The 72,089-nt window shown below is 34.8% G+C and overlaps 1 protein-coding gene, 1 long non-coding RNA gene and 1 pseudogene across 2 annotated transcripts in view; all 3 read left to right on the forward strand.

Moving 5' to 3' along the window:
- The window catches only part of PABPC4L (poly(A) binding protein cytoplasmic 4 like), a 2,303-nt gene extending 1,463 nt beyond the window's left edge, over window positions 1–840 (forward strand). The window contains exon 1 of the mRNA XM_011223150.3: window positions 1–840. This exon is cut by the window's left edge and continues 1,463 nt beyond it. Within this exon, the coding sequence (XP_011221452.1) occupies window positions 1–525 (525 nt within the window). The 3' untranslated portion in view covers window positions 526–840.
- A 114-nt stretch (window positions 841–954) lies between these two features.
- Window positions 955–8,199, forward strand: LOC117802430. The gene is made up of 3 exons (XR_004625837.1): window positions 955–5,761; window positions 7,856–7,968; window positions 8,077–8,199. It is a non-coding gene; the product is annotated as an uncharacterized LOC117802430 (long non-coding RNA).
- Window positions 8,200–36,360: 28,161 nt separating this feature from the next.
- LOC105237014 lies at window positions 36,361–37,675 on the forward strand (annotated as a pseudogene).
- Window positions 37,676–72,089: the final 34,414 nt, after the last annotated feature.

Consider the following 72,089-nt stretch of genomic DNA (forward strand, 5'->3'; position numbering starts at 1 on the left):
TTTGGAGACGACATGGATGATGAGAGACTGAAGGAAGTTTTTAGTAAATATGGCAAAACCCTGAGTGTTAAGGTGATGACAGATTCCGGCGGGAAATCCAAAGGCTTTGGCTTTGTGAGTTTTGATAGCCATGAGGCTGCCAAAAAGGCTGTGGAAGAAATGAATGGAAAGGACGTAAACGGACAGCTGCTTTTTGTAGGACGGGCTCAAAAGAAATCAGAGCGACAGGCTGAGTTAAAGCAAATGTTTGAGCAGCTGAAACAGGAAAGATTTCGGAGATGCCAGGGCATGAAGCTCTATATTAAGAACCTCGATGATACCATTGATGATGAAAAACTGTGGAGGGAATTTTCTTCATTTGGATCAATTAGCAGAGTCAAGATAATGCGGGAAGAAGGGCGAAGCAAAGGGTTCGGCTTGATCTGCTTCTCCTCTCCTGAGGAGGCCACTAAAGCAATGGCTGAGATGAATGGCCGAATCTTGGGCTCCAAGCCACTCTACATCGCCCTGGCCCAGAGGCCCTAGGAGAGAAAAAACTTCCTGCACCAGCCAGTGTTTGCAGCAGGCCTGGGAATGATAGTGATCTCTGCCTGAATTATCCTTAGAAAATTCCGAATCCCAGCTGATGGCTGCTTAATTTAGTAAACTTTGTGATAAAAGGTTTTGTATACAAAGCTATTTTTTTCTTGTGTAGAAAAATAAATGAATCTTGGAAGCTTGATTCATTTTACAGAGACACATCTTCTAATTACAATATTGTATATTTCTCTGATTTTGATTTAGTATTCATAGCAATAAGTATAATTAGATATATTTTTATTATGTTTTAAACCATCTGAAGTGAGGTAATTATTTGAGTTTATTTCATATTTTTTCTTATTTTAATAATTTGCTAGCTTTAATTTCTTCTATGAAAATATGCTAAAAATAGTTCTTATACCTAAGGATCACAAAGTAATTTATTTTTACAAACAGAAATTTTCTAATATCTAAGCTTTTTAAAGAAGCCAAAAGTTTAAGAATTGCTAGTATAAACTCAATATGTGATTTCATTTTGGATTAATGTTTAAAGTACTAGGAAATAGCTGAATTTCTTTTGAATTTATATCCTGACATGATTGTTTTTCTGATGGCTGAAATTAACGGTGGAGGTTTCTAATGTTGCCTACAAACCTGATTTATAGGATATTTTGCTATTCTTTCCATTGGTAGACTATATGTAATTCTTGCGCTTACTAGTTATCAAAATTGGGACTTGAATAGTAAAAACCTTAACTTCTACATTCCTTAAGTTGTAAACTTTTATCAATTAAGGTGACAAAAAGTTAGCTTGGTCTTAATTCTCATCATACCTATACAGGTTAGTATTGTGCCTTAAGTTTTTACCAGACACCAATATTATAAAAGTCATATATAGAGAATATAGAAATTCTGTTTAACAATTCTTTTTCAATCTCTATTTTATATTGTTCGATGTAATGATACTATCTCAGGGTTCAGAAAAGTATTTTTTTTTTATTTTTGTGAACTCATGTCTCTTTCTATTAGAACATTAGAGATACATAACCCATTAAGATTCAGTTTTAACCTCAATTTATCAGAAGCTCACTAATTTTCTGATAAATTGGAATTACATCAATTCGCCTATTTTCTAGAAGGATTTTTGGTCCCATTTCCAGACCTCTCTCTCTCCTACTCTTGATCGATATTATCAGCTTTGTTTTATACTTTTAAAAAGGGTTTTATTATATTGATTTTTATTATGTGCTATTTGAAATCCACGTTGGAAAGAGAGACGAGAGCTATTTATTTATAATTAAATAATTACTTCTAAAATTCTGTATTACCAAAGGTGTCTGGAGAATAGCTTTTTGTTCTTGTTGTTGCTTTTTTTTTTTTTTAACTCTGCTTAGAGGTTTCCTGTAACCATATATTCAAATCTTCTGTTTCTTATATTACCAGTACAAAAGATATATTAAAAGATTTTCTTTGGCAATAGTTTAGCTATGAAAGAATGAGGAAATCTGTTTCTATTTATTTTTGTATATACTATATGTTTGTTTATGGCACATTTTCTAAATTAAAAGTCTCTTTTGAACAATGAAAAATTATGGGCAGTGAAAAACTTACAGCAAAATATAATACTATTACGCAGACAAATCTGTTAAAATTTGTTGCATATCCTCCCAATTTTGTATACATATACACATAGATAATTTAACAAAAGTAGAATCATTATAACCTTATTACAAAGTACTTTTTTAATTTACAATATGCCATACTCAACTTCCATATCCACAAATAATTATTTACATTAGAATTTTAATGAGTTTTATTCCTTAAATGTTTGTATTATAATATAATGAGTTTCCTCTTGATACAGATAAAGGTTATTAGATTGTTTCCTACCCCCACCCTTTCTTTTCTTCTGTCATAGATAACTTAGAGATAAACATCCTTGCAAACTTGTGTATGCTGATATATCCAATTATTTTCTTAAGAAAATGTGTAGTTCATTGGAATTAATGTTGAAAAGGGCAGTAATTTTTAAAATAATTTTGATAAATATTGCCCAAATGCTCTCCAGAAAACTTGTGCCATTTACATTTCCATTATCAGTGTGGAGGGCTGCCCATTTCCATATATTCCAAGAACAAGAGAGTTTGTTTAAGTTGTTAGCCAATTCAAAATGATATGTAAAGCAAAATATTTCATGGTTCCTTTTTTTTTTTTATTACTACGAAAGTTAAATAGGATTTCTTGTATTTGTTGGCCATCTGTGTTTTCATATTTGTGACTTAATGTTTCATGATCATCTGTTTTCCTTTTGGGTTTTTTTTTTTTTTTGTATGGATTTGTTACATTTCTTTATGTATTAAGAACAAAAGTTTAGACTTTTTCCCGCAATATTCTCACCTCGTTTATAGTTTTGAGGGTCATTCCAAAGTTAAATTTAAACTCAGAATTTTCAGTCTTTTACTTAGATGGCTTTGATGTTATAATTCAAAACACTTTGAACAACTCAAATACGCACACACACAATTAATCTGTATCGTCTTCTATTACATTCAGAGATTTATATGCTCGGTAATTTCTAAGCAAAACTTTTATCTATGGAGTATCTTAGCCACAGCCTATAGTAGACCTCTTAAAAGTATCTTGCTTTTCAAGCTTTATTGATACGTTTGGTAAATACCTACCTACTGTAAGAATCTTTGTGAGACTCATATGACGACTCGAATTCATTGGGCCTCTGAATCACTGTGTTGAGAGGTATTTACCTCAAAAAAAGAGAGTTTTTAAGAAGACTGGGCAATAGGACTGGGAACTGTTGTAGGTGTGTCAAGACTTGACATCTCTTTCTGGATAATCCAGTCTATCAAAGTGTTCAAATATTTGAACAATATTTCATAATGCTTGTAAATGGATTGTTAAGGTAATATCAGGGAACTGAGTTCTCTGCTATGTGCACAAGGAATTAAGAGGACATAATATCAGATGTCTAGATGAATTGTAGCTTCATGACACAGTGTTCTACCATTTTAGTAGAAATTGCTTATTTTTAATAGTTACTGTAAGAAACGACAAACTTAGTTTACAAAAATACATAATCCTGTGGATTTTCTTGATTAATTTATTTGAATTTTGCTCATTTTCAATTTTGTTTGTGTGTGTGATAATATCAAGTCATCCTAGTTGGCAGTACAAGTTCATTCTTTGAAGAAAATTTAATCATTATGCCCAAGTGCCTTGATAAATAAGAAGAATCTTTACTTTTCTGATAAGCATTCCAGTAAGAGCTAATTTACATAGGTGCCTTGAGCCACTGCTTCTATTCTTGCCTTCCTCTACCTACAAACATTGCCAAGTTTGTTGTAGATGCCTGCTGGCATGCATTGCCAATTCAATAAATGTGCCTTCTAACATTTACTTAAAAATATAAAATTTCTGAATATTTTTAAATTTTTAAATGAAAATCTTTAGTTAGTAAAAATAAACATTTTAAAGTGGTTTAAAATTGGTAATTTCTTGTTCTTAATATTTTTTTTATAAATCCATTGAGAAAAGATCAAATAAGGTTTAATCTTTCAATGGTAAAGACGTTTTTTATTTAATTTTAAGTATTTCTAATTTTCTAAAGATTGGTTTGTCCTAGGAGTAAACTGAAAACAACTTGCATTTTTAAATGAAGATACTCATATTTCATGTTTTAAAACACCAACTTCCTTATGAACTAATATTTCTTTTATAGTTAGTCATAATTATGGGACCATGATTGAAAAGAGCCACTAATGTAGATCAAGTTTTCATGAGGAATAATTGACTAATTTTTTTAAAAGATTTGATTTATTTACTTGACAGAGAGAGAGAGCAAGCACAAGCAGGGGAACAGGAGAGGGAGAAGAAGGCTCCCTGCCGGGGCTCGATGCCAGAACCTGGGATCATGACCCAAGCCCAAGGCAATGCCCAACTGACTGAGCCACCGATGCGCCCCAATAATTGACTATTTTTAAAACATTTCTGCATTTAATTGTTAAAGTAAAATTCAGCTAACATGTTGAGGATTTAGAATTAGCTTACTTGTATTTAGAAAATATGCCTTCTAATATATTTTTTAAATAGATAAAACAGTAGATAAAAAAAGATTTTTTTAATCTACATTTTAAAGAGTGAACAAATTAAATGTCCTCACGATACCTTTGGCTAATAGAAAATTCCAGTTCCCACTAGAAAAGAAAATTTTATGTAACAAAATATTCAGAGTTTAAATGTCTTCAGGCATAGTATTCTAAGACTTCTGTACCACTTTGGAGGCTCTTTGCTCTTCCCCCCTCCCCGTATCTCAGCTTTATCATCAGGGAAATGGCAAGATGACTGTAGGAATTCCTGTCATCATACTGAGACACAGCAACATTCAGAAGGTGATGTCTTTCCTAGAAACCGTTTAACAACTTTTTGCCTCAGTTCTTATTGTCCATTGTTGGTATATAGATTAAATAAGATCTGCCACTAGAACTGAAGAAGTAATCAATTTTCTAAGTTTTGTGCAGAAGGCACTTATGACAAGAAGATAGGAGAGTAGAAATGGATGTTGGAGTATGCATCTGATAACCCCTGGGTATTTTTTATGTATATCTAATTTTGAATTTCAGTACTTATTTGATATTTTTTTCTTCTTTTTAACTTTTGCTTCCAAACAATTCTTAAAATTCCATTTTCTCCCTACAGATAGTTTTGACATGGGTCAAAAAGGTGATTTTTCTCTTCTACCTCAAATTGTACAATCATAAGGAACAGATTATGCAATGTATTCTGTATAAGATTAAACTCATTTTTGTTTGATAACAGGACTTGTGTTTTTACATATCGTACTCTATTAGGTCTAAATTAAGCATCTGCTGAAAATTTTAACTGAAAAGGTTAGATTCAATTTAGTCACCCAAATGAGTTTCCACCAAGAATAATTGTCAATAGATTACAAAAGGTTTCTTACGGTAATATTTGAAAATAAATCTACATTTAATGGGTATTGGTTTCTTGAGTTTTACTATAAGGTAGTCTAAGCTAAATATGTTTTCATGCATGCTAACGTTTTAGAATTGTACCACCAGAGTGAAGAGACTCTTAATTTACTGTGTATACAGGCATACCTCATTTTATTGTGCTTCACAGATACTGTGTTTTTTACAAATTCAAGGCTCCTGACAACCCTGCATCGAGCAAGTCTACTGCCACCACTTTTTCCAACAGGATCCACTCGGTTGGTATCTCTTGTCATATTTTGGTAATTCTTTCAATTCTTCAACTTTTTCATTATTACTATATTTTTATGGTGATCTGTGATCACTGTTTATGACTTGCTAAAAGCTCCAGTGATGATTAGCATTTTTAACAATAAAGGATTTTTAAATTAAGGTATGTACATTGCATTTAGATATGATGCTATTGCACAGTTAATAGACTACAGTATATTATAGACACAACTTTAATATGCACTGGAAAACCAAAAAAGTCATTTGAATCATTTTATTATGACATCCACTTTGTTGTGGTGATCTAGAACCAAACCCACAATATGTCTGAGGTATTCCTATATCACCAACTATTGTAATATTCTCTATAAAGAATTTTAAAAGAAAGTTCCTACTGAATGTAATGTGTAGGAACTAAGTGTAATGAATAAATCTTGAGAAAAATCTAAAATGTTATATGCCTATAAAATGGCTCCAATATATAAAACTAACTTAACCACAAAGATAAATTAATAGGTGCAAATTTTCTTTACTAAAATATTTGTTATTAGGTCCATTAGTACACTTAAATTATAAGAATTAACAAAATTGGACTTACCTAAAGCTTTTTAATTTATTTATTTCGGTGTACACAAATGTGATATAATCCTCACAAACTTTACCATGCAACCTATATATAAAGAAATACAGATGTGCTAAATCCTGAGTTACGATTACATTTAGATTTGAATCTAAGGTCAGATTATTCTGCAAGTTTGCTCAGAGGAAATATTTATAGCTATGTGTTGGTTTTGTCTCATGGCCATGTCTTATCTTAGTGTTCACAGAATGCTCTTAACTATATTGAAGTTCCCTGAATGAAACAATTGAATCCATCAAACAAGAGAAGAAAAATGATTTTATTAGTGGCCTTCTTTGCCATAGTAAAGAAAATGCTTAGCTTCTGAGAGATATTGGCAGTTTGTACAATGATATTGCATCAGATTTTGTTAACCCATTTATATTTACATCACTTAGATATTAAAAATACTCTCAGCTTGAAGTTCTGCCAAATACTAATAGCACATTTGAGTTCCAAAGGCAATGCCACTGAAATGGTGGATGTTATTATAATTTTATTTTATTTTAATTTTTTTTCATAGCGTGAATATTGGTCATGATTCATTGTGGGGTGTGTGTGTGTGTGTGTGTGTAGTTGTAGGTGTGTGTGTGTTTAATTTGGTATTTCCATTGGGACTTTCTTATCTCAGGAAACCATATCTGGTAGTCTATAGTGAATCACAATTTTGATTTACATTCCATTTTATCTTTGTACATGTGCCAGTGGCATACCAGGGCACCACAGTTTTGACATATTGCCAATCCTAGTTCCTTGAAATTAAAGTAAGGCTTTATAATAGTAATTCCAGCAAATCTTTGTTAATCAAAGAAGTACCTCAATTTGAATGCAAGCCAAATATTAGAATTATAACTAGACTACTTTGACACATCATTATTTTACTGAAATACCAAGGGAGGTGTTAGAAATGATAATCTAGTATTATTCACCACTCTATTCACTAATATTTTACACATAGTATTTATACGAACGACATTTATATTGTATAGATTACAGTTGGTAAAAAGCAATTGGCACTGAGGTTATGTGGTAATCTTACTTTATTTGAATATTTGTTTTGATTTTAACCAAATTGAAACTGTCAAATGCAAAATTGATGATGTCATTTTGCTTAAGGACCTGTCGTGGCCTTCCATTATTCTTAAACTCAAGTGTAAATCTTTACCAGAGGAGACCTTGCATTCTTTGGTCCCTGTGTATTTTTCAATCCTTTTCTTATGCTACTATTTCCCCCTTAGTTGACATGATGGAAATAAATTGGTTTTATTTCAAGTATCAAGTATCAAGTTAATCCCTGCCTCATTTAGAGCTTTAACTTTTTATCAGATAGTGTGCTGTCTATTGCAAGGGGTAAAAGAAGTCTTCCAACTGGTTTATGAAAAAAAAATGATGAGGGGGATTTATTGCCAGATCAAAGTAAGTAAGAGATCTTCTTTTCAAAATGGAAGTGTTTTTCTTTTCTTTTTTCTTTTTTCCTCCCAAGGGTCAAGGAAGACTCCCTATAGGATGTTACACTACAGAGGCAGCGGTACCTTTTTGAAATTATACCACGTGGTATAGTGCTGCAGGGAGAAAAAAGCAAGTTCTTTTGAAAAGGTCAGAGAAGCTCACCTTCAAGCATTTAGAATGTTATTTTTAAATATTTTATTATTTTTTTAAATGAAAGCTCATTATCTTCCCTACCTATGCTTTTTCATGTTTTAGGATATGGAATGGATATGTTTCTTTGTGGGAGATCTGATCATATTCTAGAAGGAAACCGAGATGGAAACTGTGCTGCCAAAAAAGTAAAGCAGGTCCTAGGTCCTAAAGAACATGACATATGGGGTTTTGGGGTAGAGAAATAACACTCAGCAACAAGTCATCACATCTTACCAAATTTGTTGTTGGGTATTGGCTTAGGAAGTACACATGTAACAGTGGCATATTCCTGAGAGAGTACTGGTGAAAAAATTTGGGGAAAATCTACATGTTGATGAAGGATATTTATTTAGTTAGTTTTTTAAATTATTTTAGTTTTTATTAAAATGTAATGTGTGCATAGAAAAATGTAGAAATTTTAAGCATATAACTTGATGAATAACACAAAAATAAGTATATTTATGTAATACCACTCAAGCCAAGAAACAGGACTTTGCCTACACTATCTAATTCCCTCCCAATCACTTTCTATCACACTTATTCAAGTGTAATTTCTGTCTTGATGTTAAACTCTAAAGATTAATTTTAGTTACCTTGAACTGTACTCAAATTAATTCATAGAACATGCATCCTTTTGGGTCACTTTGAGTCAAGATATTTTAGTGAGATTCACATATACTACTTAGTGTAATGGTAGTGTGTTCATTGTTATTGTCATATACTATTCTGTTGTATGGCTATAGTACAATTTATTTATTCTTTTACCATGAATAGATATTTGGGCTGCTTCCATTTGGGAGCTATAGTGAATAATGCAGTTATGAAATTATCCTAGATGTCTTTTTTTTTTTTGAGCTACAGTTCATATACCATGAAATTAACAATTATCAAATGCACAATTCAGTGTTTTTTAGTGTACTCACAAAGTTGTACAACATCAGCATTACACAATTCCAGAAACTTATCATTCAAAAAGAAACCCCATGCATCCATTAGCAGTCATTCCCCATTCTCTCCTCCCCCTAGCATCTGGCAACCATAATCTAATTTATGTAGATAAGGATTTGCTTGTTTGGAACATTTCATATAAATGATATCATATGTGAGCTTTTGTCCCTGGCTTCTTTCACCTAGCCCAATATTTTAAAGTTCCATCCATGTTGCAGCATACATCAGTACTTAATTCCTTTTTATGGAAGAATAACATTCCACATTGTTTACCCATTCATCATTTCTTAAACGCTTGTGTTGTTTCTACTTCCTGGCTGTTGTTAATAATGTTGTGACATTTGTGTGCAAACTTTTCTGTGAATATGTATTTTCAATTCTCTTGGGTATATTCATAGACAAAGGTATATTCTCTTTTTCTTTATAGATTTTGTTTACCTCTTAAAAGAATGAACTTTTGGTTTCATTAGTTTTCTCCATTATTTCTCTTTTTTTTCTTCTCATTGTGTTTTGTTTATTTCTGTTTTAATCTTTCTTATTTCCTTTCTTCTTCTTGCTTTGGATTTAGTGTTCCTAGAAAAGAGATAACAGGATCAAAATGGTCTCACTAGTGCTAAGCTCTACATCAGCAAACCAAGATTTAATACCTAACCTAACTGGAGTTTCAGCCTCTCCCAGGATTGTAGCCTTTAACCAGTTGATCTGGAATAATCCCTCTCAGGACTAGTGAGGTAATCCACCTGATAGACCCCTTTCCATCCCCAAAAGGAAGGTGACCTTGCCTGAAACAATATACTATTTTCCTTGTCTTGCCCCCTTTCTGCTTTTAAAAGCCTTCAATTTTGTAGAGCTTTTCAGAGGTCCTTTCTGTTTGTTAGATGAGATGCTGCCTGATTTATGAGTTGTTGCATAAAGCCAATTAGATATTCAAATTTACTTAGTTGAATTTTGTTTTTTAACAGATTTGGTGGCAGCATCAGGACAGAAGGAGACTTCCAACAGCTTTGGAGACAATCAGAAACACAGTCATGGTACCCACAAACCCTTTCGAGTTCTGTGTCTTTCTTGATGTTTCCAAGGACCATTGATAAGTTCCTCTTGGTTCTGACCTCTGCTCTCTTTCTATTGAGCTCCCAGTCTAATTGGCTTTCCAGGAAGTTCTCCATTTGGAAGTCCTATTCCTTACTGGGAACTGTTAGTACTTCAGACAGCAATTCCCTATTTGATTGGAACCCTAGTCCTTGCTTCTATACCCAGATTCCATGTTGGAAAGTGCTAGCAATTTAGTCTACGATTCCCCATTTGTTTGGAATCCTTCCCCAAATTCCATATTGGGAACTTCTGGGGACAGGTGCAGGTATCAATTTGAAAGATGAATCTGTGGCAGACTTTAAGCCCATTTGGAAGCTGTCTTCTTACGGCATTCCAGATTCCGTATGGTATCTGCCTTATTTATAAATGGATTATCTCCTGAGATTATTGGGTTTATAAAAAGGCAGAAAATAGGATGAGAGACCACCAGTCTGACTGAACTTATGACCATAGTTGAACACTTTGAAAGGACCTTGGAACAAGATCATAAACCAAGTTCACAAAACTATTGGCCCTCCAACTACAACAGCTCCAAGGCCAGAGACCTTAGTTAACACTGGGCCTCTCACATTGTGCCCTCTAAGGGTCCATCATCAAAACACTGGCCCACAGATTGATGTCTGATTTGTAATCAACCTGTACACTAGGAAAAAAGACTGTTCTCAATGGTCCTGTGTAAATTCTTCGGTTCATACAGAGTTGAATGCCCTTGTATCTACTCCCAAAGAAAAGCCCCCCTCATGAGTCCTTCCCAGAGTTTTTGGGACTCGGAGGCGGTTCTTCTGTAAACTGGTACAATAATTCCCATAAGCAGCAAAGGGGAAACTAAAATTAAAATTAATGGGAAAACTCGCCAAATTCTAGTAATTAGAGCCACACTTACTACTTTAAACCCCACTCTCATAGGAAAACATATTAACAAATACTTCAGAGAAAAAAAAAATCCTTCAGAGTGAAAATGTTTCCATAGTGAGGGTATCTAGTAAAATTTTGAAAGAATTTCTGTCTCAACCAGTACAAGTGACTCTGATACGTCTCACTGGAAAATATTCATTTTTACTATGTGATAGAACCCCAGTCAATCTATAAGGTACAGATTTTCTTTCTAAATTAAAAGGGCTAATACATTTTGCTTCCAATGGAGACCTTACCTTAGAGTTTCCTGACCAGCCTGAACCTAAACTTTCATGTTCCTTATAATCTGTCCTTGATAGAAGAGGAAGAATTCCAACAAAAGTTCCCTAATTTAATCAAGGTGCCCGAAAAACTGTGCTACTTTTAATACTGATATTGGGAAAATAAAAATGCAGAACCTAGAAAAACTTAGATAAACATAACTAAACCTCTTCCCGAGTTACCTCAATATCCATTAAAGCCTGAGGATATACAGGGATCCACACCAATTGTAGAAGACCAGATTGCCCAGGGGTTCACATTTCCTGCAGTAGCCCCTCTAACACCAATCTTCCAGCCCAAAACCTAATGCATGGAGATGGTGATTTGTGCAGGACCTGAGATCTTTTAATACGATAGTTATTCCCTTATTTTCCAGTTGTTCCAAATTTGAAAAGCCTTTTGTTATAAGTCCCACCAGACTCAAAATAGTTCACTGTTACAGACCTTTGTTCAGCCTTTGTCAGCATCCCTGAGGACCCTAACAGGCAATAACTATTTGCTTTTACTAAGGCAATATATCTAGACAGTCATGACTCAAAGGTTCACTGAGACCCCCTTCTTATTTTTCTCAAGTACTCCACAAGATTTAAAGAAAAATATCCCTTTTATGATATGTAGACAATCTCTTGCTATGCTCAGTTACTGAGCCATAAAGGATCCCATTCATTTGCTTACAACAGTTAATTGTAAAGAGAGACAACGTATTGAAAGAGAACTTACAAGTATTTGGAAACACTGTTTATTACCTAGGTTATAATCTAAGTGTTGAAGGATTCCAGCTGTCTCCACTAAGAATTAAGCTCATCCAAGAATTTCCCAGGCCCGCAACTAAGCAACAACTTCGTGGATTTCTAAGTTTTGCTAGCTGTTGCAGACCATGGGTTCCTAATTTTTCTTTTTTGATTCACTCTGTGAACTTACTAAAATTTCAGTCCCTTAACCTCTTACTTGGGTACAGAAATGTAAGCAGACCTTTATAAGACTAAAACCAGTATTCCAAGAACTTCCTGTCCAAGGGTTACCTAGCCATTCCAAACCTTTCACCTTATTTGTGCGTGAAGGAGATAACCAACCCCTGGGAATGCTCATGCAAGAACATGGTAAAAAACATAGCCCTATTGCCTATTATAGTATACAGCTTGATTCAGTTTTCTGTGCATATCCGAACTGCATTAAGGCCATGGAGCTCCAGCTGCAAAATTAGTAGAAGCCTCAGTGGATTTAACCCTAGGAAATGACATTTACTTATAAACTCCACACGCTGTCCCACAGTCTTCTTAACTTTGAATTGACTCAACATTTTTCTGCAAGCAGACTAACCTCCTATGAGATCCTTCTACTTTCACCACTTAATCTAAATCCTTAACGTTGCACATTCTAAAATCCTGTTACATTATGCCCTTGTCTGACGAAGGCCACCCCCATGACCGTGAGGTAATAGTATCCCATTTCGTGACACCACATTTTGAGTTACAAGACATGTCTTTGATAATCTTGATCTAATCGTTTATGTTGGTGGATCACATAAAAATGAAAATGGGGATTTCCAAGATGAAACTTGGAAAATTGCTAGTATGATGTTACTACCCAATATGAACTACTTGAAAGGGGAAATTTCCCAAAAGCTAAATCAGTCCAACAAACAGAGCCCCAGGCCCTTACCAGAACATGCCAGTTATCAAAAGGACAAACTGTTAATATTTATACTGATATACCTTTGGAGTCATCTATGACTTGGGGAAGATGTAGAAACAAAGGGGTTTTCTTATGCCCACTGGTACCCCAACCAAAAATAGACAAGTAAACAACCTTGTTAATGTTATTCTCTTATCTTCTGAAATTGCTGTCATCAAAATTGAGGCAAAAGACCAAACCTGAGTATCAGGAGAATGTCCTAGCTGACTTTCATGCAGAGACAGCAGCAACAAAATCTATGAAGGTTGTGGCAAATGTAGTTGAATTCCTTTCTGCTTTTGCAAAAAAAAAAAAAAAGAAAGAAAGAAGAAAGAAAGAAAGAAAACAAACAAAAAAACAAAAACCTCATGTTGCCAGACTTTTGCCATCTTAATATTCTCGCAACATGGCAACAGTCTACTCCTGAATCAGAGGAATTAAGGAAAGCGTAACAATGGTTAAAGTTCAATGAACAATCAGAGCTATAGGAAATCTGAGATGGCTTGGTTTTTCCCAGATCCTTGGCAAACCCCATTTTTCTGTGTTTACATTCCTTCATCCACTGTGGCACATTTAAGATGACTCAAATTATGAATAAACATTGGCGGGGAGACTCCTTCAAAAATGTGAAAACAGTTTACCACCAATGTCTGGTCTGTCAGGTCCATAAACCTGGAACAACTATTTTTGTCCCCAGAGGTGTCAAACCTTTTCCCTCTGGACCCTTTGAACACCTACAGTTGGCCGTCATTCAACTGCCACCTAGTATGGGTTATTTAACATAGTCTTGTTATTATATGTATGCATTCTGGATGTACTGAAGCCTTCCCCTGCTGCAAGGGCAATGTCTTGGCAGTGGCAAAGAAACTGTTAGAAAATGTGTTTCCCACTCGGTATACCTCCCACAATTTCCAGTGATCAAGGCACCTACTTTAGTGGACAAATCATAGGAGCCTTAGCAAAAAACCTTGCAAACTTCTTGGAATTATCACTATGTCTATCACCCTCAATTATCAGGCAAGGTTGAGAGAACTAATGGGACCATCAAACTCAGTCTCTAGACTTGCTGAAACTACTGGACTCCCTTGGCCTAAGGTATTGCCTCTGGCCTTGCTGACAGTTCAGAGACCCCCTTTGGGAAACATAAACTCACTCCACATGAGGTAGTCACCAGTAGGCCAATGTCTATTGGAATACAACTTTCTGCCGATCCTTTATTGTGTCATGCTGATATGACCAGCTACTGTAAGTCTTTAATGCCTTATGCCAAAGCATATCATCAACTGACTGAAGAAACCTTGCTGGAATCCAATTCAGGGGATCCTGTTGGTCATAGTCTGGAACCTGGTGACTGGGTATTCCGGAAACCATACCAGAAGAAGAGAGCCCTGGAGCCTTGCTGGAAGGGACCTTTCCAAGTGCTCCTGACCACTGACACTGCTGAAAAACTAGAAGGCATTGAGTCTTGGGTACACATCTCACAGGTAAAGAAGGCTCCATATGACATATAGTCCTATACAGACGCTGGAGACTTCCAAATCAAAATGATAAGGAAGAGAAGTGGTTGAAAACCATATAGAATGCTTCCACTCAAGTTGCTGGATCAAAACTTAATTATTTTACTAAACATAAAACCCTTTCTTCTCTTTCTTCCCTTTACTCTGGGATTGGCCAGGAAAGATAAAGCCCTCATCTGTGTCTTCTAGGCCATTGCTAAGGGAGATAACCTTATAGACTGCTTGATCTGTCATCAAAGATTCCAATCTATCCATGATGCTGGAGACTTCCTCAACCTTCCTATGACCAATTTCTCTTCAATTCCCAGTGTCACCGTAAACTCTGATTGACAGCCCTTAGAAGTTTCTTCTCCAAGTTCAACTCTTATGACCAGAACAACCAGCACCTTTTTATCATTTCTCCAATTATATCTATTCTTGCTTAACTCAACACAAATTCCTATGTAAATCTTAGTAGAGTTGTACCCCCACATTCCCATGATTATCTAAATCAAATCTTACCCCAATCACAAAAACATCTCAACAGCAGCACCCATCTTTGCAAAATATTTAGAATAACTCTTTATTTCAGCTTGGGAGATTTATTTTCTTAATGTGCTGAAAACCTAACTGACCCCTGGCTTGAACAGGCAAGTGCAATAATCCCTGTGAATGAATCCATTAATAGTTCCACATTGATAGGAATGGTTTGTGCACTGACAGGATTTACGTTTGTGGTGATTATCATTTTCCTTGGACCTGTGAATGCCTAGGTATCTGGTGCATGACCAGGCAATGCCTCAGGACATCCAGCTATGCCCCTAGCAGTTCACAAGTGAACTAAGAGAACTCATTGGTCAATTCCCCGGAATTTACATCATCAGGTTAGACAGGACTTAACCAGGAGGCTTTCATAATTCAAGATTCACTTCCTTTGGCAGGGCCCTACTTTCCTGGTTAGGTATAAATGTAAATGGACTATGATCAGGAACCCCTCCTTAACTCTTGAAAATATGGCAGAATCTGCTGCTAGAATAATTGGTGCCAAATAAAAATCCTTAGACTCTCTGGCTAAGGTTCTTGATGATGGGATAGCTTTTGATTATCTTTTAGCTGAGCACTGAGGTATCTGTGCTGTGGCCAACGCTACCTGCTGCACCTGGAGTAACACTTTTGAGGTGGTAGAAATTCGGTTATACTAGATCACTGAGCAAGCCACTTGTCTTAAAAAGGTAACTCCTTCAGGGGGCTCTTCTTACTGACTTGATTTTCATTGGTTTGGGTCTTGAGCATCTGTGGCTCCAGAGTGCACTTCAGACATTGAGAATTATCCTACTTGTAATAATTATAGAATACAATGAAGACATTGTATTCTCTCAAGAGTTTTGAATGCATGCTCACAGCCACTAAGCATCAAGCAAATGATCTCCCTAAGAGTGGAATGCCAAAAAAGGAATGAAGAAAATAACCCACTAAAAATTGGGAGCCTGAAGCCATGGCCAGTGAATACCACAGAGAGTCAGCAGAAAACATCATGACTTATGAATATCACATGGAAGATCAGTAAAAGCGGCAAGACCTATAGAGCAATAGCTGAGAGTGGTGCTAATGCCTTAAATTTTGATCACATCTCAGGCGAAGAGTCTGATCAAAAGAGGGAAATTGCTAAACAAGAGACAACAGGCCCCAAATGGAGTCATTTGTGCTAAGCCCAACATCAGTAAACTAAGACTTAATGCCTAACCTAACTGGAATTTCAGCCTCTCCCAGGATTGTAGCCTTAACAAGCTGATCTGGAATTACCAAGTCAGCATTAGTGAGGCTATCCACCTGATAAACCTTTGCATCCCCAAAAGGAAGGTGACCATGCCCCAAACAATACACTATTTTCCTTGTCTTGCCCCCTTTCTGCTTCTAAAAGCCTTCTATTTTGTACAACTCTTTGGAGCTTTTTTCTATTTGTTAGATGAAATTCATGAATTGTTGAATAAAGCCAATTAGATATTCAAATTTACTGACTTATAAAGTCAAAAAAATCAGATTGACATTAGAATTTTCAACAGCAATATTTTGTGCCTCAAAACCATGTGATTCATTTAAGATTCTAAGGGAAATAAGTAGGATCAAAAGATATACTATCTAAGTTGACCTTCTAGTCTGAAGACCATGGACAAACTTTAAGAATATGAGAGAACTCAGGGAATATTGTTCCCATAAGTCCTTCCCAAATAAATTTACTAGAAAATTATATTTTGAAAATGAAAATAATTAAACATATCAGCTTAACACTGGTGATAAACTTTGAATATGTATTTATTTGTAAGAAGTGATAAACATAAGGAACACCTATAAAGCACGCCTTGGTTAACTGGTCTGATGTTTTAAATAAAGTAACACAATTAAAAGTGGTTTAGAAAACTGAAAGAGTATGTGGAAAGTAAAATCAGTTCACTAATTGCCTTATATAAGTATTAACTGGGAGTAAGAGACATTACTTCAAATTGGATTTGGAGGGAAAGGGAGATGAAGAAGAAAAAGTTTCTAGTTAATTTCAATATTGCTAATAGAAGGTGGACAGAAACAAAAAAAAATGAGAAGACCGAGAATATTCTAAAAATTATTAGCATAAAAGTTACTATTAATTTAAAACTACAAATCTTTAAAATACCAAAATATATGACGAGAGAATAAATGATCACATATTGATATACCTCTATGTAAATAAATCCTTAAAATTAAAAGAAATTGGAGGCTAAATATAGCAATTATAGCAACAATTAAATGGGCTTAAATTACCAGTAGAAAAAGTATTTTCTTTTTAGAATTATGTCAAAAAAATAAATCAACCTTAAGAAGTGGTAAAAATTAAAAAGATGCACCAATACATTCTATTCAGATGCAATGGAAAAGAAAGTACAGGCTAAAATCTTGATATTTGAAAAGAAAAAACTTAGACCAAAGAGAGTATAAAATGATGAAATTATAATTATATAATTTTATAAAGTTAAAAAATATTTCTCTGTGAAACTATAATGGTCATGAATTTTTATGCAAGCAGTGCAATTATTTTCACTCAACAGGAACTACAGCAGGCACAGAGAGAAATAGACAAAAACAATTAATAAAAATAAAATTTGACACATGTCTCTAGATCCAAGACAGATCAAATGAACAAAAATTTTGAAAACACACTGAAGTATTGAATATTTGTTATCAATAATTTAGACTACATATTGAAATTTTAACCCAGATAAAGATACTACACTTCTCTTAAATGCACAGAAAATGTTCATGAGAATTGACTCTTTTTTAATGCCACAAAGGAAATCTTAATACATTCTAAAAAACAGTAGTAAGACAAAGGGCATAGAGGGATGGGGTAACTGGGTGATGGACATTAAGGAGGGCATGTGATGTAATGAGCACCGGGTGTTATATAAGACTGATGAATCACAGACCTATACCTTTGAAACCAATGATACATTATATGTTAATTTCTTGAATTTAAATTTAAGAACATAATAAAAATAAAATTAAATTTAAAAAAAGACAAAGAGCATTCTCTGAACTCTTTACAATAAAACTAGGAATTCATAACAAAATAGAAAAACAAAATGTTCTACTTAGAAATTAAACACATAGTGTTAAATAACTCTTGGATGAAACTGGAAATGTATGTCAGACTGCAACACTTCTCAAAATGTAAATAAGACATATCAGAATCTGGGCTACAGCTAAAGAATTTGTGAGGTGAAATTTGATAGTGTTAAATATATACATTAAATATATGCATCAATAACAATTAGAAAAATAAAGTAATTAAACACTAAACGTTTAAAAAGTTATTTAAAAGCCTACAATAAATTACACCAAAAGAAAATAGAAGAACTTGAGGGAGTTATCACCTAAATTAAAGTGTGCCTCAGCACTGTTTTAAGCTATTGGTAGTAAAGCAGAGAATGGAGTTCCTACCCTTTTATAAATGATTTGGATAAAAAGGTCAGTTTGGGAATGCATGCTGTTTTCTTTTCTCCCTAAAGTTGTAGTGTTAAGATAGTGATTATTAACGCAATATGGCCACAATTTGACTGTATAAATGCAAATCTTTAATATTGAAATATTTAAGATTTTTCAATGGACATGGTATTTATCAATAACCACAAAATAAATCCCACATTCCATATCATACTAATAATTTACAATATAGTTACAGTATATTTCAGTAGAGTGTTTCTCTTTCCAGAACCTATTGAAAATTTTTTTTCCTGTGCATCCACATTCATAAGAACATTTTGATAGTTATGATGGTTTCTGTTTGATCAATATTAATTTAAAGCTGCTGGATATCCTTGGAGAGCTAATCAAGAAGGTAGAAATTTTTCCACATTAGTGTTGTCAAGTGACAGTAGATTTAAGAGGTAATGAACATTATTTACTTAAAAAGAAAATGTTTTCCCTTATGCAATTACTGTTGGAGGAATCATTAGCCACAACAAAAGCTCTATGAATCAGTTAAACATATGTCTCATTCCATAATTTATACTTCTTCTTAACAGTCTGTGATCCCTTGGGTCAAGATTACTTTAGAAATACAAAGAGAACCCTAAAACTAAATAATTTCTATTATAAAATGAACATGTAAATTATCTGCTAAATTACTTGTACTTAATTAGTAATTTTGCATAATGACATACATTCTCTTTGGGTCTCTTCAGGCTCTGACAGATAACACTTTACAAATGTTACTTAAGTTCCAATTACAGCACAAACCTTGTAGAAATGTACTATTAATCTAAATATGCAAACGTGAGCAATCCTGGTATTCCTTAGGCAAACTGTAATTCAGCATTTCTTTCTAATGCCTTGGGTCATTCTGAATGAATATGTTTCTTATGTTGTTGTTTCTTACACCAGAGACTAAAAATGTCAATGTTTTAAAGTTTGTGATCGGATAACACATTGTACAGTTATTAGAATAAACTCATTTGACTTTTAGTTTAGAAATTCAAATTATAAAAATACTTATTTTTTTATGTGAAAACTGTCTTTTTTGGTAGTTAACATTAAAATAACCATGGAAGTCATTGCTGCTATGGATGACGCTGCAGTGTTCAGCTTGAATTGTTCTAATCTTGTCGTAATTACTTTGTGTCCTAAGCTATTACATAGAATTCACTGAGAAGGGCAATACCTTTAGTTGAAATAAAAGCTCAAAATATAAGTTATTTTATTTATTTATCAGGTATTTATTGAGTGCCTAAAGGTGTCAGGCTCAGTCTTGGTGATGGAGCAATGAGGAAGGCAGACAAGTTTCCCATTCTCAAGAAGTTCACAATGTGTGTGAAATGGGTGAGTGTTCTGTGTGTAAATGTGTTTGGATGTGTGTGGAGGGGGAGGAAATGGATAATGACTAGAGGGACAAAAATAATATATTATCAGAATTTATAAAGTGATATAGAAGAAATAAACAGGGTTATTTGATAGAGGGAGACTGGGATAAGGCATCTGCTTTTTTTTTTTTTTTTAGATTTTATTTATTTATATATTTGAGAGAGAGAGAGAGAGAGTGCATGCAGGGAGAGCGGAAGGCGGAGGGAGAAGGAGAAGCAGGCCCCATGGATCAGGGAGCCCGATTTAGGACTCAATCCCAGCACCCCAGGATCATGACCTGAGCAGAAGGTAGATGCTTAACTGACCGAGCCACCCAGGCACCCCTGCTTTTTTTTTTTTTTTAAGTTATATTTATTTGAGAGAGAAAGAAAGAGAGAGCAGGAGAGAGAGAGTGTGTGGGGGCGGGAGGGGCAGAGGGAAAGAATCTTCAAGCAGAAACTCTTCACTGAGCCCAGATCCCAATGAGGGGCTCAGGACCTGAGATCATGACTTGAGCTGAAACCAAGAGTCGGTGGCTTAACTGACTGAGCCACCTGAACGTCTCAAAGTGCTTCTTAAAATAGAACCTAGAGTTGCCTTTCATTTTACACATAAATAAAAAATAGATTTTATACAACTTCTGTGTGTATCAACTGGAGCTACTGGGTACATTTTGGGGAGATGGTACTTTGATTTGTTTCAAACTTAACCAAAAGTAGCTCAACATTTTGGAAAATAATTTTTCCATGGCAGTACCACTTGTGGTATAGGAGTTGTCGACACACTGTACACTGATATACTTATATGTGATGATATTTACACAATAAAGGTAATTTTAGATTTTATTTTAAAGTGTTTCATATAGAGAGAAAAGCATCTATATTACTCGGTTGAATATTTATTCTTGGGTTTTGTCACTTCATCCCAAAATGATCATCATGGTTATATTTAATTGACTAACATATTTTTCTTAATTAAGCAACAAAAATGATGAGAATAAATACAAGTTAAAAGAACACAATAACGACATAATTCTGAAGTTTAAATAAATTTTGAAAAGTGTTATTTTTTTCAGCAGAATGTTTAAAAACTCTTAAATCCATAGCTATCAAGGTTTCTTTTCTTTCCTACAATAAGAAAAATAGGGGCGCCTTGGTGTCTCAGTCATTAAGCATTTGCCTTTGGCTCAGGGCGTGATCCCAGGGTCCTGGGATCAAGCCCCACATCAGGCTCCCTGCTCTGCTGGGAAGCTTCTTCCTCTCCCACTCCCCCTGCTTGTGTTCCCTCTCTTGCTGGCTGTCTCTCTCTCTCTCTGTCTCTGTCAAATAAATAAATAAAATCTTTTTTAAAAAAAAGCAAAAATAATAAAAAATATGATGAACCATACAACATTAGAGAAAAATTAATCGTGCTAGTTGTATGTGAACATATTTGTACTATGATGGAAGGTAGTTCAAATGTGATACAATTTATTCCTTTCCACTGAGCAAAGATACTGTTTTTAGATGATTTAATGATCAGGTAAATGAAAATGAGGTATATAATAAACTGAAGTTACCATATATACAATTCAAAGGAATTTTTAAAAAGTAACAGAGGAGATGTTGTTTAGAATAACATACACAGAGCTTGTCAATATTTAAAACCTTTAAAATTATTTTATAGGAAAAAATATTCTCTTTTCCAATGACATTGCTTGTACAACAGATGTAACACTAACGGGTTAGTAGGTAACACAGGTTTACAGCCAACTTAAATAAAAACTCCAGGTGTTTTAGAAAATTATTGCATTATTCATCAACAACATTTAGTTGCCAAAAACTTTGAAAAAGACTTCAAAAATCAATGAAGTTACTGGTCTCCTAATGCATAATTTTAGTAATAACGTAAAATGAATAAGAATTTCTGGAATGAGAGGTTATTTGGTAAACTTTTATTGTACACATTGAACTATGATTCTTCAAAGAAACTTGTCTTCAAATACTTTTCACTGTTTCACTGTATTTTTTTATTCAGTTAAAATTGAAATATTGCAATTAAATTATGAAAGTTATTATAAATTTTTCAGATATACTTGTGAAGTAAAAAGAAGTTCTTAGGCTACATGGAATTGAGATATATCTTACTCAAATGTAGGGAATGATCAAGAAATTACTAAAAACTACATAATACAAAAATAACCTTATTCATGAGAATTTTTTTGGTTTTAATTCCAGTTAGTTAACCTACAGTGTAATATTATTTACAGGTGTACAATATAGTGATTCAACACTTCTGTACAAAACCCAGTGCTCATCACAAGTGCCCTCCTTAGTCCCCATCATCTATTTTATCCATCCCCCCTCCTACCTCTCCTCTGGTAACCATTAGTTTGTTCTATTCAAGAGAATTTTTAAATTTTCTCATATTGGCTGAAATTTTATGAGAATAGATTTAAACAAAATGATTTGGAAACATCTTGCTATTATGGTTGCTATTAAAAAAGTAATAATTCTAAGTCAGTAAGAACTTGGAATATCTTATTGAGTAACATTCCAGACTCTAGTAATTAACAAAAAAATAAAAAATACTTTTGAACACTATATCACAACTAAGAGGTGAAAAGAAAAAAAATAATTAAAAATAGTAATGCAAAACGCTATAGGAAAGTTGTGAGGCACACTGGTACAAATAAATCACATATACATTTGCAGCTACATATTTATTTGAAAATAATTTTATTTTGATCGTTTAGTTATTGTAACAAAACCAATTGCAAATACATAGTAGGAGATTTGAGACGATTTTTAACAGAATTACTTTTAAAGAAAATTTGAACAATATTAAATTAGACTCATGAAAAGTAGTGATCATATTGATAATCACTAACAGAGTTTGTTTAAAAATATCTCTTATCAACCTATGTAGCTTTTATTTTCATCCAAAAATAGTAGATCTCTTATGTAAATTGCAGATTGAAATTCCTTTTTTTTTAATACAATCACAACTTTCCTATAGCTTTTGGATATTAGAACTTAAAAATCTAAATTCCAGTCCTGGTTCTGCTATTTTCTATCTTGATTGAGTGTACGGAAGTTCTGTTAACTTTCAAGAGTTTCTATTTTTTTAATGATGTGATACTACTGTGCTTAGATCCAAGAGTTTCTATGAGAATTAAGTAAGAGAATGTAAAGAAAAAAATGTTTTGCATAGATTGGTATTCAAAAATTAAAATGATAATTATTTTTATTATTAGAGAAGATATAGTATTAGGATGTTGATGATATACATTATTCTCATTAAAAAGTCCACTCGAGGAATACTGTTATTATGTATATAATGAAATATAATAAACAATATTCTACTGAGGAAAACATTTTTCATTTCATTGCCTAAATCAAAAATGTAAATATTTGAGAAACTAACTCATAATCCCACCTATTAGAATTACACTAAAAGAAAAGGTGTGAAAAGATAGAGGTGTTAACTAACATTGTGCTGTTCATTTTGCAATTAAATGTGTGTCAAATCATCACACTGTATACCTTAAATGTACGTGTTTTATGTCAATATCCCAGTGATGCTGTAAAAAATTAGGGAACAGTTAGATGCATGGTACATCTCTATTATCAGTTTTAGAAAGGTCAAAAAAAAAAAAAAAGACAAAGGCAGAGATTTGAGTGATGTGTCACAATCAAGATGCGTGGGGCCACCAGAAGTAGGAAGAGGCAAGAACAGATCATTCTTTAGAGCCTTGAAAAGGAGCATGACCCCAACAATACCTTGATTTTCGACTTCTGGCTTCTAGCACCAATCAGAGAATACATTTCTGTGTTTTAAGCCCCTCCTCCCTCCAAAAAAAAAAGATATGTATTTGTGGTGCTATTTTACATTTTTGAGATTCACTTGCTTCCTGAATGCAGGCATGTAAGTGGCATTTTTACTAATTAGATGCTTCCTTATTAGATTTGGATGTACAAATGAGCAACACAGAGTGGCAGCTACATAATTGTTTGAGCAAGCACACAGGGACGCCTGTTACTCTAGGACTGCTGTGTGGCACATCTGTGGCACTAGACCTAGGAATTATACATGCAGAGGGATAGTTGACACACGTGGTTTTATTTGAGTTGGAGAACTCCCGCACAGTGCTAATTTTCTCCTGAATTCAGTGAATCTGCTTTCTGCCTGGTAGTAAAATAGCCAAGATTAACTATCAGGCACTCCTGGAAAGAAAGGTTGTGAGATGCGTATTTTTTTTTAAGGAATTATTTTCTGCTTAGAGAAGCTACATGGAGTCCGTAATAACAATTTGCAGATACCTAAACTCATTCCTCCGTTTCTTGATTTACCTAATGGGGTGGTGACCGTTGACGTGTTGCTATGACAGAATGTTTAGCACATTTGTACAATCACCTGACTTACTTTCTATTTCCTTTTTCAAATATTTCAGAAAGGTTTTGTTCTTCATTGGTTAGGCTTATAATTTTAAATTGTAGAACTTTCCCCTTAACTCCACATGATACATAGTATAGAATTATCTAATCTAAGTTTCTTTGCATATAACCTTGCTCTCCATAAATACTCCAACTTCTAATGACAATATCATTATTATTATTTTTTTTTAATTGTCAGGATTTAGAACACTTCTATTCTAGGCTGAATATGAGTAGACTGTTACTGGTATGTAGGAAGATTCTGAAGATTAAGATCCAAAAACACAGATTTACAATATTATGATTTATTAATGGATGTTGCAGAAGTAAGTATTGTGAATGGACTTGCAAAGAGAAGAAACCAAATTTTTATGAAACCAAATTTGTACCACTTACTAAGTAATACCTCAAGTATATGAACAAATGGATTTTGTTTTCTTTTATTACTTGCTTAAATGAATTTAATTTAATTTGATTCATATTCACATTATACCTTTTCAGGACTTTTTTTTCATGTAGTTCATATCATCCCTTTTTCTTGGAGTCTTAAAAATAGAAATATAGTCTCATTATTTTCCTAGGTATAGACATAGGAACTAAATACTCTTAAACTTTTCATATCTGAAATAATTTTTATGCCTCTGTTTTAATGGTTTAGGTATTTTTAAAATTTTGTATTCAAATGGGGCACCTGGGTGGCTGAGTTGGTAAAGCGTCTGCCTTCTGTTCAGGTCATGATCCCAGAGTCCTGGGATGAAGCCCCGCATCTGGCTCCCTGCTCAGTGGAAGCCTGCTTCTCCCTCTCCCTCTGCTCCCTCTGCTCCCCCTGCCTGTGTGCACACTCTCTCTCTAATAAATGAATAAAATCTTTTTAAAAATTTTGCATTTAAAATATGCCCCTCAATAATTGTATAGCTTTACCCCAGTGTCTTATAGTATTCTTGGGTCCTGAGGAGATTCTATATTAATTCAGTTCTGTTTTTTTAAAGTAATTATTCTTTCTTCTTTTTTCTTCAAAAAACTTTTTTTTCTCCTTGGTTTTCTCAGTTTATTGATACATACCTACATATGCGACACCTTGACTCTTCTACCTGTTATTCATTTATGCCTTTGAAACTGAAGATTATTGATTTTCTCCTGCATTTGGAAACTGTTCTCTGAGGTTTTTACTTTCCTCTCTTCTATTATCTCTTAGGTAATCTAACACTCCTTTTACATGAAAACTGGAACCCCTAAATTCACTTGTTATGTTTCAGCTTTTTTTCCTTCTATTTACATATCTATTTGGGGAATTTTCCTAACCACTTCTTCTAGTTCTTCCATTTTCCCCTTAAAAATTTCTCAAATGGGGATGCCTGGGTGACTCAGTTGGTTAAGCGTCTGCTTTCAGCTCAGGTCATGATCTCAGGGTCCTGGGATTGAGGTCAGCATCAGGCTCCTTGCTCACTGGGGCGCCTGCCTGCTTCTCCCTCTGCCTGCTCCTCCCCTTGCTTGTACCCATTCTCTCTCTCTCTGACAAGTAAATACATAAAATCTAAAATAAAGAAATAAATAAAAATAAAAATTCTTCAAATATATATACATATTCCTTCTTATTTGAACATTTTTAAAACATTAGCCTGTATTTGAATACAAGTTAATTTCAATAATTAACTCCTTAATCCCTAATATTGCCAATTCAGTTGTTGGTATTAATGATCTCATCTAATTATAACAAGGATTAATAAAGAAACTATGTAAAATGTAGTATTTGGCATCAACTTGTTAATGTTTAGAAACTAATTTTTGGGAAGACCAAGCTACACAAAGAACACTTAAAAATCTATAATCTTTTGTATTGGCCCAAGGATTTTTTTTAAAGATTTTATTTATTTGAGAGAGAAAGAGAGAGAGCATGAGCAGGGGTGGGGAGGGGCAGAGGGAAAGAAAGGAGCAGACTCCCCACCAAACAGGGACCGCAAAAGAGAGCTCAATGGGGAGCTCCATATCTGAACACAAGGCAGACACTTAACTGACTGAGCACCCAGTTGCCCCCGTCCAAGAATTTTCTAAACTTTTATATATAATCTCCCTCTCTCAACAGAATATATCCCTTCCTCAAACCTTTACAAGTCATTTAGTACAAAACACAAAAAGGCACATTAATCTAGTTGAATAAATGAAAAAGGTGAATGAGTGAATGAATGAATGAATAAATGAGTATCAAAAGTATAAAATCATCTTTACGTAAACCATATTTGAGCAATTATGGGTCTCATTTTCTTTGTTCCTAATTTACTGAAGATTTTTAGGAAATAATTCCTACATCAAGTTAGTGGCATATGAAGGACACCACTTAAGAAGTTAATATAAAAGTGCTATCTATCTCATTATTAAGGCATGAATCAATATTTGAAAGAAGCAAGCAGACAAATGATCAATAAGGATATAAAAGATCTAAAAGGCAAAATTATGTTTGGCCTAATTGACAAAACTGATGTCTAAAACACTATATTCAACAATAGCAGATTTCATTACTTTCATGTGTACGCAGAATATAACCTAGAAATCAATAACAAAGGATGATAATAAAAGAACTTATTTAATACAAAATTAAACAATACATTTGTAAATAAGACATTGGTCACAAGAAGGTCATACAAGAAATTTTTGAATAATTTAAACTAATAAAAATGAAGAGCAGACATAATAAAACTTATGAGATTTTCCTAAACTAGTGCTTAGAATTTATATATATAATATATATTATTATATATTATAATACTTATTTTACCTCATATATATTATTTCATATATCTGAAAGAAATCAAAATAAAATATAAAATAGAAATAACTTAAACCTGAAATTAATAAAATAGAAAATGGGTAATAACAAAACCAAAAGTTGGTTCTTTGAAATGACTTTTAAGATTAATGAAACCTTAACAGGTCTTAACAAGAGTTTTACTATGTTGTAATAAGCTTTAATTATCTTAGTGTTTTACATACTGTTCTGTTCTCCAAATTATACCTTTGCTCATTTCAAAGTCCACATATTTTAAATTTGGTTGGAAAAATAGTAAATTATTAATTTTAGCATAGAAATACAGGATAAAATTTTATATTTTTAAGTCTCCCTACTATTAATTCTATTCCCTTTATTAACAATTAATAAAATAAATTTTGGCAATGTATTTGAAAAGGTATGATGAAATGTATTAATTTTTAATTTAAATTAAATTAACTAACACATAATGCATTATTTGTTATAAGGGTACAGGTCTGTGATTCATTGGTCTTATGTAATACCCAGTGCTCATTATAACACGTACTCTCCCCAATGTCCATCACCCAATTATCCCATCCCTCCACTCCCCTCCCCTCCAGCAGCCCTCAGTTTGTTTCCTATGACTAAGAGTCTCTTATGGTTTGTCTCCCTCTCTGGTTTCATCTTTTTTCATTTTTTCCACTCTTCCCCTATGATCCTCTGCCTTGTTTCTTAAAGCCCACATATCAGTGAGACTATATGATAATTGTCTTTCTCTGATTGACTTATTCCGCTTAGCATAATAACCTCTAGTTCCATCCACATCATTGTAAATGACAAGACTTCATTTTTTTAATAGCTGTGTAATAGTCCATTGTGTGTGTGTGTGTGTATGTGTGTGTGTGTGTGTGTGTGTATGTGTGTGTGTGTGTGTATCACATCTTCTTTATCCATTCATCATACAATGGACATATGGGCTCTTTCCATAGTTTGGCTATTGTGGACTTTGTTGCTATAAACATTGGGGTGCACTTACCCCTTCGGATCACTACCTTTGTAACTTTGGGGTAAATACCCAGTAATGAACATTGTTGGGTCATATGGTAGCTCTATTTTCAACTTTTTGAGGAACCTCCATACTGTTTTCCAGAGTAGCTGCACTAGCTCGCATTCCCACCAACAGTGTAGGAGTGTTCCCATTTCTCCACATCCTCGCCAGCATTTACTGTTTCCTGATTTGTTAATTTTAGCCATTCTGACTTGTGTGAGGTGGTATCTCGTTGTTGTTTTGATTTGTATTTCCCTGACACCGAGTGACGTTGAACACTTGTTCATATGTCTATTGGCCGTTTCTATGTCTTCTTTGGAGAAATGTCTGTTCATATCTTCTGCCCCTTTCTTGATTGGATTATTTGTTCTTTCCGTGTTCAGTTTGATAACTTCTTTATAGATTTTGGACACTAGCCCTTTATCTGACATGTCATTTGCAAATATCTTCTCCCATTCTGTGGTTGTCTTTTGGTTTTGTTGACTGTTTCCTTTGATGTGCAAAAGCTTTTTAACTTGATGAAGTTCCAATAGTTCATTTTTGCCTTTATTTCCCTTGCCTTTGGAGACATGTCTAGCAAGAAGTTGCTGTGGCCAAGGTTGAAGAAGTTGCTGCCTGTGTTGTCCTCGAGGATTTTGATGGATTCAATCCATCATTTTGAGTCTGTGTTGTCCTGTGTTGTCCTGTGTTGTCCTCGAGGATTTTGATGGATTCAATCCATCATTTTGAGTCTTTCAATCATTTTGAGTCTATTTTTATGTATGGTGTAGCGAAATGGTCCACTTTCATTCTTCTATATGTGGCTGTTCAATTTTTCTGGCACCATTTGTTGAAGAGACTGTCTTTTTTCCATTGGATGTTCTTTCCTGCTTTGTCAAAGATTAGTTGACCATGGAGTTGAGGATGCATTTCCGGGGCTCTCTATTCTGTTCAGTTGATCTATGTGTCTGTATTTGTGCCAGTACTATGCTGTCTTGATGATCACAGCTTTGTAATATTGCTTGAAGTCAGGCATTGTGATGCCCCAGCTTTCATTTTCTTTTTCAACATTCCCCTGGCTATTCAGGGTTTTTGTGGTTCCACACAAATTTTAGGATAATTTGTTCCAGGTCTGTGAAAAAAATGTCAAGGGTATTTTGATAGAGATTGCATTGAAAGTGTAGATTGCTCTGGGCAGCATAGACATTTTAATGATGTTTATTCTTCTAATCCATGATCATGAAATATTTTTCCATCTCTTTGTGTCTCCTTCAAGTTCTTTCACAAGTGTTCTGTAGTTTCTAGACTATAGATCCTTTACCTCTTTGGTTAGGTTTATTCCTAGGTATCTTATGGTTTTGGGTGCAGTTGTAAATGGAATTGACTCCATAGTTTCTCTTTCTTCAGTTACATTGTTAGTGTATAGAAATGCAACTGATTTCTGTGCATTGATTTTGTATCCTGCCATGTTGTTGAATTGCTGTGTGAGTTCTAGGAATTCGGGGGTAAGTCTTTTGGGTTTTCCACATAAAGTATCATGTCATCTGCAAAGAGAGAACATTTGACTTCTTCTTTGCTAATTTGAATGCCTTTTATTTCTTTTTGTTGTCTGATTGTTGAGGCTAGGACTTCTAGTACTATGTTGAACAATAACGGTGAGAGTGGCATCTCTCTTGTATTCCTGACCTTAAGGGAAAAGCTTTCAATATGTTCCCTCTATCCCCATACTTTGAAGAGTTTTAATCAGGAAAGGATACTGTATTTTATCAAATGCTTTTTCTGCATCAATTGAGTGGATCATATGGTTCTTGTCTTTTCTTTCTTTAATGAGATCTATCACATTGAATAAATCCCACCTGGTCATCATGAATAATCCTTTTAATGTACTGTTGGATCCTAGTGACTAGGATCTGGTTGAGTGTTTTGGCATCCATGTTCATCAGGGATATTGGTCTGTAATTCTCCTTTTTGATGGAGTCTTTGTCTGGTTTTGAGATCAGGTTAATGCTGGCCTCATAGAATGAGTTTGGAATTTTTTCCTTCCATTTTTATTTTTTTGAAACAGCTTCAGTAGAATAGGTATTATTTCTTCTTTAAATGTTTGGTAAAATTCCCTGGGAAGTCATCTGGCCCTGGACTCTTGTTTTTTTGGGAGGTTTTTGAGTACTGCTTCAATTTCCTTACTGGTTATTGGTCTGTTCAGATTGTCTATTTCTTCCTGTTTCAATCTTGGTAGTTTATAAGTTTCCAGGAATGCACCTATTTCTTCCAGACTACTTAATTTTTTGGTATATAGTTGCTCATAATATGTTCTTATAATTGTTTGTATTTCTTTGGTGTTGGTTGTGATCTCTCCTCTTTCATTTGTGATTTTATTGATTTTGGTCTTTCTCTTTTCTTTTGGATAAGTCTGGCCAGAGGTTTATAGATCTTATTAATTCTTTCAAAGAACCAGCTTCTAGTTTCTTTGTTCTGTTCTATTGTTTTTCTGATTTCTATTTCATTGATTTCTTCTCTAATCTTTATTATTTCTTTTCTCCTGCTGGGTTTAGTCTTTATTTGTCATCCTTTCTCCAATTTTTTTTAGGTGTAGAGTTAGGTTGTGTATTTGAGACTGTTCTTGTTTCTTAAGAAAGGCATGTAGTACTATATACTTCCCTAGTAGGACTGCATTTGCTGCATCCCAAAGATCTGAACAGTTCTGTTTTCATTTTCATTTGTTTCCATGAATTTTTTTAATTCTTCTTAAATTTCCTAGTTGACCCATTCATTCTTTAGTAGGATGCTCTTTAACCTCCATGTATTTGAGTTCTTTCCAACTTTCCTTTTGTGATTGAGTTCCAGTTTCAAAGCATTGTGGCCTGAAAATATGCAGGGAATGATCCTAATCTTTTAGTACTGGTTGAGACCTGATTTGTGACCCAGAATGTGGTCTATACTGGAGAAAGCTCCATGTGCACTCGAGAAGAATAAGTATTCTGTTGTTTATATCTACAAAGGCCATCTGGTCCAATATGTCATTCAAAGCTCTTGTTTCTTTGTTGAACTTCTGCTTAGATATCTGTCCATTGCTGTGAGTGGAGTGTTGAGATCTCCTACTATTAATATGTTTCTTTATTTTGGTTATTAATTAGTTTATATAATTGACTGCTCCTGTGTTAGGGGCATAGATATTTACATTTGTTAGATGTTCTTGTTGGATAGACCCTTTAAGTATGATATAGTTTCCCTCTACATCTCTTACTAAGGTCTTTGGTTTAAAATCTATTTTGCCTGGGGCGCCTGGGTGGCACAGCAGTTGAGTATCTGCCTTGGCTCAGGGCGTGATCCCAGTGTTGTGGGATCAAGCCCCACATCAGGCTCCTCCGCTATGAGCCTGCTTCTTCCTCTCCCACTCCCCCTGCTTGTGTTCCCTCTCTCACTAGCTGTCTCTGTCTCTGTCAAATAAATAAATAAAATAAAAAATAAAAAATAAAATCTATTTTGCCTGATATGAGGATTGCTACCCCAGCTTTCTTTTGAGGTCCATCAGCATGGGAAATTGTTCTCCAACCCCTCACTTTCATTCTGGAGATGTCTTTAGGTTCAAAATGAGTCTCTTGTAGACAGTATATAGATGAGTCCTGTTTTTTATCCAATCTAAAACCCTGTGTCTTTTCATGGGAGCATTCAACCCCTTGACATTCAGAGTAACTATTGAGAGATATGAATTTAGTGCCATTTTATTGCCCTTAAAGTCCCTGTAAATTTTCTGTAGACTTTCTCTGTTTCTTTCTGGTTTATGTGACTCTTGGGGTTTCTCTTCAGTTACAGAATTCCCCTTAATATTTCTTATAGGGCTGGCTTGGTTGTCACATATTCTTTCAGTTTCTGCCTGTCCTGATAGCTCTTTATCTCTCCATTCATTCTGAATGACAGCCTTGTTGCATAAAGTATTTTTGGCTGAATGTTCTTTTCATTTAGTATCCTGAATATGTCCTGTCAGACCTTTCTGACTTGCCAGGTTTCTGTGGACAGGTCTGATGTTATTCTGGTGTTCCTTCCACCATATATAAGGAATCTCCTCTCCCTGGCTACTCTCAGGGTAGTTTCTCTGGCTGTAAAATTTGCAAGCTTCACTATTGTATGTCAGGGTATTGATCTATTTTTATTGATTTTTGGGAGGGGTCTTCTCTGTTTCTTGGACTCAAATGTTTGTTTCCTTCCCCAGATTAGGGAAGTTCTCAGCTATGATTTGCTGAAATATACCTTCTATCCTTTTCTCTCTCTCTCTCCACCCTCAGGGATCCCATCAATTCTGACATTGGAACTTTTCATGGCATCATCAATCTCTTCAATCCTTTTATCATGTGCTTCTAGCAGCCTATCTCTGTTTTCCTAAACTTCCTTGCTTTCCATCAGCTTATCTTCTAGATCACTGATTCTCTCTTCTGTTTCATTTACCCTGGGTGTTAGAGTATCCAGTTTAGACTGCAACTCATTCATGGCATTTTTTAGTTTGGCCTGATTAGATCTCATTTCTGCTCTTAGAGATTCCATATTGTCACTAATGCTGTTTTCAAGCCAAACTATTGACTGTACAATTGCTATCTTGAATTCTATCTCTGACATCTTGCTTATATCCATATCCATTAGTTCTGTGGCAGAGGACATTATCTCTGTTTCTTTTCTTTGTTGAGAGTTCCTCCTCCTAGTCATTCTCTCAGTTGAGTGAATGAAAAGAGTCCAAAATATCAATGATCACCCAAGCAAGATGCACCCTAGCAAAATATGGAGTCATCAGAAGCCACCACCAAAAAGCAAAGCCAAAATGAAACACAAGAATAATTTTTTTAAAAAAAATTTTAAAAGGGGGGAGGGGATGGGAGACTATAATCTCTCAGTGTGGACAAAGCAGGGTGTTCCAGTTGTTCCTGGGTGTATTTTGGTTTGTGTGTTAGAGGACACTACATCTCAAAATTACAAGGAAAGTAAAATTTATATAATTATATAAAGACAAAATTGAATAAAGTGAAAAAAGGACTAAAATAAAGCATGAATCTATAAAAAATATATAGGTGTGAAAAAAACAAGTTAAAACGCAACTATGAAATATAAGTTGATATAATAAACATCTAGTTGAAATGAGGAAAATGTAAAAAGAAAAAAAAACTGAGAAAAGGCATAAGAAAAAGAAAAAAAGAAAAAGAGAATTTTATCTGAAAAATAAACAAGTTGTGAGGCCATGCCTATCCCTCAATATACTATTTTCCCCTGGTGTTAGGATTTTATAGTCTTATGGGATCCATAGGATTGTCATGCACCTGTTCTTCTAGTCTGTCTTCTGCGGAAAGGGCCTGCTATGCTCTTTCTCAAGTGACCCTGCCTGGGCAGAGTTGCCCAGCCCCCTGTCAGGGGGTTGGGCTCAGTGGAAACTGGTCCTCTGTGTGGCTTTTGTTCCCTGGAGGCTTTCGATGCCTCTTCTGAGGCTCAGAGCAAAATGTCTGCATCCACACCTCTGGCCCAGGGCAAAAAAATCACAGTCTGCTCTCTTTAATAAAGCCTCCAGGACATACAGTCTCCACTTCTGTATGTGCCCCCAAAAACTGCAACCTCCCATGGTGCACGCCCATAGCAACTCTCTCAGAGGTAGTCCCAGGGGCCTGGGAGTGCCACTGCCCTTTGTGATACTAAATCATGAGCATCTGCATGCTCATGTGCACACCCAAAGCTCCTGGATCATGTCTGGGTGACACTCTAATGTTCTTCCCAGGCTGCTACCACCCTATGAGTTTTTGCCAGGTTTCTGGTGCAGGTTTCAGATTTTTTCAGGCTGCCCAGGGTGATTATGGACTGGCCCAGCTCACAGTTTATGGCAATCTGAGATGAGAGTTACTTCCTGGGCTTGCTGACCATAACTTGCTTCTTGTCTCCACTGCTTGGGAACTCTACCGGCTCAGGCAACCCCTTTTGCTCTGTGGTTCCTCATATCCCAAGACCACAATGCCCTACCTAGAATTCTGCCTTCTCATTTCTAGAGCCCCTTTCAGAAAGGGATGTCTCTCACTAGAGCACATTTCTAAAGGTTCTGATTTTGTGCTCTAGTGTTAGATCATTTTCTAGGAGCCAGCTTATGGAGACTCCCTCCCCCTTGTTTGTCTTCTGATATCTCCCCACAGATTCATGACTCCACATGTCCTACCTTGCAAAAAGCAGTCACTTTTCTGCTTGTAGAGATCTAGATGTATATTCCTACATCTCAGGCTGATTTCATGGGTGTTCAAATTGGTTTGATAGATATCTAGCTAAATTCAGGGGGTTAGTTGAAATGGAGTCACCTACTCCTCTGCCATTTTGCACCCCCTCATTTTAAATTTGGAGGTGTCTTTGGGTCTAATACAAGTCTTTTACATACAGCACATTTATGGATCTTGTTTTTTTATCCAATCTGATACCCTGTGTCTTTTGATTGGGACATTTGGCCCATTTACATTCAGAGTACCTGTTGAAAGATATGAATTTCATGCCAGTGACTGTTATGTAGATTGTCTCTGTTCCTTTCTGGTCTATGTTACTTTTGGGCTTTCTCTTTGCTTAGAGGACCCCTTTTAATATTTCTTGTACGGCTGGTTTGGTGATCACAAATTCTTTTAGTTTCTGTTTGTCCTGGAAGCTTTTTATTACTCCTTCTATTTTGAATAACATCCTAGCTGGATAAAGTATTCTTTACTGCATATTTTTTTTGTTTAGCACCCTGAATATATTATGCCCATCCTTTCTGGCCTGCAGGTCACTGTGGATAAGTCTGCTTCCAATCTAATGTTTCTCCTCTTGTAAGTTACACACCTCTTGTCCAGCACAGCTTTCAGGATTTTCTCTTTGTAGCTGAGATTTGTAAGTTTTATTATTGTATGTCTGGGTGTTGACCCATTTTTACTGATCTTGAGGGAGGTTCTCTGTGCCTTTTGGATTTGATGCCTGTTTCCTTCCCCAATTTAGGAAAGTTCTCCACTATAATTTGCTCCAATATACCTTTTGGCTCTCTTTCTCTTTCTTTTTCTTCTGGGATCCCAATTATTCTAATATTGTTTTGCTTTATGGTATCACTTATCTCTCAAATTCTTCTCTCATGATCCAGTTGTTGTTTATCTCTCTTTTTCTGTCTATTCTTTGTTCTCCATTGTTTGGTCTTCTCTATCACTAATTCTCTCTTTTGCTTCATTTATCCTAGCAGTTAGAGCCTCCATTTTTTATTGCATTTCATTAATAGCCTTTTTTATTTTGACTTGGTTAGATTTTAATTCTTTTATTTCTCCGGAAAGGGATTCTGTCATGTCTTCTATGCTTTTTTCAAGCCCAGCAAGTATCTTTATAATAGTTATTCTGAACTCTAGTTACAACATCTTACTAATGTTCATATTGATTTTGTCCCTGGCAGTCAGTAATGCCTCTTGTTCTCTTTTTTTGAAGTGAGTTTTTCTGTCTTGTCATTCTGTCCAGAGAAGAAAAGATGAACGAGAGAACAAAATACCAAAATGGCTAACAATGACCTCAGAGAAATATACACTAAACAAATCAGAAGAGACCCAAAACCAGGAAAGAAAAGAAAAAAAAAAAAAAGACAGGTGATCAGAATAGAGCAATATACTGGATTCTGTGTATATTTTGCTGTTTTTTAGAAAACTAGATTCCAAAATTGTGAAGAAAAAACTTATATATGTACAAAAATAAAATTAAATACAAAGAAATGATAGAATGTAATTGTAAAAATGAAAATTAAAAGACAAGAAAAAAACAAGAGAAAGAGAAAAACCACCACCACCACCACAACAAAAGCAAAGGAAGGGATGTAAACAGACAGGTGAGTAGAACAGAGCAATACACTATCTCCTCAGTGTATTTTGGTCAGTTTGTTAGAGGAAACTATATCTCAAAATTGTAAAGAAAGAAAAATTATGTATACAAAAATAAAATTAAATACACTGAAAGGATAGAATGTAACTGTAAAGATGAAAATTTAAAAAGGCTTTAACAAAACAAAACAAAAGGAAGAAGAAAAAAAAGAATATGATCAGACAAGTGAATAGAACTGAGCCATACACTAGATTTTGGGTGTATTTTGGTCTCTTAGAAGAAACTGCATCGAAATGTACTATTAAAGTGTAAGTGTTCTAACAATTCTACATATCTTAAAAAAGTAGACAATTATTATCAAGATATAAAGAGCTTTATATTGTAAGTTTCCATTTTAAAATAAGATGATCAGGTCTCTGGGAGCAGGATAGGACATTGGGGCAGACAGCACAGAGAGGAGCTCAGGAGAAACTTTGTGCACACAGATGTGCAGCTTAATAGTCACCCTTGATGTCTGCAGCACCCTCTGTTTCTTTCCACCTCATGAGACCCGGCAGCCAGAAATGAACCATGTCTATTCTCAAGATATATGCCTAAAAGATCTTTCACTCTCATGGGAATCCCACTGTTTAACTTGATCTCTGTACCTCAAAAGTGACTCATTTAGTGTTCAAGATGCCCTAGAGCTCCTAGACAATGATAAAACACACTGTATGGTGAATGGTGCCTCAAAGGCTGTGAGCACATTAATAAAATTATTTCATCTACTCTGATTAACAGGAACCTGAATAGGAAAAAAATGAGAAGCTAAGGATAAAGACAGATAGAATGGAAAATAAGTCTAAATGTGATGCTAACTCCTTCTTGGGAGTTTCTCTGGCCATCTGCAAGGCTGGAACTATTGAGAATGTGGTGCCCCTCTACTTCCACATTACTGTCTTGGCTGATAATTTTGAAGTCATAGTATGATCAACAGTGCTGGCAATGAGCTGGCCATACAGGAGTTCACATCCTCCTGTTTGGTGCAGAAAACCTCAAGAAAGCCATGTGCATTGGAGCGGAGGTTCACCACAACCTGAAGAATATCACCAAGAAGAAATATGGGAAAGAAGCCACCAATGTGGGGGATGAAAGCATGTTTACTACTAATATCCTAGAGAATAAAAAAGCAGCTGCTGAAGCATAAGATCAAGATAACCACTTATACCCATAAGGTTGCCATTGGCATGGACATGGCTGCCTTGGAGTTCTTCCAGGCAGGGAAAGTGTGATCTGGACTTCAGGTTGTCTGATGACTCCAGTAGGTACATCACATCTGACAAGCTGACCAATCTTTGCAAATTCTTCAAGGACTAACCAGTGGTATCTATAGAACATCCCTTTAACCAAGGTGACTGGGAAGCTCAGAAAAGTTCACAGGCAGGGCAGGAGTCTAGGTGGTAGAGAATGGTCTTAACAATTACCAACTCAAAATAGATTTCCAAGATTTCATAGGTGAGAAATTTTGCAACTGCCTCCTGCTTAAAGTGAACCAAATTGGCTGTGAGACCAAGTCTTTTCAGGCATGCAAGTTGGTCCAGTCCAATGCATGGGACTTCATGGTGTCTCACCCCTCTAGGGAAACTGAAGGCACATTCATTGCTGGCCTGGTGGTAGGGTTCTGCTCCAGGTAGATCAAAACTGATACATCTTGCTGATCTGAGCACTTGGCCAAGTACAGCCAGCACCCCAAAATAAAGAGGAACTGGGCAGCAAGACTAAGTTTACTGGAAGGAATTTCAGAAACCCTATGCAAACATGTGAGCTCCTGAGTCCTTCCATAACTATTGGAATGATTAGACCTTTGCTCCTGATGTTCCCACGGGCAGCTCAAGGTCCCAATTGATACTTGCAAGGCCTTTGGTAGTTAACTCCCCTCTTTCATCCATGTGATGTTCTCTCACTGATTCCTTAGAAGTGCTATAGGGGCCAAACTTGACCATCTAGAACTCTCTGGGAAGCTCTACCTTTGTAATCATGTGATTGGCTCAAAACACTCTTTTCCTCACCTTGATTCTCAACAAGTTTTTGGAGCTATGTGTATTCACAGTGTAATCTCAGAAGTGTCTACAGGTAAGATCCCTAGTGGTTTTGTGTATGAAAAAAAGAAAAGGCCTCAGTGACTAATAAAAAAGAAGAAGAAGAAGAAGAAGAAGAGGAAGAAATTCAAATATGTTATCAGAAAGCATATTTAATTAATACAAGTTAACGTCAGGAAAAATTTTCAAGTAAAACATTTTTACTAAGTACTAAAAAACTCTATATTTGGGGATATAATGATTTCCATGTGCAACTGTGACATCTTATTTTTTTAATTTTTTTATTGTGAGTTGTAATATACATTAAACTACATAAACCACAACCATACAGCTTCATGATTTTTACACAAATTCCTGTGTAATCACGAACAAGTCAAGAATAGGTCTTTACCAGCATTCTAAAAGTCACTTAATGCTCCTTCCAATCATAGTCCCCTCTCTTTCCCTACAGTAAACACTATCTTGAATTCTAACACAATACTGTAGTCTTGCCTGCTTTGTACTTTATCTAAATGGAATCATATAGTATCCATTCATTTGGATTTGACTTCAGGTACTTGGCATGCTATTTGTGTGATCCATCCTCATTTCTGAGTTGTTTCTTTTTAGTTCATGTGTTTTCATGGCTATATAATGTCTCATGTAGTAATATATCAGAATTTATATATCCTATCAACTGCTCGTGAACACTTGGGCTATATGGAATTTTGGCTATTAAGAAGAATATTACAAAACATCAAAAGCATCAACATGAAACATCAAAAAACATTCTTTTTTTAAGATTTTATTTATTTATTTGAAAGAGAGAGACAGAGATAGAGCACAAGCAGGGGGAGAGACAGAGGGAGAAGCAGACTTCCTGCTGACCTGGGAGCTGGATGTGGGGTTCGATCCCAGACCTGGAGATCATGACCTGAGCCAAAGGCAGATGCTTAAGCATCTGAGCCAACAGGCACCCCATCAAAAAAGATTCTTGAATATGAAATCCTCATACATGTGCATGTATTCCTGTTGTTATAGTATTTAATTAACTAATTAAAACTTATTACTAATTCTAACACAAATCCTAGGATTCTAGAAATGCAAAAGTGGGGAGATTCTATACATTGAGTTGAAATTTGGAAGACCTATGCACGAAGAGTCAAAGTGCACAAAAAAACCATGGCCATTAAAGGGAATGTAGCACAGCTTTGAAACATCTCCCGTCCCTGAAATAAGCTTCATTGATTTAACTGATCATAGTTATGTATCAAATATTATCAGTACAAGCATAACTGACCAAACAACTCAGGTAAAAGTCCTATAGATAGGCCTACATAAGTGAGTAAAGATGTGTCACATTTTTAGTAATTGCTGCTTTGCCAAAACACCAAATAATAAAACCAAACAAAAAACAGAAAACAACAAAAAATATCCTATCCTTAGTCACCCTATTGATTACATTTCATCCTAATGAAAAAAAAAGTCATAATAACTGGCTTGGTAAATATGCCTGGACCTGACAACATGGGCTCCCTCTCACTGAGCCTGTAACATTGCCACTGAATGCTGAATGCTAGACCAATTCCCAGTAGAGACTAAGGTAAGCCTTAGGTATGGCACCATCCTTGGAAGGATTCAGCTAGCCAATGTGATAGGTTGTAATAGATTGATTACATTGGGTCCTTTGTACGTTTGAATAGTAAATAATTCATCCATTTTGGATTGATGTATGTCCTAGGTCATCAAGACCTACCTTCTAAGCAACCCTCAGTTTGGCTTAGACAGGTTTCTTCTAGCCTATAGGCCCCTGACCTGCCTTTTTTTAATAGCATTTACTACAGAAAACCTTCAATTGTAAATTTTTGTTTTGTCCCTTGGAAATGTGTGTAAGTTTTGTCCCAAACTCTTGCCAGTTTTTTAACTCAGGAAATGTTTATCTCAAGGACCGAGGAACAATCTCTTTGAAATGTAAGCATCAAAGGAGACAACACTCCTATTACGTAGTCTCTAAAGGAGTGTAGGAGCCTAAATTCAATTAGCAGCAATTAGCAAATGTAGACAGCCTGATCCCAGAGAAAAACATTTACAAACTCAGGAATAATTCAACATGCTAGACACATACCACTGACAACCCCTTGGGTTATCCTCTAGTACTTTTCCACTAGCTCATCCCAATCCTTAAAAACTTTCCTTTTGTTTTAGTGGACTTGAATTCAATCCCCTTCCCTATTGCAATAATCTCAAATAAGGTCTTTCTTGCTTGTTTAGGATTGTCTGGTGCAATTTTTGCTTTGATATGGGTGTGGCTATGTGTTTGTGTTTTCCTTCTCTTTGGTGTCTTGGCAAATTTACTCAACAACAAGTTTACTGATTTATTATAATGGGATCATGAACAGAGCCTTGGGAAAGAAATGCACAATATGGCAAAGGTGATAAACAATGGGACAATGTCCACGGATTTCTTTGAACCTAATACCTAAAATATTCCCAATATATGGATTACCTTTGTTTGAGTGCCCTCTCACCATTGTTCCCAGTGACCCAACTGAGTACTTTTTTTGCCTCATTTAGCAACTTTTGGCCTTATGGACCAGAAGTCCTAGTTCTGCGAGGAGAGATGCATTTACATGAGAACATGTGAAGGATTTCACTAAATTTAAAATTATTGACTGAACTTAGTTATTTTGATCTCCTTATGCCAATAAAACAACAATCAAAAAGAAAGTTCACTATACTGGCAGAGATAAATGACCATAATTATCATAAGGAGGTGGTATTGCTACCGTGTAATGTGGGTAGGAAGAAGTATATCTGGAGCTAAGGAAATTCCTTAGGGGACCTCTTAATGCTTTCATTGAGTCAAAATCTTAAGTGGTGATCACAGGAAATGCAGTCTGGGGAAGACATAATAACCAAAAAATTGGAACCCTCAGACATGAAAGTATGATTTATCACATGTGCCAGCACTCTTTGGCTAGCTCAAATGCTGACTCAGGTTGAGGGAAATCTAACATGCACAGGAGAAGAAGAATATAAAGAATATCAGCTATGGCCAACCTCAGGACCAACTGCAGCAATTGGTTACATCTTCTTGCAATGTGTTGGTTGTTGTTGTTTTAAATTGCAACCAACCTTTAAGGAACGTTAAAATTAGCAGAGTTGGGGATTTAACATAGGCCCTAAATAATGTAAGGTGAAGACAGTAGCTTTTATTTCTATGCCCTGCCCAAAACACAAGTAGTTCAGTATATTATGGTTAGTTTCCAGTGCCAATCTCTGATCCTTGTGCCTTAGGACTTTTTCTGGAAGTACAAAAGGCTGTAGTCTGTGAACTTCTAGTGCTGGAAATGTTAAGGGCTTCACAACGCTCTGGGAGTTGATGGATAATTATACAGCCCTTGCCTCTCAAGTGAGGTAATTTTGAGGTGTAATTTTATACCACTTTCTAGAGTTTTCTCTGTGGATTGAACTCCATTTGGTGACCACAATAGCTAACTGAAATGTACCCTTATGACTATCTTCTCTTCCCTGTCATTTTCTCACATTTCAACCATGACATTTGTGCTTCAAAATAATTATTTCCACTCAAATTTTTATCTCAATGTCTGCTTCTAGAAAACAAACAAACAAAAAACAACAACAACACACACACACATGCACACACACACTTATACAATATAATCTCTGACCATGGACTATCAAAAGGAAGGGGTAATTTTTAAATCCCCATGATATGCACAATGGTAGGTATCTGCATAATTTTATAAGATCCTCATAGAATGGTATTTGTAGATCAAATTGAATTCCCTTGCCTTTCTTTTAATTCATGAATATGATTATAATGAATGTGTTTTTTTATATAACTTTGTACACATATAAATTTCTATATAATGAACATGTTTTTTTATATAACTTTGTACACATATAAATTTCTATATAATAAGCAAACTTTCACAATAAGATAAATGTTATCCCGATTACTTACTTGGTCTTAGTTCCAGATAAATTTCTTAAATTTCATTTCTCAAAAATACTAACAAAATATTTAAGTCCTTGGTAAATTGTGTAGGATCAGAAGTATATCCTGGGAATAAGTTAAAACAAATTCAAATAAACAGCACGCGACATTTGTTGATGAACATTACCTTTACTTTAAATTCAAATTAGGATTCATTCTCATGCAAGAATATTTACTACTTATTATCTCACTTAATTTTAAAAATGAAACTGAAAAGTTTGCATTGGTTCAGCACATGATGAAAAATATGGAATTATGTACATCAATAATGAAGCAGCGGAAAGAGAAATTAAGAAAACAGTCCTATTTACAATTGTGCCAAAAATAATAAGATACCTAGGAATAAATCTAACCAAAGAGGTGAAAGACCTGTGCTCTGAAAAGTATAAAACACTGAAGAAAGAAATTAAAGACAACATGAAGAAGTGGAAAGACATTCCATGCTCATGGGTTGGAAGAAAATCCATTGTTAAAATGTCTATACTACCTAAAGCAATCTACACATTCAATACAATCCTTATCAAAATACCAACAGCATTTTTCATACAACTAGAACAAAGAGTCCTGAAATTTGTATGGAACCACTCAAGCCCCCGAATAGGCAAAGCAATCTTCAAAAAGAAGAGAAAAGCTGGAGGCATCACAATTCCAGACTTAACCTGTATTGCAAAGCTGTAATAATCAAAACAGTAGAGTACTGGCACAAAAACAGACACATAGAATGGAAATGAAAACCCAGAAATAAATCCACAGCTGTACGGTTGACTAATTTTTGACAAGGTAAGAAAGAATATCCAATGGGAAAAGACAGTCTCTCGAACAATGGTGTTGAGAAAATAGGATAGCAACATGCAAAATAATGAAACTAGACCACTTTCTTATACCATACATAAAAATAAATTCAAAATAGATTAAAGACCTAAATGTGAGACTTGAAACCATAAAACTCCTAGAAGTGAGTTCTCTGACATTGGCCTTAGAAACTTTTTCTAGATAGGTCCCCTGAGGCAAGGAAAACAAAAACAAAAATAAACTATTGGGACCCATCAAAATAAAAAGCTTCTGCACAGCAAAAGAAACAATCAATGAAACTAAAAAGTAGCCTACAGAAAGAGAGAAGATATTTGCAAATGACATATCTGATATATCTGATGAAGGCTTGGTATCCAAAATATATAAAGAACTCATAAAACTCAACACCCAAAAAAGGAATAATCTAGTTAAAAATGGGTGGAAGACATTGCTCCAAAAAAAACCCATGCCAATGGCCAAAAGTCACATGAAAAGATGCTCATCACCAGAGAAATGCAAATCAAAACCACAATGAGCTATCACCCCACACCTGTCAGAATGGCTAAAATCAACAACACAAGAAACAATAGGTGTTGGTGAGGATGTGGAGAAAAAGAAACCCTTCTGCGCTGTTGGTGGGAATGCAAGATGGTACAGCCACTCTGGAAAACAGTATGGAGGTTCCTCAAAAAATTTAAAGATGGAACTACCCCTATGACCCAGAAATTGCACTACTGGGTATTTACCCAAAGAATACAAAAATATTAATCTAAGTGGATACATGCACCCCTATGTTTATAGCAGCATTATTTAGAATAGCCAAGATACAGAAGCAGTCCAAATGTCCATCCACTGTTGAATGGATAAAGAAGAGGTAGTATACATGTATGTAAAATGAAATATTATTCAGTCATAAAAAAAAATGCTGTCTTGCCAGTTGTAATGACATGAATAGAGCTAGAGAGTATAATGCTAAGTGAAATAAGTCAGTTAGAGAAAGATAAATACCATACGATTTCACTCATATGTGGAATTTAAGAGCAAGGGAGAAAAAAAGAGCTAGAGAGACAAACCAAGAAACAGGCTTTTTAATTGTAGAAAACAAATCGATTGCTACCATAGGGGAGGTGGGAGAGGGTATGGGTGACATAGGTGATGGGGATTAAGGATCACACTTGTGATAAACACTGGGTGTTGTATGGAAATGTCAAATTACCATATTGTACACCTGAAACTAATATAATACTGTATGTTAACTAACTGGAATTAAAAGAAAAACTTAAAAAAAAGTTCTACTTCACAAAAAGTGAGGAAAGAGCAAGAATAAATAATTTTCAGGGAGAAAAAAACACGTGAATAACAATCATATGGAAATATGCTCAATTTAATAGTGATCAAAGAACTATACACTAAAATGAAATACCAACTTTCATTTGCCAAAGCTGCAAGGATTTAAATGCACTGTTCACTCTCAGAATGGAAGTGAGTGAGACGGACACTGAAAAAATGCTGGGGGAAGTATAAAGTGATGTTATAAAGCTGCTAAAAAATAGTGTGACATTTTAAAAAAATAAAAATATGGAATTATGATGTTGTTTTCTAACTCACAGAAGCTGGAATTTTTAGATCAAATGTGAATAAAATAAACAGCACAATTGGTTACATGAGAAACATTGATTTATGAAACAAAGTGCATTATTTTGTGACTATGTTTTTGTTGTGTTCTTTATCAGGGTGCAAATATAGCATACTTCACTGATTTGCTTACTGTGTTCCTGCCTTCCATTTATTTTTCCATAATAAATTTCTCATATGGAAGAAATATATTCAGTTTGGTTTCTTAATCATTGTATTCCATTTTAATTAAAATTATTTCTTTCAATCATTTTATTATCATTTCAGGGGTTCTTTTCCTTTAGTGCCCTCTGTTCTTGGTCACACCACTTCGAAGAATGAAGAGGTAGACCAGACAAAGAGTGGTAGGCAGCAAAACAGTTTATCGAGCCACAGTACAAAGCTCCAGCAGAGGAAGGAGACCCCACAGAGTTGCCTGGAATTTCTAAGTCTAGGGTTTTTTTATGAGAATGTTGTCATGGGTTTTTTTTGTTTCCCCCCTCTTTGCTTCTTTTCCTGCCTCTATTCTTGTTAGGACCTGCACCCTTGCCCTACACATGCCTTAATGCATGTCCTCCTTGTAAGGGACAAAGAGATAATGCTATCTTTGGAGTCTTCCAGCACAATGGATGATATCTAAGGAATGACCAGGCAGAGCCACCATGTGCTTATTCCAGACCACTGGCTCTAGATATCATGATAAAAAGACCCCTGGAATCAGGGAATGAGTGACTTTTGAAGGACACCTGTCCTTGTTCTGACCAGTTCCTGGATGCCTGAAAGGACCCGTTCACCAGGCCACATTTGCCAATAAAAACCCCAGATCCCAAGCAAAAATGAAACTCCCTCCTTTCCCTTCCAAGTCTCCTGGATGCTCATCTGTACTTCTCTATATGTCTTCAATAAAACTCTGCTTTCACCTCCTGCTGGCTTGCATTTGATTTCCATCCTGCATGAAGCCAAAGACCCTCCGGGCTGGTCCTGCAGGATCTTCTCTGGATCCCTGGACCCAGTCTGCCTGCATCAAAGCTGTTATTATAGTCGTTATCAAGTTAAGAAATTATACAAAAAGCCACGATATACCCAACATAAAATCTTTCAGATTTTTGACTTATATACAGAATAAAATATATGTGTATTGCTATGTGTACATTTCATTAATTTTATTATCCAAATAATAAAGGATTTCCCAGTACAAAATGCATCCACAACCATATTACATCTTAGAAAAGTTTAGATACAGATTAGCCAATGATTGAATGTATAAAAACCACATAATCACTGCTTTATTCAACACATAGTAAAATGACTGTTATTGTAGAGCTACCTTTTCAGTACTTTCTTCACTATTGAGTTTAAATTCCCAAAATTAAATGTTTACAAATGCCTAATAGCAGGGATATGCCTTTTGATATAATGGATATAATGAATATTTATTATAGTCCTAAAGAATTGTAGTGTCTGTGAAATTTCTATCCTAGAAAAACAAGCTATTCACTTTACATAAATAGGCATTTTTAAAAGTACCAGGAATCTCTTCTTCTTATATATTAGAATAATTTCTAGCAAGTCCCAGAGACCAAATGGATAACTCTATCTTGGCCCTTACGTATTTTCTTCCCCATGACCTTCAGAGACCTCTTTGATTATTAGCATAACATTTTCTCACCTCTTAGGCCTTCATTTATGCTTTAACAGCCTCATTTGCATTCGGCTTACTCACTCAGCAATACTGCAGAGCTTCATAGAAGGAAATAAGCAGTCTATGGACAGGAAATGTAAACAATAGCTCTAGATTTACATTTTTTTAAATGTCTCTGTTTTCATTCCTATCAACATCTTTCTGGGACTTGGTTCTTTCCCTTATTTATTGTTTATGTCAGCCTACATTTTTCTTATTTTTATTCTTTTTCTGTTTTTATAAATAAGAGTAAGTCTGAAATCTGTTCTATCCTGTTTCCTTTCTTTAAAGTCTTTTGTTCCACCTAAACAATATTTATCTATAGATAGCCTGTCATCAGAATTCTTTTGCTAACATCTTAGTATGGCTGTATATCAGATTGGCTTATCAAGGCACCAGAGTATAGTATAACTGAATACTAATTATACTTCGGAAAGATCATGCAATTTGTTTACTTGGTTTTGCAAACACTTGAGGGTGCTATGGAAAGTTAGAGTGTTGATGTTCAAATCATTTCAAATAACTTCAGACTGCCTCCTGGCAGTCATTTTATGTTTTGTTTCTCACAGAAGTTTTAATTAGATAGATCAAAGCTGATTCTCAAATCATAAGGAAAAAATGAAAAAGCCAGCATGAATTTTTACACAAATAAGGGCAGAATGATTCAGATTAGAAGGGGAAAAAAGAACTAAAAGAAGCAGTTTAGATTAAAAATAATTTTAATGTAATTGAATTGAGATATGCAAATATACTTTAAAAACTGTCTGATGAAAGTGCATCTAAAAGCAGATCCTGAATCACAGCAGGGTCCTTAGTATAATAGAGAAGTCAATGAGAAAAATAATTATAACTCTAAATCCATAGTTTATAGTGGGTCTAAAGAAGTATTTCTTTTATGTAAACAAGACTGAACTGCTTTTTAAGCTGGTGGGCAATGGCTTAGAGAAAGCTCATTAAGCTGTTTCATTTTTTCTCTGTCCCTGCATCAGTTGGATGACAATTTAATTATAAATATGATGATTTATGAAATCAATAGATACATATTAAAATTAAATTTGCGTCTTTTAAAGTGTAATTTGTGTAGATAGATGGTGATGATGTTCTACCTATGGAAAATTCAAGATTGTATTTTATAAGCTAGGAAATAGGAAAGCATGATAATAAAGAAGTTACTGTTTTGCCTGTAACAATTATTCAATTGAACACTATTCTCTATAACTTTCTTTTACTTGTTGTTGCTAAGCTACAGTAAATTGAATTCTGATGATCAAATAGTTTTATAAATACTTGCAGGGGAATTTCATAGTGATTTTGAATATCACAATAAAAAGGTAACATAATGTGTTTTAAAAATAAGTAAGTGTTGAATTCTGGTAGAACACAGCATCTGAATCTTGTACAATTTCAGCCTTTGACTGAAGGGTTACCTTAGGGATTAAGGCATATGATCTTTTCAAATAAAATGAATTGTCATCAGAAGATCTATTTTGCATATTTCTTTTTGAACATTTCAGTTGTCATGACTAAAATATGCAGGTGAAATGTATAAATAATAAAAATAGCTAGAGACATTAAGAACCCAAGCCTTCCTATTTGTCTAGTGGCAGAAAATATAAACCCCTATTGAGAAGAAATTTTAGCCTTGTCTGTAAAATTCCAGAAAAGCAACTTAAGTCACTTTCGAGAAAAAGTTTTAGTTATTTAATTATCATGATCTAATATTGAAAGTATTTGAAGTTCCCTTTATATTTAGCTGATTAATGCATCTTTAGAAACAAAAACTTAATCTATATATTTACAGGGTGGTGCTCTTAACACATTCTTCTTGCCCAGAAAGTAAAGGTATTTATTTTTCAAGTGGACCCAGTCATTACTATCTTTCAATTATTTCTTAAAAACAAGCGGAGCTCTAGCAAGGAAATGCACCACAAAAAAACAAGAATTCATAATATTTTTAAGAGATATTTTTAAAAAATATACAGCCCAGGAAAAGATACATGTAAAATAATCGGTACGCATGTTATTTTCTCCTTTTTCATCAAGAAATGCAATAGGCAGATTACAGTCTTGGTTACATCTTATGCAAATAATAAAAGAAAGGGGAAGAGAGGGTGTAACCAAACTTATGTGAGTTTGCTCCTTGGCAAGTCAGAAACCGTACTAGGTGTGTTGTCACATAAAGAAAACTTTCATTTGCAGGGAAAAGATCATGGGGAACGGCTTCCAAAGCCATGGCTCCAGGAGAGAGGGTTAATAAGTCCCTTTTGTTTAGGGTCTAGATAGGGAAGCTTTGTCGTCCATGTAGAATCAGGCATAAGTTTACACATGTGCCTTAAGGAAACATGCCCATACATACATTGTATATTATGTAAATTGGGCTGAGGCTCCTCCTTGGGTGGAGATTTTAGTATTATAGTGAGGTAAAGGTTAATTGTAGGTCATTCCACAGGTCATCCCATGGTCCATCTGTGCAGCCATGAGTTAGGTGTAGATCAAATTGTCTGGGTGGTCTAGGCTGGTGGGAGATTTTGTCAGAGCAGTTGCCATTACCTGGGGAAGGGGGAGTTAGATTTCATTTGCCTGAGTTAAGAGGAAAGCAGGAAAGAAGAGTTTAGGGGAAAATGTAAGACAAAAGTTAGTGAATACAAGCACGTGGGCAGTAAAGGCCAAGTCTTAAGGCCTAGGTGGTGATATGAGTTTAAGAAAGAAGGTAATGAGTACATGGAATATTCTCCAAGATAAACCATGTTAGGCCACAAAAAATGTCTTAATAACTTTAAAAAATAAAAACCATATAAAATATCTTTTCTGATCACAGTTGAATGGAACTAGAAATTAACAGCAGAGAAAAAAATGGAAAATTCATGAATATGCAGAAATTAAATAACACACTCAAACAACTAATAGGTCAAAGAAGAAAGCATGAGAGAAACTAGAAAATACCTTGAGACAAATGAAAATGAAAATACAACAGACAAAAACATATGGAATGCAGTGAAAATGTTAACATAGAAATTTATACCTACAAACATTTGCATTAAGAAAGAAGAAAAATCAACAATCTAATTTCATACCTTAAGGAAATACACAAAGTACAAACAAACAAACAAACAAAATAATTAAACTAGGTCTACCAAAAGAGGGAGATAATAAAGATTAGTACAGAGGTAAATAGAGAACAGAAAAACAATAGAGAAAATCAATGAAACCAAGATCTCATTCCTTGAAAAGATCAACAAAATTAACAAAACTTTACACTATGAAAAAAAGGGGGGAGGAGACAAAAATAATCAAAATAAGAATTTAAAATGTAGTAATATTCTACTGATTTTACAGAAATAAGAATGATTATAAGAAAAGGACTGTGAATAGTTCTATGCCAGCAAATTGGATAACCTAGATGAAATGATTAAATTTCTAGAATCAAACAAACTACAAAAACTACATCCTGAAGAACTAGAAAATCTGAATAGACCTATAAAGGAAATTGGACCAATAATCAAAAACCTCCCAACAAAAACAGTCCGGGACTGGATGGCTTCACTGGTGAATTCTACTAAATATTTGAAGAATAATTAACACCAATACTTCTCAAACTATTTTTTAAAAATGGAAAAAAAAGGGGGGGGAGCACTTATTAATTCATTCTATGAGACCAGTATTATTCTAATACCAAAGCCAGACAAAGATACTACAAAAAGGTAAAATTAAAACCAATATGTCTGATGAACAGTGATGCAAAAATATTCAACAAAATACTAGCAAACTAAATTCAACAGCAAATTAAAATGATTATATATCATAACCAAGTGGGATTCGTTCCTAGAATGCAAGGATGGTTCAACATAAGAAAATCAATAAATATACTACATTAACATAAAGAAAGGAAGGAGGGGAAACCCCCATGATCATGTCAATTAATGTTGAATAAATATTTGACAAAATCCCATACCCTTTTGTTATAAAAACACACACCAAAATATGAACAGAAGGAACTACATTAATGCAATATAGGCTACATATGAAAAATCCACAGCTAACATCACAGTTAATGGTGAAAGACTGAAAGTTTTTCATTTAAGATCTTAAGACAAGAATGCCTGATTTTGCTACTTCTATTTAATACAGTACTAAATAACCTACCCAGAGTAAATAAGGAAGAAAATAAAAGACATCCAAGTTTAAAATAAAGAAGTAAAAGTATCTCTATTCACAGATAACATGATCATGTATGTAGAAAACCTTGAAGATTCCATAGCCATTAGAACTAAAAATCAAATTTAGCAAAGTGACAAGATAAATTAGGAAAAAATTTCATTTATTTTACAGCATCAAAAAGAATAAAATACTTAGGAATAAACAACCAAAGATATAAAAATAAAAGTGTACTGAAAACTACAAAATATTACTCAAGGAAATTAAAGACACCAATAAATGGAAAGACGTCCTATGTTCATGGATTGAAAGACTTCATATTGTTAAGTTCGGTAACAATAATCAAAACTGCCCAAGGTGATGTACAGATTCATGTAATCCCTATCAAAACTCCAGTGAATGTCAGTCGAAAAAGAAAAATTCATCCTAAAATTCATATGGAATTACAAAGAAACTCAAATGCCCAAAACAATCCTACAAAAAAAAAAAAATTGGAGCTCTTATAGTTCCTGTTTTCAAAAGTTACTGTAACACTACTGTAATCAAAACAGTGAAGTACTGGTATAAAGACAGACAATGTAGATGGTTGGAGTAGAATGGAGAGCCCAGAAATAAAACCTTGCATATATCATCACACCTGTCTGAAAAGGATGCTGGAAAAGGTATTTGTTTATTCTAATCGGTTGAGTGCCTACCTGAAAATTCTGTTATTATGGGGGAAAAAAAGGAATGGGTAACAGTTTCTACCATATAGAAGTTACAGAGATAGAAACAGAATAGGGGAAAAGACCTATAGAGGAATCCAAATAGCTTCAGAGACAGTCTTACTCTTGCAGACAAAAGGCTCTGCCCAATCTCGCTTCTGAATTTCTTTTCAACTTCTCCCTGGTGTTCATTTTTATCCAGCCACATTGGCCTTCTTTATATTCCTTAAAGGAGTTGGAGCCCTTTCTTTCGTATGAACTTGCACATACATGAATTTGGCGTGGTCTTTTCTAGTTCTTTTCAGACTGGCTTGTATCCATCCCTCAAATCTCATTTCTTCTGCTCCTATGAGGTAGCTTCTTATTTTTATTATATTCTTTAGGTGGAGTTGCCAGATTTAGCAAATAAAAATATCTGATAACCTGTTAATTAGAATTTCAGATAAACAATGCATATGTCATTTTTAATATAAGTATGTACCATGCAATATCTGAGTCACACTTACAAGCACCCACACACACACAATCTGAAAAACAAAAATCTATTCATTGTTTATCTCAAATTCAGATCTTACTGGGTGTCCTAGAATTTTATCTGATAGCCCAATCATTAGAGCACTTTTTAAAATCTACAATTACATTGTGTATTTATACTATTATTTATGTATTATATTATCAAAGTAGTATCTCCCCTAATAAAACAAATTTCCTGAGAGCTTGATCACTACAGTATCTGCTGGGCCTAACACAAGATAAACTTAGTAATTATTTTTTGAATGAATAAAGTAAGGTTGTGCCTATCAACACTACTTTTTAATACTGCTCAAGAAGTTTTACTTAATATCATGGACAAAATGAGAGAAGATAAATAAAAAATACAGAAATGATACATTATATATATATATATGATACATTACATATGTATATATGATACATTATATATATGTATCTCCTCTGAGGGGGAAAAAAAAAACCTCTGAAGGTGACATGACTTAGAAATAAACAAGGGATTCAAAAATATTCAAGAATGAATATATCATTTACACTGATCAGTGGCAAAGGAATAGTTAACATTTATCAGCTATCTTTTGATTTACTTTTGATTTAATTCAACTTTCTTCCTCCTCCAAATTACTTGACATTCAAGTAAAATGTACTCAAATAATTCTATTAAATATTTCATGCATAAAATAATCACAATTTTTCCTCAAAATCTTTTCTCTGTTCCTGTTTCTATCTGGTATTTCCTGTAGAAAAATAATTCAAGTTATTGCTACAAAATTTTGGTAAGAATTATTTTGGAAGAGGTTAATTGCTGTTTTACTGTGCAAAGGTGATTTAAATATAATAAGGGAATATCCCAAACAGAGTAATAACAATGTGCAGGACTGAATAAAGAAAACCATTTCTCTTATCAGGCTGTGAAGGTAACTATCACGTTCTGCTTCAAATTATATAAACAGCAGTGAAAAATATTCAATGTTATCAACTTTTTATCTTAGCAAATTTTTATTTTTCCTATTAATTTTATTTTCATTTTATTTATGACTATAAATAAAAACCAGCTCAATAGAAAGCTACAGCATGGCCATGCTTTGGAAGAAAATTATTAAAAAGGTATGCATTTATCATTTTTATTTTTTTAAATTTTTAAATTTTTGTTTATTTGACAGAGAGAGCAAGAGAGCACAAGCAGGGGGAGCAGCAGTTGGAGAAGGAGAAGCAGGCTCCTGCTCAGGACCCCGAGATCATGACCTGACCCAAAGGCAGAAGCTTAACTGACTGAGCCACCCAGGTGCCCCAAGATATGCATTTATCTTAACTTGGTATAATAATTTAGTATGATTTTCCTGAAACTCCAAATAGCTATTTATTAAACTCAAACAAATATCTCAAAACCCATTTGGAACAACGAACAAGTGACAATTATAAAGCAATTTAAGCAGTGGAATACTGAGAGAACTGGCACAAATAATCATAAAGCTGTAATAATTATGACACGACAGGTACAGAATAGGTCATTGGGAAAAAATAGTAATCTCAGAAAACAATGCTAGCAATTATATGCAACAAAAGGGATGTTTATTATCTATGACATTTTTTAGAAGGAAATTTGTGAGAGCAAGTGATGATTTATATTTTCTACTAGGTCCTACATGCTTCTCTTGACAAATGGAGAAGGAAGATTGAGAGTCCAGAAACTATCTTTAGGCAGGTGAATGATGTTCTGAAAAGAAGTGTAAAGATGCATGTTGGGGGTGAGGAGCAGAGAATCATGGGAACCTTTCAGAGAGAAATTTTAGCATTTGCCTTGAGGGAAAACATTTAGAGAATTGAGAACTGAATAAATAGGATGTTTAATGAGACTGAGAAAAATCTCCTCAAGGAGATTTAGAATAAAGCTGTATATTGCTCATTAAGGTTTCTGGTTTTAATTGTGGTATCCTGGAAAAGAGATTGGGTCATGAGGGGCCCAAGATTTAGTTATATCATATGTATTTAAAATTTCTTTATTAAAAAATGGTGATTTATTTATTTAAGATTTTATTTATTTATTTGACAGAAAGAGAGACAGCCAGTGAGAGAGGGAACACAAGCAGGGGGAGTTGGAGAGGAAGAAGCAGGCTCCCAGCAGAGCAGGGAGCCTGATGCAGGGCTTGAACCCAATCATGCCCTGAGCCAAAGGGAGACGCTTAACGATTGAGCCACCCAGGCGCCCCATAAAAAAGGGTGATTTAAAAGGAAACTAAATACAGAACATAGAGCTACAAAACCAGAAGTAATATAAGTGAATATTTAAAAGTTCTAATATAAAGAAAACTTTTCTAAGCATCAACAGAAGAAAATATAAGGTGGAGATGGTGATGACTGATAGATGTTAGACTAGCTACAAATTTTAAATAATGGTATTGAAAAACATGAATATCAAAATCAAAGACAAATAACAATCTGAGGAACATACTTTAAACATTCCATTCTAACATTAAATAAATAATTAATGAGTTAATATATAAAATAATGAGCAAAACCCTATATTACCATATAAAATATGGCCAGAGAAATAACAAGCATTTTATAAAACAAAAAATACATAGACATATAGATCAATGGAACAGAATAGCAAACCCAGAAATAAACCTATGCATATGTGGGCAATTAGTTTCTAACAAAGAACCCAAGTATATACAATGAGGAAAGTACAGTTTCTTCCATTAATGATGTTGGAAAAACTGGATAGCCACATACAAAAGAATGAAATTGGACTACTATCTTACACTATGTGCAAAAATTAAGTCAAAATGGATTAAAGACTTCAATAAAAGGCTTAAAACCATATAACTCCTAGAAGAACACATAGGCTGTATGGTCCTTGACATCAGTTTTGGAGATGATTTTTTGTATCTGACTCTAAAAACAAAGGCAACAAAAGCAAAAATATACAAGTGAGACTACATCAAACTACGAAGTTTCTACACTGCAAAGGAAGTTATCAATGAAATGAAAAGACAATCTACTGAAAATATGTAAATATGTAAAAATCTCATACAATGCAATAGCAAAAAAAAAAGAAAACAATTCTGTTAAAAAATAGGCAGAAAATCTGAATAAATATTTCTTCCAAGAAGACATGCAAATGGCCAACAAATACATTAAAAAATGCTCAACATAACTAATCATCAGAGAAATGCAAGTCAAAACCATAATGAGATACCACATCACACCTATTAGAATGGATATCATTTAAAACACAAGAGACAACAGGTGTTGGAGAGGATGTGGCAAAAGAAAGCCTTTATACACTGTTGGTGGGAATGTAAATTAGTCTGTCTAACAATGATAGAATACAATATGGATGTTCCTGAAAAAATTTAAAATAGATCTGCCATATGATCCAGCTATTTCGCTGCTGGGTACATACACAAAGAAAATGAAAACAGGATTTTGATGAGATATACATACCCATGTTTATTATAACATTATTCACAATAGCCAAGATTGGAAACAACCTTAGTGTTCATTGGTGGATGAATGAATAAATAAAGATAAATATATAATGGAATATTATTTAGCAGTAAAAAAGAATGATATCTTGCATTTGCAACAACATAGATGGAACTTGAGACAGTTATGATAAGTGAAATAAGCTGGACAAACACCGTATCATCTCACTTATATGTGGAATCTAAACCAAACCAAACCAAAGAAAACCAAGTTCATAGGTACATAGAACAGGTTGGTGGTTACCAGAGGTTGGGGATGGAGGGTGGGGTGGGTGAAATGGTTGAAGGGGGTCAAAAGGCACAAACTTCCAGTTATAACATAAATAAGTCATATTGATGTAATGTACATGTTGACTATAGTTAATAATACTGCATTGTGTATTTCAAAGTTGCTAAGGGAGCAAATATTAAAAATCTTCATCATAAGAAAAAATTGTTAACTATGTACGGGAATGAATGTAGATTAGAATTATCATGGTGATCATTTTATTAGATGTACAAATATCAAATCATTATGTTACATACCTAAAATTAATGTTTATGTCAATTAAACCTCAATAGAAAAAAATATAAATAGCCATTATATGAATAAAAGGAGAACAACCTTTTAGTAACTAAGATATGCTGGTTATAAAAATGAAATGAAATATAATAAAAAATAAAAATTAAAAAGAGGAAAAATTAATAACTTTGAGTATTATATATTGGCATTTATATAGGTTGAAATGGGATGTTATCAAAACGTTATGTTCATGGCTCAATGAGAAGAATTTTGTGGCCTGCTGAGAGAAACTGGTATTACATTTTGGACATATTCATCATATTGCACTTAAAATGGCAGTACCAATTTATATTGTATCCACAAGCACAAGAAACTGTTAAGATGACATATATTTTTTTTATCCAGTGAGTAAACGTCTATAAAGGTGTCGTAAGGAAATAGATATACGAATAGAAATGTATATGTATAGTGGTATCCATCAGTAATGTCACTGGTGTATACTAAATACTTGTAAAATTTTTTTACAATAAAAAATATTCAGGGGCGCCTGGGTGGCACAGAGGTTGAGCGTCTGCCTTCGGCTCAGGGCGTGATCCCAGCGTTCTGGGATCGAGCCCCACATCAGGCTCCTCCACTATGAGCCTGCTTCTTCCTCTCCCACTCCCCCTGCTTGTGTTTCCTTTCTCGCTGGCTGTCTCTACCTCTGTCGAATAAATAAATAAAATCTTTAAAAAAAATATTCAATCTACACACTCTAGAAAAATTAAATTGTAATTTGTCATATGCGTAGGACTAAAGTGTTCACGCCTATGGAACTAACACTAGAGTTTCTGTCAACATGTCATTTACTCCTCTACCCAAGCAGGAAAATCCATCTTAAGAGGTCAGCCACACTGGGAGCACACATCATACCATCTCTTCTACCAGTGCCCCTTACCTCTAATCTAGCATATGCTTTTTAAATACAATTGTTTACCTGTGTACCTCGCTTTTCCTCAAAACAGTATTTTTCCAGCTCTTTGAAACTGCTGTGTCTCTAAACATTGGGATTCAGCTAAATGGGAGTTGAAGTCTGTGTAACTAAAAGCTCTCTTATGATAGTTTTATCTCAAAGAAATTGCCTATATCCAACATTAAATTAGATTTATAGTCCATAAAACAGGAAAATGCTGGAAACTTTACTATTGCCATTTCCTCCTATTTCTACTATGTTTAATGATATCTCAGAACACTAGGAACTAATTTTTTTTTCTTTTTACTTATAACCCCAGTTTTAAATACTGTGTATCTCCTACTCTCAAATAATCTTATAGAATAATAATGGCCTCTTGTTCCTGGGATTGGTATATAGGCATACCCTTCAGTATATCTCCTCAGTTAACATTTCCTCAATCATGATCATTCTTAAATCTTACCAGGGTGGAGACAGCCACATGCAATAATGTAAGAGTGGAAGTTGGCCACACCATCAAGACCAACCATATGATTTAGGGTGGGGCCTTTGGGCCAACCTCCAGGAGACTGCTGTAGATTGAGTTCAATTACATAGGTAAGAAATCAAGCACGCATATGATGAGGACTCAATAAAAACTCTGGACATCTTGGTTCACAGGAGATTTCCAGATTGACAATATTCCATGTGTATTGTCACATTTGAATGCTAGGAAAGTAATGCATTCTGGGGACAATGGAAACTTCCATTTGGAACCCTCTCTAACTCTTCCCTATGTGTGTCTTCCATAGCTAATTTTAATTTATCTTTTCCCTGTAATACATGTAAATATGAGTATTAAAATTTTCAGTATAAGTTTCAGTGAGCTGAGTTTTGTAAATTTGAAGTTGGTATCAAAAATTAGGGTGATCTTGTATAGACTCTTCCCTCTAACTTTGTAGTTGGACCCTAACTCCATATAGTTGGGGTCAGGAATCCTGGGCAGAGCTTGCCATCTGGATAGCTGTCCGCTTTATCCATAGGGAAGGGCCCTGTATTGTAATTTAGTCCTGGGTTCCACAAATGTGAGGGAGGAGCTCTGGAGCTTAAAACTGAAGCAGAAGAAAGGGTCAGGAAGAGACATTTCCGTTGGGCTGAAATATTACTAAGATGTTCAAGAAACTGACTGATGGCCATTGGACTGGATTGTGGTGAATGTGAAGGAGGGTGCTGCAGGAGGTTTCGTCAGGGATGTCTTCCTTAATTCATATGTGAATAGTCATTCTGACTGTTACGTGAGTTGGGATTGTATGTATGAGAGAAGATGTGGCTAATATCACCAAATATGTTAATACATAGTGTGTATATATATATGTGTGTGTGTGTGTGTGTATATAAATGGTATAGATAAATATATAGGACTTGCTGAGGAAGAGGTGGGGAAGGGTAATAACTAATGATAAACTCCAAATTTTGCCTTAAATCACTGAATCTATTCAAATAAAAAATAAAAATTTTGGCCAAATTTCAAGCTAAGTGTATCCTCCCTTCCATATACCATTGTTCCACCACCAGAGCTGAAGGGCATCTTGTGGCCATACCAAGAAATCTCCTCACTTTGGAAGGTGAGAAGGACTTCCTGTTCTGGAAAAATGGAGGGTGTTTAGTATTTGCCTACAAAACATCTGGTATCATTATAGGCCAAGCCTTCTTTCAGTGAGCACAGGTGCTCACCCATACATATGAACAATGATGATGAATGCATTCTGTCAGAGGTGTCTGTAAGCTTTGCCTCCACAACTACTCCTTCAGAAAGATGTTCTTGAATGGGAAGAATCTCTATACATGAAGCATATAAAAGACTGTCTTCGAGCAAATATGGCTCATGTAAGTGGATGAATTCAAACTTTTTATTTATTTATTTTTGCCACGGGCAACTAAACTTTTACCATTTCAGGTAAAGAAAGGTGTCTTTAGGTATTTATAGTTTTTCATTCATTGAGTTTCAAACAACCAAAACTTCAGTGTACTGGGAATATCAGAGAGCTACAGAACTATTATCAGGGAAATCTTCTGCCTAGAGAATATTATTGCCATTGAACCACAACATTAACAGAGCCTAGCTTTACATTCAGCAGACAGAGAGCCCTACATAACATGACTATGTAGTCACCTGCTAGGATTTCTAGATGGTTTTTAATTCATTCATTCTATAAATTTATTCATTTATAAGAGTCAGGCACTATTCTAGACTCAGGATATATATAACAGGGGGAAAATCCTTTATCTCCAGGAGCTTACAAACTAGTGGGGAAGGCAGACAAAAGAGAGTGAAAAAGAGACAGAGAGAGAGAATGAGAGGAAAGGGGAAAGGAAAAGGAAGGAAGAAGAAGGGAGGAAATATATAATTAGTGAAAAGGAAAGAAAGTCAAGAAAGAATGGTAGAAGTGTTGGGGTGGGGATAAAAGTTCAGAAAGGGTGGACCAAGAGAGTTCTTTATTTTCAATCTACTTTGCTTCTGGCCCTTTTATCTGGATAGTCTCTTCTGAGGCAGCTAGGGTGGCTTGACTGTGTCTCAAAAGAGGCTTCCTAAGGGAATAGAATGAAGTGAAATTAATAGTTTTGAAGATTGTTGAAACAAAAAATAAATGATGGGAAAGAGGACACTATTAAGTGGAGATTGATGGCTGTGGACAGGTGGCCACGTTGTAAGGAGATGCAGTTGCAGTCATTGGAAAATGAAGTAAAACAGGGCCAAACCTCTGGAAATGTGATACTACAAGGAAGCACTATTTATTTGTAATACAAATAGGATTTCAAAAGATTCTTTCCCTGTTGGCTTTTTAGTCTTCATTGTTAGTGCTGAGCATCAGAACCTGAAGGGTAGTGAGAGAAGAGAAGACATTGGTAAGCTGGAGGGATGGGTCCGTTTCTGACAGACTTGGGACTGATGACGCAACACCTGTATTACTTGCGGAGACAGGCAGAGTGTGGCAGTGCAGATGGAAGACAAAAATATCAAGTTAGTTAGCACAGAAGAACATACTCCATTAGAAATCAAGGGATTGTAATAGAAGAAGGCAGGGTTTGGTAATTTTGAAAGTGAGCGTTGAGGCAAAACACAAGTGCGCGCGTGCGCACACACACGCACCTGCTGTGCTGCTGTGAAAACCAACTGGACCTGGGAATTTCTTTGACCATGGCACTTCTTTTGACAGATAAGAATCTGTAATCTGTCCATCTGTCCATCCAAACAGGTAATTCTCTAGATAAAGGAGGCCCTTAACTTGCATGTGAAGAAATCGTCCAGCAAGCGCTGATAATGTACTCCTTTCGGGCAGTAGCTATGCTCCAATAGCTGTTTAATAACTTGAATGTCTTCTGTCTCTTCTTTAAAGAAAACTCAGGGAAAACCTGTGGGCCTCAGAGCACCAAATTGTTTTCACCTCAAAGCATTTGCTTGAAATGCTATTTCCACTCACTCTCTCAGTACCTCTCAATGTCACCATCTCAGGCTGATCTTTGTTGATTACTATATGAAAGATACCCTACTGTCATTCACTATCTCTTTACCATGCTGCTCCCTCCACCTGCTACCACACCCAGCAGTGTGATAATATATTTGTGTGTTTAGTTTCTACCTTCCCTTCTGGAAAGTAAGCTCCATGCTGAGAACAGTGCCTAACACCTAGCAGGAAAAGATTTGTTCTGTAAATCCATAAACAAAATACTTAGCAAATTATCCACATCAGTCAAATAAGGATTTGGGCATGTGCTTGTATGTAATCTTATCTAAGGAGCATCATAAAACATAATACATGTTCTGCATTTCAACTGGTACATCATGGGTTTTAGGAAAATATTTCCACATTAGTACTCATGCTTTAGGTAACTACCCATAATTCCATAAACTTTGGAGTAAACACATTTTTCCCTCCAGTAGCAAGATCCCTTAGTTTTCTAATCCATAATGGCAGAGAAGAGCAAAATCAGGACACACAAAAAAGCCAATTTTAAGTAAGTATGGATTGCCTTTTTTCTATCATAGATTCAAAGCTTACTTGGTCTTTTGTGGTATTTCAGGAAGAATACGCATTAATGGTATTACATGCGAAGATAGATAATAAATGGAAATATTTTAGAAATATTGTACATGGTCCCCAGGTTGATGAACGTAAAGAATGTCATAACATTTTTATTTTATTTTCCATTCAAATTGTTTTTCTTTAATAAACAACTATCTTCAAAGACTATGGCAATCAGTTCTAATGGTCTTTATTTAGGAAATTTAAAAGTCATTTCTTGTTTTAAAAACTTTATTTTTTAGGGTAGTTTTATTTATTTATTTCTGAAGATTTTATTTATTCATTTGAGAGGGGAAAACAGAGAGCTAGAGAGAGCACAAGCTGGGGGAGAGGCAGAGGCAGAAGCAGACTTCCCGCTGAGCCAGAAGCCTGACGCTGGGCTAAATCCCAGGACCTGGAGATCATGACCTGAGTCGAAGGCAGACACTCAACCATCTGAGCTACCCAGGCACCCCATAGAGTAGTTTTAGTTTTACAATAAAATTAAGAGGAAGATACAGAGATTTCCTGTATACCTCCAGCCCCCACACATGCAGGGCTTCACCCATTATCAACAACGCTCACTAGAATGGTATATTTTTACCAAGAATGAAACTACATTGACACAAAAGTCCATAGTTTACTTTAGGAGTCACTCTCGGTGTTGTGCAATTTATGGATTTGGAAAATAGTATAATGACATATATATAACGTTATAAAATCACAGAGACTATTTTCACTACTCTAAGAATCCTCTGCGTTCTGCCTGTTCATCCCCCATCTTCATCTTTTTATTGCCCCTGATCTTTTTATTGTCTTGATAGTTTTGCCTTTTCTAGAATATCATATCATTGAAATCATATAGTATGTAGCTTTTTCAGATGGGCTTCTTTCTTAGTAATAAGCATTTAAGTTTCCTCTGTGTCTTTTCATGGCCAGATAGCTCATTTCTTTTTACTGCTGAATATATTCCATCTTCTGGACCTACCACAGTTTATCCATCTGCCTACCGAAGGACATTTTGATTGCTTCCAAGTTTTGGCAATTATGAATGAAGCTGCTGTAAATATCCATGTGCAGGTTTTTGTGTAGACATAAGATTTCAACTCCTTTGGGCGAATACCAAGAAATGCAATTGCTGGATCATATGGTAAGAGTAAGTTTAGTTCTGTGAGAAACAGCCAAACTGTCCTCCAAAGTGGCTGTACCATTTTGCATCCCCAGTGTGCAGTATATGATTTATGATGTTGATCCACACCTTCACCAGCATTTCGTGTTGCCAGCGTGTTCTGGAATTGGCCCTTCTTATAGGTGTGTGGTGGCATTTCATTGTTGTTTTAATTTGCATTTCCCTGATGACATAGGATGTAGAACATCTTATCATATGCTTATTGACTATCTGTATATCTTCTTTGATGTGGTATTCATTGAGATCTTTGATTCTCTTTTTAATAGGGTTGTTCATTGTCTTATTGTTGAGTTTTAAGAGTTTTTTGGTGTATATTGGATAATAGTCCTTTATTAGATGTGTCTTTTGCAAATATTTTCTCTTAGTCTGTGGCTTTTCTTCTTATATTATTGACATTATCTTTCACAGGGCCAAAGTTTTTAATTTTAATGAAGTCCGATTTATCAACAATGTCTGTCATGGATCATGTCTTTGGTGGTGTATCATGGCCATACCCAAGGCCATCTAGGTTTTCTCCTATGTCATATCCTAGGAGTCCTAGTTTTTCATTTACATTTAGGTTCATGATCCATCTTGAGTTAACTTTTGTGAAATGTGTAAGGTCTGTGTTGAGTCATTTTTAAGCATATGGATGTCCAGTTGTTCCAGTTTCATTTGTTGAAGAGCCTATCTTTGTTTCATTGTATTGCCTTTGCTTCTTTGTCCAAGGTCAGTTGACTATATTTATGTGGGTCTGTTTCTGGACTCTGTTCTGTTCCATCAATCTGTTTGTCTATTCTTTCCCCAGTACCATACTGTTTTGATTACTGTAGCTCTATAGTATGTCTCAGAGTTGGATTATGTCAGTCTGCACCTTTATTCTTCTTCAATATTGTGTTGACTATTTTGGGTCTTATGCCTTTTCACATAAACTTTAGATTCAGTAGGTTGATGTCCATAAAATAAAGGTTGTTATTTCTTAAATCTGAAAGAAGCAAGTATTAGTATTTTCCAGGTCAGTCAGTGGGATTAGTTTAAAGTAATATGATATTCATTTATTACTCCTGTAGCTCTGTATGAGAGACTTTTTAGTTATTTCAGTTCACATAAGAGTTTTGTAGTCCCAATGTCATATATGCTTCAGTACAATATAATTCATACAAATTCTGAAGTTTCATAGTCTGTCTTTTGAGGGAAATAGATGTCATGAATATTATTCATTTATGTGGGTAATATTGAGGTACTAGGGAGTCTGTGGTCTTTTATGGTTAACTTGACTCCTACTCAATGTAAGGAGCTCAGTGCTGTGCCAATAAAAATTATCTTATATATGTAAATAGCCATTTTCTAGACTAGACAAGGCCCCACTACACTAACCTAAGTCTCTACAGTGTTGGGAAGAAAGTTGTACCTGCCACAAATAAATGTAAAGAGAAGAGCTATTGCAAAAGCTCTGTGCTGACTTACCATTTTTTTATATTACTGTTCTTCATTGATAAGTTTTCTATGTCTGCATCAAAACTTCTGCAGAAGGAATTCTTACTGGTGCAGTAGGAGGTGTGTTTGAGTCTTCATATTAAACAGACTAAATTAAATAGACTATTAAATCAACTAAATCACTTCTTTTCCTAAGTACCCTAGTAGTTTATGTATCTCTTAAGTATACCAATGATTGCTTGGCAAGCATTATTGCTAGTTGTGTACATGTGCTGTGTCTCCAATTCTATTGTAAATTCGTAAAAACAAAGAACATATAATTCTTTTAAAACTTCAAACAGTGTATTGAAGATTGCCTTACCTATAACACTTGACCAAAAAATGTTTGGTTGGGTCATATTTATATATAAATCCTAAAGGCAGTAGATGGATTTGCCGATTTTGATGGTTGCCATGTTAAGGTTCTCCAGAAAAAGAGAACAAGTAGGATGTAAATATATATATATATGTTTTATAAGGAATTGGCTCATGCAATTATGGAGACTAAGTCCCAAGATCTGTAGTTGGCAAGCTGGAGAACTGATAGTACAGTTCAGTCCAAATGCTGGCAGGCTTAAGATCCAAGAACTGATGTTACAGTTTGAGACTAAAGGCAGGAAACAACAACAACAAGAAAACAATGTCCCAGATCAAGGCAGTCAGGTGGGAGTTCCTTATTACTCATGGGAGAGTCAGTCGTTTATTCTACCCAGACCTTCAACTGATTGGATGGAACTCACCCACAGTAGGGAAAGCGATCTGCTTCATTAGTTTACCAATTCAAAGGATAATCTTATCCAAAACACTGTTTGAAGAAGTATCTGGGCACACTGTGGCCCAGTCAAGCTGATATATAAAATTAAACACCATACCAAGAAATTAATATTTTTATAAGTAATTCTCACACTGTTCACATGATTATGATGCTTAGACCATTTCTTCCCTGGAGAAAATGTGCCCTTCTCCTTTCATTACTTCATGCTGGATGACAGATATTTCTCCTACTTTCACTCCTACAAGTGACTAACTAAAATATCTTTGGAAAGATCAATAAATCTGGGTTTTGTAGTTGCTGTTTTTAAAAATTCATAGTGTTTTAAAAATAAATGATCTGCTTTTGCTATTGGATAAGAACTACAAATCTTTGGAAAAACTTGGGACTACTTAGTTCTCTTGAGATATCTGAGATCTTCATGTTGCATAGAGGCATTTTTTACTCATTTACATCACTATATTCATTTTTATACATTCACTTTTTTCTTTTATATAAACATAAATGTGCCTTTCAGTGCATATTGTATATCTTCTACTTTTACGAAGGCAATTATGAGGGTGAGGAAAGACAGATAAGCTAGACAGCTATTTTTCAAAGAAGGAAGTGACAGCCTTTTATTCTGGAATGCCATTTGCATTTATGTGATACTTTTTGATGTGTCTATCAGAGCAGGTTAGCAGTACAGTGTTCAATATTTCATAATGTACCTGTATTTTTTTTAATCTCTGATGACCTTTTGACATGGCCTTTATATGATTTAAAAGAAAGGTTCTCAACTTCTCTATCATCCTGCTGGCTTATATTTATAAAAATATGGAAACATAAAAAATAAAGGTGAACATCAAGTATGCATGCAGTGAATTTAGGAAGAGGAAGATAAGATGAATGAATAAGGCCTAATTATGTTCAGTAGGGGTCTAAACATTGATTAGAAAACTTGTAAAAATTTAACAATAACAGCAATAATTGCTTGATTCATGCAGATTAACCACCTCCAAATCCACCAGATATTTAAGCTTTAGTTGTATGTAGGGTATATAGATTGAACATCACTGCTTTTTATTTAATTAGCAAAATTATTATTTTTCAAATATTTTCTCTTATTGTGGGAGTGCCAACCAAGTGGGGAAGAATATACGTACATACGTGTGTGTGTGTGTATAATCTTTTTCTCATCTTAAAAAATTATTGCTTATCAAATTAGAGGAGAAAAATCATAAGACTTCTCTTTTTTAAAAGTTTTCCTTCCACTTTAGCCTTTTGATTTTTGGTAGCTTTATTACGGAGAATAACTTTTGTCTACTATCTCTGTTTTCAACAAGCCACAGTTCAAAAAAGCCATGGGGAGCAGTTTGTATCCACCTGTCATGACTCAGGGGTGCCGATTCTTTGGGACTACATGTCTTGGATCATCCATAGTTTGAGTGGATTCCTTATCTCCCATTTTTAGAAAAATTACATCACTCCAAGTGTTACTTTATACTGATGGTACAATTTGGTTTTCCCTTGGCTCACTTCCTGCTACCATGAAGGATGAAGTTAATGACTTTATTCTAATTCTTTTCTTAAAGAATAAAATCCATACTCCCTAATTTCAAATAGATGCTTGTTTGTTTTACTACATAGAGGTTTTTCATATATTTATGACAGAACCAATATAGTGAAGCAGAATGAGCTAGATAGATTCAGAAAATCTGGGTATATCCTAGCTCAATTTACTTTTTTTCTAAGGACTTATTTTATTTCTTATAATCAGTGGCACGTAGCATTCACTAACACCATCCAGTCAACTTGCTGCCCAAGTGCTATGCAAAATTGAACTTTTTCGCACCACAGCACCCCTTGTTTCTAGTATTGTTTTAAAAGAATGAAGATAAGCCCACACAGCATGACTTGTAAAGCCCAGCTTCACACTCTAATTATGCATGACTCTACATATATCCACATTTTTTTACTTAGAAGATACTCGAACAATAAAAAAGACATTACCTGTAGGGCTCCTTACAGAGATAGTTATGAAGTCTGCCCTTTGATTAATGAAAAGATCCAGTGTTTTTAGATCTTGTAACTATTTGTGCCTTTGCCTCTGCCCCTTTACTTATAAGCTGTTTGAAGCATTTGCTCAATTACAGCTACCTTGTTTTTAATTGCTGCATGTCAAATTGATTGATTGTTGTCCATTTCTGGCAGTCAGCAGCAATGCTTCATTGCTTCATGTTATGAATCAGTTTACATTTATTTGATTTCTTCTGCCCACATTAAAGCAGCTGCTTGGAAATCCTGTTATTATCATGAACCAACCCTTATCTAACTTCAGTATATCTGAGGTTCAATAAATATCACTTCGAAGTCAGGGGAATGACACTGTTTTAAAGTAAGGAAGGGTTACTCATACTTTCAAAGCTAACTATGAATTTGGCCCTTAGTAAACTTTTGTTGAATGGATCAACATAATTTGAGAAGAGCACTTTTGTATCTTTGTGTTGTGCCCTGCTTTCCTTGGGTGCTTTCATTAAACTCTAGAGTACAGCATGTTCTTGCACATCAATGGGTGATAACTGTCAAGTGGATGGATGAAGGTTTGTTTATACCACATTAATGTGGGAGTGAGTAATGAAGATAATAATTCATATTATTTTGGAGCCCTTCAGAGCTGAGTTGCAATACTCACTCTACCATGTAGTAGCTGCATTCCTTTCTAATATTTTCTGGGAGCTTCTGTAGCCACATCTATGAAGCTGATATAAAATATGAATCCATAGAATTTTTTATGTTCTAGGATTAAATTAGATTATAAATGTAAAATGGTGGACATATTGTTTGCCACATATCGCGTGCTCAGTAAAACTTATTTTATTTTCCTTCCCTAGCTATCTAATATGGTCAGCTTGTGCTTAAATGATAAAAATTTGATTTTGAAAATTCAGTAAAAATAGCAGTTAGTTTATTATTACCAAAAAGCTGATTTAAAAGCTTAATGTAATACCTGACTTCGGAGAGAGTTAGAGCTCTTCGAAGAGCAAGAAGTCATTGCTATTCATTTTAAAGAACAGAAATTATTTAGTATACCTAGTATGTCATAGAATATATTGTTTGCCTATATATGGAACCAAACTCTGGCTGAAATAAAGCTTTATCATTTCAGAGGAAGAAAGCTTGAAATTAGGATGCATGATAAAATCAAACCCTATTGGGCCAGTGGAAAACACATACAACTCTAAAGCATGGAATTCTAGATTCCTTGCCAGTGAAAGGCATTTATATAAAATAAAAATAATACTAGGTAAAAAAAAATCCTGAAACGTTTCAACCATACTTTTAAAAACTATTATTAAAGGGTGCCTGGTTTCTCAACATTTGCTGCAACATGGACGGGACTGGAGGAGATAATGCTAAGCGAAATAAGTCAAGCAGAGAAAGACAATTATCATATGGTTTCACTCATTTATGCAACATAAGAAGTAGGAAGATCAGTAGGTGAAGAAAGGGAAGAAGAAAGGAGGGGGGATAAACAGAGGGGGAATAAACCTTGAGAGACTATGGACACTGGGAAACAAACTGAGGGCTTCAGAGGCGAGGGGGGTGTGGGAATGGGATAGGCTGGTGATGGATATTCAGAAGGGCAGGTATTGCATGGTGCACTGGGTGTCATACGCAAGTAATGAATCATGGAACACTACATCAAAACCTAAGGATGTACTGTATGGAGACTAACATAACATAATAAAAAATATTAAAAAAACAAAACAAAACAAAAAATAAATAAATTAAAAAAAAATAAAGGGCACCTGGGTGGCTCAGTTGGTTAAGCATCTGCCTTCGGCTCAGGTCGTGATCCCAGGGTCCTGGGATTGAGTCCTGTATGGAGCTCCCGGCTCAGTGGGGAGTCTTCTTCCACCTCTTCTTCTGCCCACCCACCACCCCCGTTTGTGCGCTTGCACTCTCTCTCTCAAATAAATAAAATATTTTTAAAAAGCCCTATTTTTAAAAAGACCCCATTTTACTGGTTTGTAAAATCAATACATAGTAACTTGGAGCGAGTAGGAGAAATAAATCAGAAGTGTTCCTTGGAATGTGACGCTTGGATGTCCCATTAATTTGATTTTCCATGGGAATATTTAGTTGTAGGAAAAGGGATAAATTCCTTTCCCTTTGTTTTATTTTTATTACCAACTGATCAGGACTTCTCAACATTAATAAATCTCAAATGAGCAAATGTAGTTATTTCATGATTTATGTTCTAATCAAAACATTGTCAGTAGCTTTTGGTTATGAAGAAAGTCAGGAAGCACATATAGCAAGATTATTATTATTTTTTATTGAGATACCATCTAATATGGAAAACTGCTTTTTAAAAAATATCCTTTTAGATTTATATTTTTATAACGAATATGTTACCATCTTAATTATCTGAAAATGGAAAGCATACACTTCATACACTAGCTTAGAAGTTATATGAAGAAATGGAAAAATATCTAAAGTATGGAATGAGAATGGGTGAATTCTGTCAAATGTAGATTCTGGTTCTGGCCCTGATTAGCTAGCTGTGTCATTTGGGGCATGTTTGTAAAATCGTGAAAGCCAAAAAATATTTGAGGACCAGAGAGATAAATAAAATATATTTTGCTTTATTGGTAGCAATAAAGGCTTGTTTCTTTGTTAATTTGGAAGTTAGGGGGATTAGTGGCTGAAATTCTAATTAAGTGGTTTGCCTAATAGTCCATTATAAAATGAATGTAGGATTGAACTAAGAACATGTATTTCAGAGACAAAAAAAAGTAAAGCATCATCAAGGTATTTTCAGGCATAGAACTGATGGACCTTGAAGGGTGACTGGGGTGTTGCAGAGAAGCCAGAGCAAAGAGTCAAAAAGAACGTCAGTGATATGCTCACATTAGCTTAGAACGGAACTGAAAATTTGGAATAAGCAGTTGTTTGGAATGAAAAGTTTGGGAATTCAGGCTGTTCAGGAAGTCTGTTTGAAACTGTGTCTTAGAATTTGACTTTCCTATAACCTAATGAAAGTAAGCTAAGTGTAGTAAGAATCAAAACAAATGAAACACTTCAAGTGGTAATCACGTAAAGAAGAAAGCCTAATGTCTTAAACTTTTAAACACTGAATGCCAAAGTAATAGAAGGTTCTTAAATAGAGGACAAGCATAGTGTTCCACCCCCTGGTACCACAAGAGTTGAGTTCATAGTACCTTAAGAATCCTTATTAATACTCTCAAGTCTAGGGAGAAGCAAACTGAATAGCACATCATTTATTTTCTCTTTTTGTTTGAGAATTAGTGGAAACGGCTGCTGGGAATAAGTAGGTAGGCTGGGGAAAATAAATGAAAGAGATGACTCTCTCTAAATAGAGGAAACTCTCCAGGGCTATTCTTAAACTGAGTAAATAATTGGGATCACATAAAAATTGTTCTCCCTTCTCTGTCCCTGACACTTATGGGGAATGAACTTCTGCAGAGATATTTTTAAAACTCTCAGAAGAAAGAGCATAGCTCATTTATTCTTAAATAGATTTCAGCCTTATCTACTCATCTGAGATTTCCACATTCTCTCCCCATCTACTCCAGGCCATACTCAGCCCTCAAACAATGTCTCAGAGGGGAAAACAAACTGCCCTCAGATATAGTGGGAAGGATGACAAGAATTCTCACCCAATCCTCAAAGCAAATTTCAGTGTTGGATGGATTTGGCCCAAAATCAGTAAGCCTACAGAAATAATAGCAGCTAATGAAGGAAATATCATATGCCAATAAGTAAAAAATATGTGAAGACAGAAAATAATAAGAAGAAACATAATATCCTAAAGTCTAAGAAACCAGTTCAAGGAAGAAAATTTTTCGCAATCGCTTTTTGGTACATAAATCAGCATAATAAGAATATAATTTATTAAAATAAGAGCTCAAATATAAATGATTAAACAACACAATTAAAAGAGGATTTCAGACCTATGAAACAGAATCAACACAACACCAATTTGGACTTTATATTTAGAAATAATAAGAAAGAGAAAATACAGCACTAAAACTCAAATCGCTGTCATAATGGAAAGGCTTGAGATGATTGTAATAATTGCAAAGCATTTAAAGACAAAACAGAGATATCATAATATATTTCTAGAGTGCAAAGATATAATGTAAAAAATAAGGTGCACTTTCTTAAAATTAAGGAACAAAATGTCAAAAAAGGGTCCTATATTCTAAGGAATTTAAGAAAACAGAAACATAAATTTCCATACAACAATTATTTTTCAAAGATAGAGGAAAGAAAAAATTATTTTGTAATACAGGCAAAAAAAAAGCAAATTAGGTGAAAAGAATTAAGCTGGTCTCAGGTCTCTCTCTCTCTTCTAAGCAAGCAAGCAGAATGACAGCTAAAAGACAATGTAGCAATGTCTACAAAGTCTGAGGGTGAAAGTGCCTTGAGAAATTTACTGCCAGGATACAGCCCGTTTAGGATTAGAATCAACAGACAGACCTCTCCAATATGAACAAATTCAATAAATATAACACCCTTGAGTTTTTCTTCAGAGTGAAGCAAATTACCTATTTGACCACTACCTTTAGTCAAATGAAAGATGAACTTCTGTGTTGAACTTGGTAAAGGAGAGGCTGTGTTAAAGAACTAGTGGTAAATTTTGACTCAATAGAATTTTCTGCAATGATACTCAATTCATGTTCCTAACTTGGGTCACAGTATTCAGTCTGATATTATACTGTCATCTTCATGCTTTTTTGTATGTGTGATGTTTGAAATTTTTATAATAAGAATATACCATTATTACGAAAGCAACTGAGTAATTTTGCTTGAAAATAGAAAAAAGAAAAAAAAAACTAGTAGCAACTATGCCACAATATCAGTAGAGATTAAATCAGGTAGTGGGAAAATTAATATGGTTCTTTTCTATACTTTTATATTTAAGAACACCTAATTTTTTTTAATTAGAAAACTTCAGAAAACTTAGTGGAGGATATATTAAGTTTGCGGTACCTTTAAGATACACTGGGGAGGTGCTTCTCAGGCATTTAGAACAGGAACTGAAGATCCTGTTTTGAGATACAGATCTGATAAGGATTTGACTGAAAGTGATAAATGAAACCCTAAGTGGAGATCATTTTAGAAAAGTACCAACAGAGTATCTGAGGCCAGAGACCTGAGGACATGACTGCATTTAAGAAACAGACAGTAAAATAAAATTAGAAAATACTAGAAACCTTGCTCACTCCTTTAAGTTGGTGAGCAGGCTGAAAATTGGTGAGTAAAAAAGTAACAAAAGCCAACAGAAGAGTTTCTTTTCTAATACTGGTGTTGCTACCACTTCAAGGAAATGTATTGTTACTGTACGAATTCATGATGTCTTGTCAATGATTAGCCTCATTTAATCGAGGCTCTAGTAGTGTGCTCCCATTTCTGCAAATGTGTTATTGTTCAGTAGCTATAGGAATTCTCTAGCTCCCTTTTTTTTCTCCTGAATGACATTCTTTGCAAAAACAACTGTTAAAGCCGCAGCTCCCTTTTTCTATTAATTTTGTGTTCCCCACACCTGGGATTCCAGGTTCTGCTCATGAATTTAATTCTGCCTGTCATACTGGGTCCTCAGCAAATGGATTCAACTCCTTCTCAATCCAGTGGGCAGCAGGGAATTGACAGGGCAGAAAGAAAAATCACTCTTTAGTTTGTTTTCTCAAAGAATAATACAATTGCTACTTATTTATTATTTATTAAGGAAATACCTTTAAAAACCACTTTAGTTCAGGTGAGAAAGCCTTATGAGAGTACATCTAGAATTATATATTTATGTATATTATACTAGTTTTAAATAATGCATCTTATTACCAAGTTCTTATATAACAGATCAGTTTAAAACTGACCTTTATGTTAGGATCAATTTGTCTTAATGTTTTGGGAATCAGATTAATTTATTTAAAATAGCTTTTATTAGAAAAAACAGCCACTAAACACAGGCTTCCATTGCTAAGAATGAGATTTAAACTCATTTTCTTGTTACCTAGGTAGTTCACATGAAAATCAGATGATTATAAGAAAGAAAAATTACAGAGAGAGGGTTAAGATGGGGGAGGAATAGGGGACCCCTCTTTCAGCCGGTCCCCTGAGTTGAGCTGGATAGGTACCAGACCAGCAGGAACATCCACGGAATCAGCCTGAGACGCAGGAAGATACATCTGGATCTCTACAAATGAACATCTCCAGCGCTGAGTATCGAGGTACGAAGCGGGGAGCCGTGAAACCGCGCACAGATATCGGAAGCTAAACAGAAGGGGGAGGGAGCCGCCGTGTCAGGGCGCCGGGAAGCGGTAGCCACCTGCAAGGGGGAGCGGACAGACCGCG

This window comes from Ailuropoda melanoleuca, chromosome 5 (genome assembly GCF_002007445.2).
Source record: "Ailuropoda melanoleuca isolate Jingjing chromosome 5, ASM200744v2, whole genome shotgun sequence".
Taxonomy (NCBI): Eukaryota; Metazoa; Chordata; class Mammalia; order Carnivora; family Ursidae; genus Ailuropoda; species Ailuropoda melanoleuca.